The sequence below is a fragment of the Brachypodium distachyon genome, chromosome 4 (assembly GCF_000005505.3).
Source record: "Brachypodium distachyon strain Bd21 chromosome 4, Brachypodium_distachyon_v3.0, whole genome shotgun sequence".
NCBI classification, from domain to species: domain Eukaryota; kingdom Viridiplantae; phylum Streptophyta; class Magnoliopsida; order Poales; family Poaceae; genus Brachypodium; species Brachypodium distachyon.
In genome coordinates, this window is record NC_016134.3 from 20,116,529 (window position 1) to 20,187,302 (window position 70,774).

The 70,774-nt window shown below is 47.7% G+C and overlaps 4 protein-coding genes across 4 annotated transcripts; 2 read left to right on the forward strand and 2 right to left on the reverse strand.

Annotated features, from left to right (window-relative positions):
• The first annotated feature begins 2,662 nt into the window (after window positions 1–2,662).
• LOC100838224 (acetylajmalan esterase) lies at window positions 2,663–4,646 on the forward strand. Its single transcript, XM_003577489.4, has 5 exons — window positions 2,663–3,071; window positions 3,147–3,359; window positions 3,446–3,594; window positions 3,694–3,967; window positions 4,041–4,646. Exons 1-5 carry the CDS (start codon window positions 2,819–2,821, stop codon window positions 4,274–4,276), a joined length of 1,125 nt encoding a protein of 374 aa, XP_003577537.1. The 5' UTR covers window positions 2,663–2,818; the 3' UTR covers window positions 4,277–4,646.
• Window positions 4,647–4,731: 85 nt separating this feature from the next.
• Window positions 4,732–11,234, reverse strand: LOC106866894. Its single transcript, XM_024463334.1, has 2 exons — window positions 10,988–11,234; window positions 4,732–5,160 (listed from the first exon to the last, which is right to left on the reverse strand). Exon 2 carries the CDS (start codon window positions 5,149–5,151, stop codon window positions 4,945–4,947), a length of 207 nt encoding a protein of 68 aa, XP_024319102.1. The 5' UTR covers window positions 5,152–5,160; window positions 10,988–11,234; the 3' UTR covers window positions 4,732–4,944.
• Window positions 11,235–16,262: 5,028 nt separating this feature from the next.
• Window positions 16,263–20,513, reverse strand: LOC100839037 (long chain base biosynthesis protein 2a). Its single transcript, XM_003577492.4, has 12 exons — window positions 20,043–20,513; window positions 19,893–19,958; window positions 18,983–19,071; window positions 18,540–18,685; window positions 18,331–18,455; window positions 18,147–18,240; window positions 17,900–18,063; window positions 17,581–17,742; window positions 17,363–17,489; window positions 17,089–17,255; window positions 16,836–16,943; window positions 16,263–16,736 (listed from the first exon to the last, which is right to left on the reverse strand). Exons 1-12 carry the CDS (start codon window positions 20,166–20,168, stop codon window positions 16,644–16,646), a joined length of 1,467 nt encoding a protein of 488 aa, XP_003577540.1. The 5' UTR covers window positions 20,169–20,513; the 3' UTR covers window positions 16,263–16,643.
• Window positions 20,514–32,973: 12,460 nt separating this feature from the next.
• LOC100839342 (transport inhibitor response 1-like protein Os11g0515500) lies at window positions 32,974–38,844 on the forward strand. The gene is made up of 4 exons (XM_003577493.4): window positions 32,974–33,222; window positions 33,911–34,420; window positions 36,294–36,792; window positions 37,825–38,844. Exons 2-4 carry the CDS (start codon window positions 33,969–33,971, stop codon window positions 38,602–38,604), a joined length of 1,731 nt encoding a protein of 576 aa, XP_003577541.1. The 5' UTR covers window positions 32,974–33,222; window positions 33,911–33,968; the 3' UTR covers window positions 38,605–38,844.
• The last annotated feature ends 31,930 nt before the right edge of the window (window positions 38,845–70,774 follow it).

The window sequence follows — 70,774 nt, forward strand, 5'->3', positions numbered from 1 at the left end:
CCGTCACATGGTGCGTAACCAAGTTGTGATGGAACCATACAAACCAAGTGAATCTCGCCAAGATTCGCCGGGGGCTCACCTCCAATGTCGTGGTCGTGTCATGGCAGATGCCATGGGATGGCTTATTTTGGGACCGATGGACGAAGGAGGAACCGGAGGAGGGAGGACGTGAAGGGAAACACGCACGAATACACAAGCACACACAGGTTTACCCAGGTTCGGAGCCCTCTTGCCGAGGTAAGACTCCTACTCCTGCTTTGTAGTATTAGCCGAGATAAGCAAGCTCTACAATGGCGTTCCTTGAGCTGTATTCTTGAGGAAGAAGAAGAAGGGGAAAACCCTAGATGCCTAAGTGTTTGTCCCCTCTCCAGGGAGGGGTAGTGCTTTATTTATAGACCGCCCATGTCACACTGACATACGGGCCGGAACCTTACGTCATCTTCCTTGGGCCCCGCCGGGCACGCGCCTTGGTTCCCTCCGGGTGGCACCGCAGGGGACAAGAAAACTTTACTTTTCCTGGCTCCCTGCAACAAGTACTGCTGCCACCTGCCGGCTTCCGTCAGAGATTTTCTTTCGGTGCTTCCTTTGCGCAGTCGCCTGGCACCACAACGTAAGCAGCGACTGCTTTTCCGTGATAAAGATAGCGTTGCTTTACTTTGCGCCGCGCGGTCAGGATAAGACCGTTGAGACATCTCGGCGCTGGCCGAGATCAGAGTATTCGTTCTTATCCTGCAAGCTCATAAGACAAGATGGTCATGCCGGCATACACCTGGTATGCCGGCTTAGTATTAGTTTGGCTTAACGATGCCGGCATACACGACCATGCCGGCTTTGCCTTCGTCATCTCGGTTAAAGCATGTCGTCATGACCCTACCCGGGGTCATCCCCCCGACACTAGTCCCCGAAGTTGTTGCAGTACGGCAAGGAAGAATGTCGGACCACGATAGTTTTCCATAGATAAACCACCGAAGCCTACAAGGGCTTATCCGAAAAAGATGCCGAGACAACCCTGAGTTCCCTTGGCCGAGATCAAATTATTCCGACATACCGAACCGGCGCACTTATTCAGCCCTGGGCCGAGATTCTTTTCTCCTCCGTGGCCGACAGTAGAAAACTTACTTCTGCCGACATTGATGCCACCTGTAGCTTGTACTCTGCGCTCTTCTAAAATAACGGGAAGATAAGACCCGAATTACTGTCGGCGTGCTTTTTGAGGCAAGCGCGTCGTCCCATCGGACAGTAAAGCCGACAGAGCCATTAAGAAGGGAATTTCGGTTCCCACGCGGACACTTATCCTTCCGAATTCGGCGGGATTTTTTCCGCCACGCCGCGCGGTAACCGAACTCGTGCGCTTTAATGGGGTTGATTGCCCCCATAGTCGTGCGCATTCTTCCCGTTGGCCACAGGGATCGTGGGCGCAGGGGATCCACGCCCCATTAGTGTGCCGCAGGTATAAGTAGAGGGAGAAGGCGAGGGTAAGAAACCCTTCGCACTCCTCTTCCTTCTCGCTCTCCTCTGCCCCTTTGCTCTCTACGCATTCTGCCATTGCTGCTAGCTCCAAGCTCCTCTGCCGCCGCAGTTCCTAGCTCCCAGTGACCGAAATCACCGCCGCATCCTCGTGCGCACGCCTGCTTAGCTCTCCGCCGCAGCTTTTCCCGCTTGCCCGAGCCTTGCGCCAACACTTTCTCATCGGAGAAGCTAACCCTAGATCTATTTTTCCCAATCCATGGCTTCCTCCTCCCGCACCGCCGCCGCCGTCGACCCTGCTGCTCAGCAGGTCGAAGAGAGGACGGGCTCGGAGCGAGCCGGCTGGGAGGCTCCGATGTCTCCCCGGCGGACATCGCGTGGCTCCGCCGCTCCCGGCGGATTCCGAAAGATGTCGAATGCCGGATTCCCGGTGACGAGACTATGCCGACTCTAGAGCCTGGTGAGCATGTCGTCGTCCTCTCTCACTTCGAACGCGGTTTTGCTCTCCCGGCCAGGGACTTCGCTAGGAATTTCTTAGATTTTTTTCGGCCATCAGCCACACCACCTTCCGACGAACGCCATCCTCACACTCTCAGTGTTCGTCACCTGCTGCGAGGCTTATCTCGGCCTCTAGCCTTCCGTCGACTTGTGGGCCAAATACTTCATGTTCCGGCCGCAAGTTCTTCCCGGCAAAGAGAATCCCGGCACCTGGAGGCTGGAGATCGTAGGGTATTTTCGTGGAAAATAAAAATTCAATCTGCTAATGAATTTAGGCGGAGGAGGAAGGAAGACAGGAAGAACATGCGGGCTTGGGCCAGGCAATATTTCCGCACGCTTGCGGTCGGCACCAAGCCAGGCAGAAATCAGTTATAATGGGCGGATTGGCCAAAACTTGACAGACTTTGCGGGTCAGAAGCAAACTTTGACTTTCACCGATCTCAACGTATCGGACGGTTCGGACGATGGGGGGACGCGCCCCTATGGGTGGGAAAACCGCACTCCCATCCCCTGGCCTCGATGGTTAGTTTGTTAGGCTGACCAAATGCTCACCAACAATCACAGTCATGGCCTCACTCGTCAGCTCTGGTAGACAAGCAGTCAGTCCACCTGATTCAGCATTTCAACTGAAGCATAGCACAGAAAAACAAATTAATATGCCACTTCACAACCAACCGCACAAAATTTTCCCAACCAAAATAGAAACCATCGATCCATATGCGGCCTCCTGTGCTTGAAAGTATATAAGGTCTATATGGAAGCAACGTAGGAGTAGCAATCAGTCCGGAGTAAAACTAACGAGTTTCAAGTCACAACACACACCAAGAGATCGACCTGTAGCAATCTCGCGAGCATGGCAGGTGGTTCTTCGCACGCGAAGCTCCTGCTAACCATGGTGCTGCTCCATGCGCTCATGGACTCGGCCGCGGCGGCCTGCTCCGTGAATGCCATCTACAGCTTCGGCGACTCCATCGCCGACACTGGCAACCTCCTCCGCGAGGGCCCAGTCGGCTTCTTCTCCAGCATCGGCAGCTACCCCTACGGCCAGACCTACCGGAAGCCCACCGGCCGCTGCTCCGACGGCCTCCTCATCATCGACTACCTGGGTAAGTAAAGTAAATCAATAACGGAACTCATGGACCTCAATCCTCATGCATTGTGTGATTCGTGTTTGGATGCAGCGATGGCGCTGAAGCTGCCGCTGATCAACCCGTACCTGGACAGCGGCGCCGACTTCAGCGGCGGCGTCAACTTCGCGGTGGCCGGCGCGACGGCGCTGGACCGGACGGTCCTCGTGCAGAACGCCATCGTGATGACGCCCGGGAACATGCCGCTCAGCTCCCAGCTCGACTGGTTCAAATCGCACCTCAACGCCACCTGCACTTCCCAGGAAGGTACTGTCTAAACACGAGGCAAAGCAGAGACCGCACCGGAAACAGAGGTTTTGCTCTGTTCTCACTCAATCCTGCTCTGTTTACAGATTGCGCGAAGAAGCTCGCCGGAGCGCTGTTCTTGGTCGGGGAGATCGGTGGGAACGACTACAACTACGCGTTCTTTCAGAAGAGGTCCATCGAGGCCGTCAAGGCGTACGTGCCACAGGTCGTGCAGAGCATCACGAACGTCGCAAAGGCAAGTAGTAACAGTAAGGCCCCAAGCCAAGGGAGGTTCATTCATTAACCGTTGTTCTAACCTGCACGTGTATTCGATTTTCACCAATCCATGATTTAGGAGCTGATCGAGCTGGGAGCGACCCAGATCATGATCCCGGGTAACTTCCCCATCGGGTGCTCGCCGAGCTACCTCTCCCTCTTCTCCGTCGCCGGCTCCACGGACCACGACGAGAGGGGCTGCCTCGTCAGCTACAACTCCTTCGCCGCGTACCACAACGAGCAGCTCCAGGCAGCCATCGACGGCCTCAGGAAGGCCAACTCCGACGTGTCCATCGTCTACGCCGACTACTACGGCGCCTTCCTGCACCTCCTGGACCACGCCTCCGTCCTAGGTAACCAACCAATCATGAATCAACCACGTACGCACGGATCTCAAAGCAGCTGATCGAATTCGGAGCGTGACAGGGTTCGACGAGGGGTCGCTGCTCAAGGCGTGCTGCGGGGCGGGCGGCGTGTACAACTTCGACATGGACATGATGTGCGGCGGACTCGGGGCCAGCACGTGCGCCGACCCGGCAAGGCACGTGAGCTGGGACGGCATCCACCTCACTCAGCAGGCGTACAGGGCCATGGCGCTGGCGCTCCTCATGGAAGGCTTCGCGCAGCCTGCCGAGAGCGTGCTCCAGATATGGAGCTGCTGATCGATATGCATGGGATCGAGCGTTATTGTTGTAAGGTAGAACTGTCTAGCGATCTTTAAAGCTATCGTGTTCAAGTTCAAGGATGCCGCAAGCCAAACTACAGGGTCCTGCAGTCAGTGCATCAAAGATGAACTTATGATCTGGACCGTGGCAATCCTCCGGGGTGTTACATCGATAACATGGGCTCGTGGCTGTAAATCTCACTAGCATTGATTTGGTGTTACTTCAGCAGGTTGCTAGGAAAGCCGAATGGCAGCCTCCATACATTTTCTTAAGTCATATCTCATCACCAGATTGACCCCTTCCTGTAAAATTCTATGTACTCACACTTTAATTAATTAATGGAAGCAGCGCTGCTGCATTTCGTAAATGAAAAGGGAAACGTCATTGCAAGCATTTATCTATACCCGATGGGTTGCAGATCATGTTGTCCTACATCTCCTTCATAACACACAGAGAAAACAAACAGAACTAACATCAAAATAGGAACAAATTGGTTGCGTTTTTGTTCTAGCTCCGAGCACAGTAGAGCAACAAGTGAGAGGTTAAACTGCATTATCCATCAGACAGAAGAATAATAGTGTCATCCGAAACAAAATTCCATGGGCAGAGCTCATAACTAGAAATGGGCAGAATCTAGAGCTCCTTTCGCCTTTGCAGACGGAACTCTACTTGTCTTTGCTCTCCTCCGCTTCCTGCTCGTAACGCCGCTTGAACTTGGCAATCTGTCCCAGGCTTTGAGCCATCTGTCGCTTTGCCCTCATATGGTACACCTTGCCTGTATGGTTCACCTTTGTCATCATGATGTTGATCAGCCTGCCGCTCTGTGTCACATATGAAATCCACTGCATCTGAGGATGTAGCCCCTTCCTCATTCTTCCAACCTGAAATCAGGGTGCAGGCTCATCAGAAGTACATATATAATTTGTTTGTCATAAGACATTTTTCAGTATTAATAACATAAGCAAGATCACCGCAAAGAAATATCATCATGCCCATAGCATCATACTACTAGAAAATAGATGTAATAAATATCTATTATCATGTTTCCAGATTTTAACCATGAAAGAAACATCCATTTGCTCAACAGATCTCAGACATCAACATTCACCAATAAGAATGTAGGAGCTTGCCATTATGACTCCATAAGTTCATAGTACCTTATTCCAAGTTCGGATATAATAGGCCAAAGCAGGAGTAGTTCATCCATGAAAGGTTATGTTGTGTGATTGCTAAAGGATATAAATCATGGTACTTAAAATACCTGATTACTCATGGTCATTTTTTTTATCTTTTTTGCAAATTGTGAATCAATCACTAGTACACTGGGTCATAACAAAAGAAGGTGGCACAGTGTGCAGCCGGACATAGAAACACGACTTCAGCAGCTAAATAGGCACTCTAGTTTTATCTTCTTGAGTTCTGAGTGACTATTAATAATGACAGGTTTGGTGTTTCGTTTCATTCGAATCTGTCATTACTAATAGTCACTCACAACTCAAGAAGATAAAACTTAAGGGAAGATCACACTCAGATGTGTTGGAAGAAGGTCTCCTTTCTTACATTCAAATACCCCCATCAATCTCACTGATTGAGAACAATGAATGTAAAATAAACTTGCATTAAAGTACGACTACAACTATCATTAATTAGTTGATAGCAGACATGTAGGGAAAGTGAAAGTTTATTCGAACTGCACAAAATACACAACAGTATTGTTTACTGATGCCCTGTTACACATGTAAAATAACTCTTAAGAACTCTGCAATATTGGAGTTCTGTTAACCAAGCTAGCCAAGTATGGCATGATAACAAACATCATCATTAATCTTTGCAGATATGATGCAATACTAACTACGGAGTACTAAGTAAAAACAGTCACTTGCGAATGGGCAATGTCTAGTGTTCAAACATTGGTTTAACTTGTTAGGACATGTTCCAATCCTTGGGAAATATTCCATATCTAAAGTAAGCCATAAGGTAACAGTTACAACTTAAAATTGTGATAATGTAACATCTTGTAAGAAAAAGCTGCAACCTCTGGTGGTGCTCTACCTTTACTTTGCAGATCAACATGCAAACTTGTTTGACTATACAACCAATCAAATTTGGGATATACAAGTAGAATGTAGAATTTCCATGTCTTTAGTCATTTCTAGATTGGACTTCTCTAATTCTATCATTCTGAGGTTGCTGAAAAACATGGTTTGTGAGGTACAACTCTACAACACAACCACAAACATAACTCGGGCTCAGCAACGCATCTTCCAGCAGCTGGGTATTGTTGTATTGAGCAACCGTGAGTGCTTTTGCTCCTCGGCGATTCATCATTCCAGATGTATGACAGAAAACTCATTTTAGTTATTTTGAGCAGAAAGTAATACTTTTACAACAAATCTCTGCACTTCGACAAAAATAGTACTTCTACAGTGCATTTCATTTCACAGAAAATAACTGCAGCAAATGAAAGTAATTACAGGAATACTGAACATTCAATCTGCCAAGATGGCCTTAAGGCTTCATCTGCATCAACTTGCTTGGTTAAGGCAGTTTTCGGTTGAGGGCATGAGGTAGAATAGCAATCTCGGTGTTTGGTTGACATAATAGAATGGTTCCAATTGTTTGGTTAAAGGAATAGGATAGAAAGAAATGATTCCATTATGTGTTTGGTCAGGAGGATGAGATAGAATAGATATGTTCAAATCACCTCTTGCATAGGATAGGGAAGGTTACCTATAACATCTGAAAATTCACAACAGCTATTTTAACAAAATTTCAGTCACAATTGGCCTAATTGTTTCAGCTGACAAATTTATATCAATTAATAGAATTCAATTTCAAATTTATATCAAACATCACGCAATAGGGCCAGCAGAAAAGTTTGGTATAGTGAAAAGACATTTACAGAACTCTGCGATTCTCATCTCATGAACTAGTTTGTGAACAGTGCAAAGGAACCAAGAACCAAAAAAATCAGGATGGAGGTTTCCTGCTGCCGGCTAGCGAGGTAAGCAATCAATCAGGATCAAATCATGTAACCAATCAATTCCCATAGGGTCATGTAAGCAATCAATCAGAAATTCAGGATCGAATCGAGTGATATGGGTTTGCTGCCGCCAGCTAGCGAGGAAGCACACCGACAGTGTGGAAGGGAGAGATGTCGCCGACCATCGAAGTTGCGAGTCGCCGCGTGCATACTGCTTTTCCTCTCCTACTACTCCTCCAGTGCTGCATCCCTGCTTCTCTGCTGCCTCCGTTCCTGTCGCATCCTGCTGCAGCCACTGGCCATCGAGAGGGTGAGATTTAGGAATAATTTGATGGGGGCGGTGAGACTGGCATTCACATGAGAGATCACGTGCCTATGGAGCGAACTGGAGCCAATCGATTCTTCCAATTCCGCATATCACTCGGATATTCCCTACCTTGGAACCATTTGGTTCCATTCCCAATTTTTACATTCCATCAACCAAACGGTCAGATGGCCATAAGTTCGTAACTTCTGGAACCATTCCATGACATTCCACCCTATGCCTCCAACCAAACACTACCTTAACCAGGTCCTCCACCAGAAATGTCACAGAGTAACAACTACTTGCAAATCCCCCAAACGTCTTGTTTTTAAAACAAAAAGGTGTAACCAGGTAATTCCTTAACTCTAAACAGTACCAAATGCAACTCCTGCAGACATCCATTGTCCTAAGAAGACAACTGACACCATTCATATTTCAAATTTGATTAACTCGCCATTTAACTGGTGTTTTAGAAAAACCATTATTAATCAGATGCTTCAAATGTTCTTCAGATTTCACCAAATACTCTACAAGTTACCAATGTATTTAACACACTTTTTCATCATCAGGTACATGACGTATGCAGAGGCATTGACTAAACCAACAAGCATGCCAATAAACTTGCACAGTCCAAACAGTCGCGAACACAATCTTTGAAATGTCTTCTCATCAGATCTCAACTTGGCACTAATAACATCTTAGATAAACTGACAAAGACAGTCAGGAAACACATGATATAAATGCGAACCACTAGTATCACATAAATAAAATATGAGGGACACTTCATTAACTTCTTGGTCAAGGGTGGAGGCCTGGCTCTGCTCGATATTTTTCCAAGCTTCCTTAGTTGTACCTCAACAAACCTCTCTTTTCCAATTAATTCCCAGCGCGATTGAAAATAGAATGACAGGTGTCTCATAATTAGTACCCCTTCTTATTTTACCTACTGCTCTTGGTGCGATAGTCTTGACATTTCTGACGCTTCAGAGGGCACTGCTGGGCATAATGGCCTACTTCACCACAACTGTAACATACTCGTGTTTTGCCTGCTTTGACCAAAGGCCTGGACTTGTTGGGGGTCAATAATTGTTGTTTTAAGGGACAATTCCAGACCCGGTGCCCTTCAACACCACAGTTAAAACATTCATATGACGATGTCAGATTAATTTTGGATGAGTGTTTAGCAGTACTTGGGCCATGTTCTTTTAATTCTACGGACAGGTCACCGGATATAGCTCTTGTGTTGCTCTCTCCTGATAATGAAGATTGCGAAACATCTTGTAACTTCAGAGGACAGTGCTTGGCATAGTGACCTTCTTCATGACAATTCAAACATAGCCTTCCAAACACTCGTGTTGGTGTGTTATCTGATGTAACTCAAGGACTAGACTCATTGGGGGTTGGTACTTTTGGTTTTGAGGGGCAATCCTGGCGCCGGTGGCCTTCCTCGCCACAGCTGAAACATTTAACTGATGATGTTGGCTTCTTTGCTGCAAATTTTTCACATAGTTCTGATTCATTGGATGGCTCAGAAGGTGTAGCTAATGCACTACCTTGTTTTGTTAGTGCAAGTAGCAGAGCACCTCGGAAGTTCTCTCTCTGATCCTGAAGCACTGTAGTCAATACTGAATTCAAGGGACATTGAGCAAGAAAATGATCCCGAGATTCACACATAAGGCATGTAACCTTGCTCATCCGGCATTCTCCAAGCGGATGATATTTGTCACAACTTGAACAATCGAGACCGTGTGTACTAGCACTATGCCCTATCTCTCCACAGCGGGTACAAGCACGATTATCGGACATGTTCTGCTGGCAACACCACAAGCGACAATGGCCTTTTTTTGCTACAGAGTGTGCAAATGACTTTACCCTCCTGGTCCTTCATAGGGCAGTCACAAGTGTAATGTCCTTCTTTGCCACAAACCAAACAAGTGACTATCCCACTCATTCTGTCCTGAACATATCTACTTTCTACATTTTGTTGGTATGAGTTGAATGTCAATGATTTTTCTTCTGAAGCAAGGTTTTCTTCATGGGTACGATCTGAACTCCCTAGTGACACAGTAAGTGAAGCATTCCGTTGAGGGCATTCATGGGAAAAGTGGCCTTGGTGCCCACAGGAATAGCATGTGATGTGCTTTTGTGTACCATCTTTCCATCGACTTTCATGTCGGGTACTGTGATAGTGGGAATTGAGGTCTGTGGTTATCTCCCACTTTCTTTTTGACCTCATTTCCTGACTCTTAGCACATGATCTGTTGGTCGCCACATGAGTTGTTTCTGACAAGAGATAATAGATAAGAGGGAAAGGCATAGTAAGGCAAGGAGGAATCTTGTTTGAGAAGTAAGATAAAATGATATTTTATATGCCACCATAAACAACCGTATAGAAACAGCTAAACATCATCCATTGAGGTACATTCATAAGGCGTCAACTTTATAGATGCAAAAAAGAGCAAATACCCCAATGAAACACAAATGTTGAGCAAAACGATCCAAATCCTCCCATTGCCCGAATGCAAGAAAGGGAACTACTGGAAACAAAAATAACTGTTTGAATTTCTGAACCACATGGCTATTTGTTCACAAATATACAAAGACTAACTCAATAGAGTTAATTTGCCTTTGACTACATGCCCTAATTGATCAACCTCTTGATAAAGTGCCCCAAAGTCGAATTTTCCTCACAAAAACTTTCCCCAAAGGTGTTTTCACAAAACAAAATAACTTGATCCTCTGCCTAGCCAGGAGAAAGACAACTTTTTTATATCAAACAGAACAACAGCTTTGTCCATGTTCTTATTTTCTTCACTGCGAAAGGCAAAAGAGAGGCAGAGTGGGATCGCTCTGTATAAGCTTACACAGCTCTCCTTAGGCCTCTATGCATAATCTCAATTCAATTTTTTCACGAGAGGTTTGCTGGAACAAACATTGGTTACTCCATACATAAGAAGTGCTTTTGACAAGGCCTCTCTTCCTCCTAGACCTCCATGGCAACCCAATTTCATCTCACAAAAAGCGCTCCATGCAAATTGGGAATCAAAATAAGGTCTACCTCGTTGCAGCAATTCGCCTTCCCCGGTCGACCAGTCTGGAGGACAGGCGGAGCTACAGTTTTACAAGGGTGTACATATACTAGTTTTGGCAAACAAAATTGATTACGTGCGTATAATATACATATAAGCTGCTGTAAAATACGTTCCCCTAAGATCCTGTTCATCCAGCCCAACATGCAGAAGGCACAACCGGCCGCTATTCGACGTTCCCTAACCAGCCGCTCGGCCACAGGGTTGGATCTAGAATTTGTGCACTGGCACACCCACAAATCGTGAAGGTCAGTGGGATTTAATTTGGGGGATGGGTGCGAGGAGAGGAGCAAGAGATGAGGTAGGAGAAAGGGCGATGATGATTGACTTACAACTTAGAACGGCTGGGGAGAACCCTGCAGTCCGGGGAGGGAGGGAGCGGCGCCGTCGAGGGAGAAACTGGGTGGCGCAGCTGACCGGTGTGTGCGCCGTCGAGGGAGAGAGAGAGCCGCGTGCGGAGGGGGCTGAGATCCAGTGCCTTGCTAGAGGCAAGGAACGGCATGCCCTGCCCCCATCCCATCCGCCGTCCATTTTTATCCGACGGCAACAGTGATTCAGAGCCAAACAACGCACGCTCGGGGGCAGCCGGGCAGGGAGGGGAAAAAGAGCTTCGCGCGGAGGGACTGCTGCTTCCCGCTGCTGACACCGCCGCCGCGCCGCGGGTGGAATGGCAACTTGTTTTATTTCTCTGCATTCTGCGTTTCTGCGAGGCATTAAGCTGATGATTTGAATTAGAATATCAAAATATTTTGCTAAATCGAATAATTTAATAACAATGAGCAGATATGGATTTTATCTGTTACATGTTGTCGAATGATTCTGTATCAGTTGAACGTGAATCAATCACTTGCAACCATGAAATCTGACCGTATGATTTATGCTTCCTCTCCTCTCTACGAGTGATCCTCTTCCTCCCACTTACTCCCGATCGGTCCCCTTCATGTCTCCCTCTTAGTCGGTCTCTCTCCCCCGATGGATCTGTCTCTCTCCGGTTCTCCTACTGACTAGAGGCTGGAGCAGGGCCTCCCGGTCTCCTCTCTCCCTCGATGGCTCTCTCTCTCTCTCTCTCTCTCTCTTTCTCTCTCTCCGGTTCTCCTCCCGACTGGAGCAGCCCCCCCCCCTCCCCGCCCAAATCCTGAGCCGGAGGACGCGGCCCAAGAGGAGAGGCCGAGCAAGCGCGGGCCGCGGTGGCAGCATGGCAGTGGCGGGCAGCAGCGCGGCCCAAGAGGAGCGGCGGAACATGCCAGGGAAGGAAGAGACGTATCAGGGAGTAGGCGGATTGTGGCGAGTGCCCTGTTGCGAGGAGGCAGATCCGGGTGGGTGGGCGAGGAGGAGAGAAGGCGAGGAAGAGATCAAGCCATTGAGGCTTGCCATGTGCACGAGGACGTACGGGTGGAGAAGGGGGCGAACCGTGTGCGAGTCGGACGCGAATCAGGACATGCCGTGGAGGATGGAGAGATACAGCCGAGGTGGCATGTTGGTAATTTTGATGAAAAGACCTACCTTCGTCCGCTATCACCGCCAACTTCGATTTAATAGATAGTAATAGATTAAAGTTAAATCCACTATCCTTTCTGAAGAAGAGCAATCTAGGATGAAGAAGATCTACTCTGAAATGCAACTGATCTGGATTAAGGTAGGAAACTTAGGCTAAACGGAGATCTAGAAATAGAGAAATTAAAGAGGGAGATAAAAACACCTCCTATTTTCAGTAGCTAATCAAAGGAGAAGGAAAACTCCGATTCACGGACGCGGCACGACACCCTCTACGCACTCAATCTGGACCACGGTTGCCAGGTGTGCAGTGGCCTTTTTACGTTTGGGAAATGCTGCGAAATGGCCTACCTAGGCGTATTTCTGTTGTCTTGGTCCAAGTATGTGTACCAGGAAGGGCAGTGTACTGGACCATTTGTGGCTTTTTGTTGGACAAGGTAGGTAGTTAGCGATGGAAGTTTTGGTCCAAGTTACTCCAAGTTTTGGTCCAAGTTGCCCCCGTCATCTCCCCTCTTCATGGTCCAAGTTACTCCAGGATTTGGACCTGTACCTGGGCCTGCAGATTCCATCTCCTGGACCAACTTCCCAGCGATGAAATGTGAATAGAATCTATATACATTTGGGCTGCGGTTAAATACACGGAGGAAGGCCCAATCGGCCGGATCCGCATTCCTATCAATGGTCATCCATACCATGTCCAGAGAGTGTCATGTCCCGAACGGCATTTTCGCCGATTCACTCCCTAGAAGGGCCTCAGGGGCTTCGTTACTGAAACTAAGGATATGCTAGAAATATTAACCCAATTTTACAAGAAGTTGTTCTGCCATGAGAAGAGGACACACTTCTCTCTTAGTTCCGACTTCTTTCCAATAATGAAAATGTTTCCTATGCTGATAATGACATGCTCCAAGCTCCCTTCAGTGAGCAAGAAGTTAAGAAAGATGTCTTTGACTTTTACTCAGATGGGGCTCCAGGCCAGATGGTATTTCCTTTATGTTCTACCAGCACTTTTAGGAGGTCATCAAACAAGATCTAATTAATGGCTATGTTTGATGACTTCCATAAGGGCAAGCTAGATATTCGTAGACTTGACTTTGCTATTTTGACTTTAATCCCCAAAGAGCAAGATGCTTCCACCATGAAAAAGTTCATACCTATTTGTTTATTAAACCTTAGCTTCAAGATCTTTACCAAAGTTCTTACTAAGAGATTAGCTCTCATTATGAACTGTAGCTAGTAACCAGTCTGCCTTTATTAAAGGAAGATACATTTTAGAAAGTGTAGTCACTGCTCATGAGATTTTGCACTCTGTCCATAGCTCCAATGAGAGTGGCCTTGTACTCAAATTAGATTATGAAAAGGCCTTCGATAAGGTCAACTTAGACTTTCTATAGGAACTGTTATCCCTTAGCAGTTTTGGTTCCAAATGGCTGGGTTGAAATTCCCAAATCACTCATTTGGGATTAGTCGGAGTTAGGCTTAACAATTCCGAAGGAATTTTTTTAATAACCAGTAAGGGTGGGAGACCCCCTCTCTCCTCTCTTATTCAATCTTGTTGTTGATGTGCTTACTAAAATGCTAGTTAAGTTTGCTCAGCGTGACATCATTCGGGGCCTTTCTGAGGACATCTACCCAGGTGGGGTCCTTAGCCTTCAGTATGCCGATGACACCATTCTCTTCTATTCTAATAACATAGAAAAAGCTTCCAACCTGAAGTGGGTTCTCACCTGTTTTCAGCAGGTTTCAGGGATTAGAATTAATTACAATAAAAGTGAATTAACCCCAATTAGGTTAGATTCTCAGCAAGCTCTCCCCTTTGTTAATGTTTTGGCTGCACTGAAGGTGCTTTCCCTATCAAATACTTAGGAATCCCTCTGCATTATGATAAGCTAAAAAAGGAGGATATTCAACCTTTAATTAGTAGAGAAAATTTTGAATAGAATTGCTCGCTAGAGAGGAAAACTCCTATCTTATGGACGCAGATTAGTTCTCATTAAATCCTGTTTAGCTAGCATTCCCATCTACATGCTCTCCTTTTTCAAACTCTCTAAATGGGCCCTGCAAATGATGAATACCTAGATGGCACATTGCCTTTGGAATGGTTTTGAGGGACACAAAAAGTTGCATCTTGCCAACTGGCCTTTGATCTGCATGAAGGAGTTTGGTGGACTGGGGGTCCCCAACCTCCAAGATGTGAATCTTTGTCTACTAGCTTCCTGGATCAAGAGATATATCTCTGGTGAAGGGAAAAGCTGGAAAACAATTGCACACAATCCCCAAACATTTTTTATAAGCACCTCTTTGGGGGTTTCCATATTTTGGAAATGTGTGGCATGTGAAATCTATTCAGTTCAGTTATAGGTGGTTAGTGGGAGATGGGACAAAAATCAGATTCTGTGAGGACATCTGCTTTGGGACCTCTCCCCTTGTTGTGCAATTTTGGCCAATTTCTGTTATTTGTAATGATAAAAATTCTATGGTAGAGCTGACGTCTGGGATGGTCATACTTTAATGTTGTCCTTAAGAATGACTTTTGACACTGCTATGATGGAAACCTGGTATGACTTAGAGGAGATTGCTAGTAGTATTATTCGGAGTGATGAGATTGATGCTCTCATTTGGCAGTACGCTGCATCTGGTCAATACTCTTCTAGCTTCTTATATAACATAATTAATTTTAGTGGAGTTAAGCAAATTTACATTCCTTCTATGTGGTTTGTCACCACCCCTCCCAGGGTACGGAAAGTCATTTCTAGCAGCTCCACCATGTAACCGTGTGTGAAGAGGGTGCCACGTAGTATCCATCCGAACCAATACCATATACCATTCAAAAATATATCATATCAATAAATATATCATTCACGTACCATATACCAATACAATTGATGATACCATATATCGATGAATATCAATACCATATACCATTGGATGATATCATATACCAATAAAATATATTAATGAGGTGGGCCGGCCCAACGCCACGTGCCAGCCTCTGCAAGCACTGCTAGGTAGCGGAGCCGTTAGAATCACCGCTTTGTCCCAGGGTGCAAGTTTTTCTCTTGGATATTGACACATAACAAAATCATGACCAGAGACAACTTGAAGAAGTGACACATAAACAAACCATAGGAGTGTGCATTTTGTTTGGAAAAAAGAATATGTGCACCATTTATTCTTTGACTACCTAGTTGCTAAATCTTGTGACGTTCCCACCATAGATACCAACAAGCGGTGGCCGGCCACCAGTTCACGGAATCCATCGGGTGTAGGTCCGGATGAAAGGATGAGCACAAGAGAAATTCGAGAACAGCTGAACCAGCATGATCATATTCACATGCCTCCGCTATAAATTGCTGACACTCGAGCAAGTTCCAGATTTTAGCAGCCCATGTACATTTGAACAGCATACGGAAAATATCTTCGGCACCGGTAGCACATAAGGGACATTGGCCACTAATGTTCATATGTCTATTTGCAAGGACAACCCGGCAGGGCAAGGCACCATGGAGCGTCTTCCAAGTGAAATTTTTTACTTTGGCAGGTACCCGGAATTTCCAGAGTTTTCCAAGCCGGGTGCGCTGTAGAGGACTCCATATCATATGTGCGCTGCAACTTTTGCCCATGTTGATGCATCCAATCGGCATGGTATGCCGATTTAACCGAAAATGTGCCAGACTTGGTCAAATTCCAGGCGACAAAATCAGCGTTGATGCGGCTAGACAGCGGATGGAGAGTATGCGTTGCACATCAATGGCACAGAAAGTTTGGTTAACCAAATTAACATCCCAATCCCCGGTTGCCGGAACGATTAAGTCACTCCCCTTGAATAGAAGATCCTGCCCACGGCGTGAGATAACTTGCCTGGAAGGAGTGTTTGGAATCCAACCATCAGCAAAATGTAGGCACACTCATTCGAGCATGGATCTCCCAGTTGCGTCATGAGAGGCACGCAGGCCAGGTGACGCCGCTGTTGTGACTTGTGCCTCTTCAGACTCCGACGACTACACGTCCTGCACGTTGCTTCAATCAGCTCCAGGACAAATAGTCTTCAGGATGGTTTCTTACAAAACTAGCAGTACCCAGCGACTGTTGGTAGCGTGGGAGTACCTATACTGCTGCACATGGCAATTCATTTACTGCATATAAGAAATACATGAAAACAGAATGTCCTCGTAACTAAAATAACTAAACAAGTTCCCCTAACATTTTATACCGTGTCCATCTCATGTACATGAACAAAATGGATTTTAACAACAGACCAACTGAACTTCAGCAAGCTATACACATTTTGGAAGAGTAGTTGTGCATCCACAAACAATAGTTGTCAGCTAAATAAGACAGGCTCTGGATTCTCATGTATCGACAAAATCTCAAGTCAAGTCTACGGAAACCATTTTTCAAGATGTGCTTGTTCCATAATGATTTCTTGGTAAATTCACCACTAGGTTGAAACAACTTGATTCACTCTATTTTTCACTCAGGGTACGTGTATCTTCACTCCAGCTTATCATGGTTGGCTTCGGAAATCTTTGGTGGTTCTGCAGGGAAGTATTTGATGCCCACAAGATCACCAACTCTACTAATAACCTGGAAGCGGACGGCGAAGGCGATAACAGTGAGAACTGAACTCTATTTATGTGTACTACAACAGCAGGAAGTGCTTATGTACATGAAGAAAGAACTCACATTAAGGGCATTTATCAGATCCTCCCTGGTGTGAGAGGCAGAAATGCAGATACGAGCCCTTGCAAGTAGGAGAGGTGTGGCAGGGAATGCCACAGTGACAACAGCAACCTGAAATATCCGTGTTAGCAGTTGCATGGCGAGAGGGGGGATTTGTACTGTGAAGCAACTGGTGAAAGTAGTGAGTAAAAGCAGATTGCTAATTAATATAACAGTATTTCTGAACAGAAATAGCTACATGAACTCCACCACCAACCTTCTGTTTAAGGCATTCCCTAGAAAATGCAGGAATCTTAGCCGGGTTATAGAGCATTATGGGCATAACTGGAGAGTCATTGTCACCAAGCACCTCAAAACCCATCTTCTTAAGCTCTGACCTGAAGAAATTACTGTTCTCACGGATGCGTGCAAGTTTCTGGGCACCTACAGGACATCACAAATAAACAAAAATATTCAAAATTACACTCAACATGAAGAACATTATGGCAGATTAAAAGGGGCGAAAGAAGTGGATCAAGAAATCTATTTACCTCTGTTGGAGCCATCCTCTCCTAGTATAACTTTAATTGAAGAAATAACTTGCTGCACTGCTGGTGGTGACATGGAAGTAGCATAAAGATGGGCTGGGCAACTATGCTTTAGGTGCTGAATTAAATCCTGAAATGACATGCAAGAGGAACCAGCAAATCTTGAAGGCAGCAGAAGGTTCAAGTAACAAGTAACACTGTTATTTTTTAAGCACATGTACCTTCGACGCGGCAATATATCCACCACATGATCCAAATGACTTCGTGAAAGTCCCCATCATTATATCTACATCAGCTGGGTCAACCCCTAGGAGTTCACAAACACCTCGCCCAGACTGCCCGACAGCACCAATGCTATGGGCCTCGTCCAGATATGTGTAAGCCTGTTTGACCGAACAAAGAGTAATGCATGTGGTCAATTCTCGCTGTAGCACTTGATGCAGCATCTTAATGGCTTGAGAAAACAGGAAATAATATGAGAAATATAATGTGCTTAATGTCCCGATCTTAAAATGGAAACTATAAAGAAGTTCCTTAAACCTTGTATTTCTTGGAGACAGCTATGATCTCCGGGAGTTTGCATAGCTCCCCTTCCATGCTGTAGATACCCTCAACAATGACAATAATCTTCTTCCACGGTCTATGTGTCCGTGGCTGACCATCAGTTATCTGTTCTCTCAGGACATCTTCCAAATGAGCAGGGGCTGCACGTAGAACAATGGGGATATGTCATTGTGAATCACAAAGATTTAATTGATTTGTACTGTTCAAAGGGATCAAAGCTTACAGTTATGCTGGAAAACCCGGACAGTTGCACCCGAGCCTCTTGCGCCATTCACAATCGAGTTATGATTCAGTGAGTCACTAATAATTAGCCCACCCTGGAAGAACATGAATAGCAAACTAAGTAACTGGTCGCTCAGTTTAAACTTTTCTTTTAGTTATTAGGATATGGAGCATATTTGAACAACCTTTCCTATTAGGCAAGGGATTATGGCTGAGTTCGTTGCATAACCCATGCCAAACAGGAGAGCAGCAGGCTTTCCAACAAAACGTGCAACCAACGTCTCCAGCTCAGCATGAAGTTCGGTCGTGCCTGTTTCCACCGTAGAAGCAACAACTTGGCATTTGTACTTCTTAAAATTTGGTAAGTAAAACAAGAGGAGTAATCCAGACATACCACCATCGACGCGAACACTGCAGGTGCTTGGTGAGTATTTCTTGAGAGACTCGATAACACGTGGAGTGCAGAATTCATCTGCTGCTGCAAATCCAAGGTAGTTGTAGGATCCTAGGTTCAGGCATCTAGTGGTATTTGAAGTACGCCTGCAACAGCAGTGAGAGAGTAAGATAGAGCGGAGTTCTTTTCTATTTCATTTATTTTGACCCATGTCTTACAAATATAGATCACAAGGTATCATTTATGTTAAATTGAAGAAAATTGACGTAAAAAAATACATGAAAGATACAACTTGATTTAAACAGAAATTGCCAGGGTAGACCCCACATGTAGACCATCCAGTGAATATATCTCCACTTGATTAGTATATTGCCAAAGCTGACTTTTTTCCCATAATGAAAAACTACACAATAGGAGTAGTAAAATATAGAATAAATTCTTACTGTAATGTCTTGTTATTATCATTGGAGTATCGCTCAACAACATCAAACCAAGAATCTGGTGCACTTGCTATTGGTCTAGAAAAGCAATCCTGGACAACCAAAAAATGTGATGTTAATATACAATGCAGTGAACAATAAATAACCGAAGAAGACCATCTTGCTTGACAAAATTCAAGACATATCCCCACACTATCTGTGACACTACTCTGTTTGTCAAACTCGTTATAGAAGAACATGAACAAGAAACATGCTAGCCGCAGGTCATTGCAGCAGAGAAAACCTTTGAGCTAAAAAAATATTAAGTACAAATTTGACTTTTTGCTGCCATCAGGTATACAAACTCAAAGCCACGAAAGAATCAAGCACACTGTATATCCACCGCCAATTGTTTCCAATTCAAGGAATGTAAGCTTGGAGCTCAATGTGGTCACATCCAAAGTTCCTCATAAAGCTACTGCACATCTAATTTTCTGAACAAAAGAGCAAAATACACAAGTGTTCTAATAACTACTCCCTCCGTTTCTAAATACTTGTCGCTGTTTTAGTGCAAACTTGAACTAAAACAGCAACAAGTATTTAGGAACGGAGGGAGTAATTACCATCACTTCCCTACTAGCAAAATACACAACTACCCGATACCTAATAGCCATCATTAACACCCCGTGTCCCCCCTAACGGGATGCCTTGTCCACCAAATACATCCGTACAGCAAACATAAGAATAAATCATTCATGATAACTCAACGAAATGCCTTGAGACACCGGCCCTTCCTGCTATACTAAAATCATCTGTAACAGTGATAAATTCAGAGATTTCTGACCACGACCCAAATTAAACGCGCAATGTGCTGACATAAGGCGCAAAATTTGATGAACAAACGAACAAACAAAAAAGCTTGTGAAATCCGTACCTGGATCCGCAGGTAAAGGCGGCGGACGTAGAAATCTTCGAGGCCCAGGCAGATCGGCGCGTACCCCTGCATGAATTCCGAAATAAATCATCAAAAAACCAACCGAAATTGCAAGATCCGAGCGGAAAGACAGGCAATTCGCCCTCGCACCTTGATGTTCTTGTCCTTGAACCAATCGATGAACTTGCGGAAGAAATCTCTGAGCTGGCCGAACGCGAAGAGCAGCCCGTAGCTGAACAGTGTAGTCAGCGCCGTCGTGTATGGCAGCCTCACCATCTTGGCTGTCCCGGCCGCTGCCTAACCCTTACAAATTCCTCGGTTCCTGGGTCCGGTTCTTGCGCACTTGGCTAAAATTCTTGACCCCTAGGGGTCGGCGGGGTCGTTCCTGGATCTCCAAGCTGCAATTCTTGGATTTAGATGGTTTCTTGGAAACTTTTCACATGGATTGAGGATTTGCTGCGAAGACGGGTCGATTAGGCAATGAGGCGTGAATGAGAGCGGAAGGGGATTTAAGGGAGGGGAGGCGGCGGAGGTGGTCGTCAATGGCGACTGGACGGACACGGAGGAAGGGAGGGTTCGAACGTTGAACAGCACGACAGGGAAGGGGAAGGAGCCAAAAGCCAATCTGTAAATACTCTTTTTCTTTTGGTGGGTTTTCGCTTTGGTTTTTCCGTTTAACTGTCAAAGGCATAAAAGTGTCAAAGGGATCGAGACATCTGTGAATTACCCGGAATTTCAGGTCTTTTTGATTACTAGCTAAGCTAGAATGCCCGGCGTTTCAACAGATCAACGGAATAAAATGATGCATTCAAAAACATGCATCAAAACCTCTCTTTGTTCTTCTTTAACAATCACCAAATAATTTTTTTTTAAAGGTTTCTTCAGAAGATTGTGTATTTATACTCGTCTCTCAAAATAGAACAATACACTTCCTTCTGAAAATTATATAACATCACCCGGTCAAAAAAGTTTTGAGACGAAGTCACTTATTTTTTTAAGTTCTCTCCACTATCTCACTTCACCCGTTAAAACAAAGAGTTAGAAGGGGCAACAAATTTATGTTTTGGTAGTTGGATGTTCGTTAATTAGTATAGACATTTGATTATTTTGTTGAGTATGCCTATTATGATTTTGCTGGTTTTCTGAACGAGCTTATCAATATTAGATTAAATCAAGACTAATTAATAAATTGGTAGTGCACGTGTAAATTTTTTTCAATTATTCGCTCGAATTGTTCGGCGGATCTGACTTGTGGGCAGTTCAGACGACTTGACGTCGTTGGGCTCTCGGCTATCTGTCTGCTCGTAGTCATGTCTCTGCGTGGCGGCTGGAGTCCGTCTTATATGGCCGGCAAGTATTAAATGTGGCAACTCGCCCACGGATATCCGACCCGAATGGGTAGGATATAGATTGAAGTTTACGCCCATGGATATACCTGATGGCTCGCCCGATTAGTCATGGGTATAGGTTTATACCCATGGATACCCGATGGGTCGCCCAGTTAATATTTTAATTAAATAAATATTATTTTTATTATATAATATGTGAACTCTTTGAAAAAAATTTAGCGAAATGTGGACTCTTTGATGCAATAAGGATTAACGGATAAACCTTGGTGTAAAAAAAATAAAGACTAAGTGCAAAATTGGCCCAGTAGCCCATGACTCGATGACCCATCAACTTGCCTTGTTTGGCCATCTCTCTCGCTCAGTCAGGTTCACAGAAGAAAGGCATCGAGGGTCTTCTCCCATCTCCCATTCTAAACTTGGCCATCATCTCTCATTCTCTCTACTATGTCCCGGCGCCGCCACCATTCTTCAGTTCGTCTCATCAGCTTCTTCTAACAATTCGCCATCTCCTTGTGTACTTCCTCCGTTTCTTAAAAAATGGCATATTAGCTTTCACTAAGACAAGATTTTGACCACAAATTATTATATTAAAGTGTGGTTCATATGTCATGAAACCACAAGTATCATGAATTACTTTTGCTAACGAATCTAGCGATACCAAATTTATGTCTTATAAAACACATCTTGATATAGTAATTTGTGATCAAAATCTTGTCTTAATGAAATGTAATATGCCATTCTTCAAAGAACGGAGGGAGTAATTTAGCCCTAGGAGGAGACGGCCGTGGCTGGAAAACAGAAGAGGGGACCAGCCGTGGCCGTGGCTAGGAGACAGAGGGGACGGCCGTGGCTTCGATTCCTTGCCCGATGGGTGCCCGATCGGGTCTCATCTTCCGACTGCCGTAGTGTTTCGATGGAGAGATCTTTTTCTCGTCAGATTCGGAGTTGTTGCCCGACTCTCGTAACGATCCCGCTGGCGATGGATTCCCTCGCGGAGTTCCAATCCAATTCGGTGCAGGTAACGGGCCAGGCAACTTAGTAGGACTAATATACATGCAATCTTGGGCGGCCCACAAATATTTTGGGAAGTTTGACAGACGAGTCCAATTCGGTGCATGTAATGGGCCAGTAGTAGGCCTAATATACATGCAATCTTGGGCGGCCCTCAAATATTTTGGGAAGTCTGGCAGACGACGGTGAAAAGAACGGTCCGTATTTTTTACATAGGTATAGATTAAAGTGTAAAACGATTATCAGGATAGACAGATGTTGCGGTCACGTCCCACACGTCCTGATCGCATGTTGAGAATAAAAATTATTGCTTGCTAAAAGTATTTCCATACTAAATGCATCAAACAAATATTGTGCTCAGGTTGCGAATTGTTTACCAAAGTTAATCTCATGATTTACTAATTTTCTTTTCAGTTTTGGTTACAAGAGAAAAAAGTCAATTAAAAAGAGGTTATCAAATTATTGACTTTTTTTTTGTTGTTTTAATAGCTCACTCGTAAGACCTGAAATATATCTGATTTTTTTAACCAGAACCTACAGGGGAGGCCCGCCAGAATATATCTGAAATTTTAAAGTATATGACTGTGCTATAATTAAAAGAGTAAAATGCACCCGAGGTCCCTATTTTTTCGCGAAAGTGTCAAGTAGGTCCCCAATCTTTGAAAATGTGCGTTTAAGTTCTCATTGTTTGTTAAGTGGTCCATCTCAGATCCCTCGCATGTATGCACAGCTCCGGCCGCATGACGTGGCTGCCACCTAGGCTTTGGGCCCACACGTCAGGCAAACACGTGGCAGTGCCACCTAGGATTGGTGACATCTGCATGTATACAAAAATGGAATTTTTTTACCACTCTTGCAAACTTATTCTTCTCTTGGTAGCCACATTTTTCTTTTTAGAAACATCTGCCACACGAGGGGTTTTCTGTAAGATTGCAACACCACGTCATCGCCTGACAGGTGGGCCCAAAGCCTAGGTGGCAGCCACGTCATGCGGCCGGAGCTGTGCATACAAGCGAGGGACCTGGGATGAACCACTTACCAAACAATGAGGACCTAAATGTGCATTTTTAAAGATTAGGAACCTATTTGACACCTTCGCGAAAGAATATTGACCTCGGGTGCATTTTACACTAATTAAAATATATTCGCTCTTTATTTTTTTTGTTAAAAGACCTTATATATTTTACCATAATATAAGATTTTACGATAAGATCTTGCTACCGCTGGTCATCTATTTTCCTCCGCAAAGGACATGGCATTTCAGGCAAAATTGCAATCGAACTTTAAATTTTAAGGACTAATTTTTATAATTCAGAACCATGACTTCATGATTAGTCTGAACACCACAACGATTACCTTGATTTCAAGTTGATATTCCGGAGCAACACACAATGGATTGCACTTGACCAGTTATTCTTGCTGTACACCATTTTTTATGTACTCCTTCCATCCAACAAAGGATGTCTTAAGTTTGACTAAATTTAAATGCATCTATACACTAAATCATGTTTAGATATATCAAAATTTTGACAAACTTGAGACATCTTTTGTTGGACGGAGAGAGTATGAGATTTTCCTCTCAGGAAACAAATTTTGACTCCATTGATTCTAGTTAAAAAAATTTGAGAATATTAATTATGCTCATTTCATCGTGGTCGTGGTGCTCGATTACCCATGTACACATGCCAGGAGATTGCAATGCTTCATTCGTCAATCGAGTCAACACTTGACGATTGAGGTGATCAAACCGTCAACACACATTTAGGACGTGTTTGGTTGGGGATCGTAATGGGGCCGCTCCGTGCAGCTTGACTCACCAGGTTTCAGCGAGCAGGACAGCTCACAATTTAAACTAATATTTGTTTCATGAGCCATTTAGTTCAGGCTCACTTGCAATCCAAAAAAAAAAAAGCTGAGACGCTCCAACCTATTCAATCCAATACATGTAACCAAACACATCCTTAAATTCGGTTTGAAGTTGAACCCTGTCCGACGTCTATGAGTTTGGGGAAGGAAACCCACGAGAAGCACTAGGCATGACGATTAAGGCAACAAACTGGACCATTTTCAATCCATAACTAAGCAGAGTCTTCCAAGAGAAGGTTGCTATCTTCTGCTGTCACTGTTGGCTGCACTCCAAGGTTGACATGTGTATCTACAGTACAGACGAGGATGAGGATCCCGTCAAGTACGACTAATCGTGATGAAATTTATTTTTACCATACATGCACGTACTGTACATGACGATTAAGTCAAGCAGGGCAAAAGGGATATTTCTAAACGATAGCTTGTAGGAATTTATTTTTACCATACATGCCTTTTCCCGCAGGACTACAGTCTACAGCACGTACTGTACTGCCAAGTGCCAGAACATGCAAGTTGCCCTAGAGAGTTCATTTCAGAGAGATTTCAGTTTTAGTTATCTCACAAATCCTAAGGAAATCATGTGACCCATATACAGAAAGTATTCATAAATTTCCCATAACGAACTAGCTAATTAAGGAAATCATGTGGTCTATAGAAATTAGAACGTGTTCATAATTTTTTCTTGTTTTATCACGATTAACCCTGTCTAAGCTTATTTGTAACATCCTATTTGCAGTAAACTAGAAAAGAAATGATTCAACACCAAGTGCAAACAAAACAGTACTAACTCACACGTTTCTTTCCCTCAAAAAAAAATCACACGTTTCTCTAGCTAGCTCAATTATGGCAGGAAACTTTTCATTTTAACAACAGCAAACACGCGTAAGGAACACTCCAAGTAGGTATGGGAAGTCAACAGAGAAAACACTCATTTTCACCGAAGGGTGCACTCCAGAGTTGACTCCAAACCATGTACACGCACTTGCTCAACAGAATTAATTAGAGGCAGGAAGTCGCGCGCTTGCGTTACATTGCATGCATGCTGCCAAAAGGAAATGGATTTGTGCATACGTACGTTGATAACCAACGTGGAACCATCGATCACATCAAGTCAAGGAGAGGAGCCGCAGCGACGAGGTCAGGCTCAGACGGCTTGCTATTAATTTCAGTTCCTTGATCATGAGTGGTGACTACTGGTGAGTGTACATGAGAGGCAGGAACACTGGACACCATGCAAATGTCAGCATCACAGGCCGGCGGCCTTGGATCATCAAGTGTTAGGGGTGAAGATAATTGGATGTGTTTGGTTTGAACCCACACTTGCTCTACTAAAATTTGGCAAGCCAAATAGTTGGTTGCAGTTTTGGTTACCCTTGAGTTGGCCAATTTTGGTTAAAAAATTGAACTAGAGTTGGCTAAAGAAAATTGGCTTGCCAAATACTCCCTCCGTGTTCAAGTGACTCAAATTTTTCTAAATATGGATGTATTTATATCAAAAAAACGTCTAGATACATGCAATATTTTGTCACTTAATATGGGATGGAGGGATTAGTTGGCAACCATCCAAACAACTACTCCCTCTGATCCTAAATTCTTGACTCAAATTTGCTAAAATATAGATGTATCTATTCTTAAAAAGCATCTAGATACTTGTAATATTTCGAAAACAATTTAGAATCGGAGAGAGTATCAAATTTGGTCAATGACCAAAATTTGGCATGGCACATCTTGGAAGCAAACCAAACACACCCTAAAACCCAAGTGAGTTTATTTGTACTTAATTCGTGGGTTTTGTAGTAAACTTATTTCATAGCCTACAATGGGAAGTTAGAAAAATGGTAGTCTGCAACTGGCCGGTGTATTTCGTTCCAAAATATAAGGTGTAATTATAACAAATGCAATTATACATCAGATACCAGTATTATATACCCAAACCGTTCCAAAATATAAGGTGTATTTCGTTTCTTTTGATTGAGCTTTTGACCAACAAATAGTCTGTTTAGTATATATTTTTTGTAAAATAAAATTGATATCATTGTAATCGTATTCAAAAGTACTCTGTACTTGTTTATGGTTATGATTTAAATGAGTTCTCACTTTAATGATTAGAATTCTTAGTAATCTGGTCAATTTAGACACGATCGTTAAAAATGTACCATCTCTATTACGCACAAAGGTTTAAGTCATATAAGTCGTTTAAAAATCCTTTGAACCAAATGAGCCCGTAATATACAAATATCTGCAAGCTATCAAACGGCGGGGGCCACTGTGGAAGTGTGGATGAATCCGTTGCTAAAGCGAGTACTTAGGTTTTTTTCGAGGAAGGCGAATATGCGGGTGATCAAGGCACGGCACAAACGCACATGACCATATGTCTTCGCAAGTAAGGCTCCTCAACAGCGAGGTCACCTCGATGGCACACGGTTCATACGAGACTTTTTTTGTTTTAGGAAAAGACAGTAGATCAATTGATCTACTGTAATTTTATTGCAAAATAATTACAACATATATAGAAGGTTATCTAAATGTTCTAAGCCAGTCTCTGAATGAAACAAAATTCTTTCTCTTAGCACGATGGAAGACGAGATTCATTTCCTCCAGGAAGATGCGCCGGCACTTGTACATAGATGGCTAAACATTATTGAAGATGAAGTCATTGCGAACCCTCCAGATGCTCCAACATGCTAATGTAGAAATTTCCATGCCAAAAGACTTGTCACGCAGCCTTTTGATTTCAGACAGATTATGGAGGGCATTCACTTCAGCGTGAACTGAGGGTGGAGATATCGCCAGCAAACAAGCGCAAATGGGCAGTGAAAGAAAAGATGATCTCTGGTTTCCATGACATCTTACTTAGAAAGGATGCATGAATAAGACGCCATGTGGAAATTCTTCCTAAGGAGAATAAGGAGCAGCCAGCAGAAAATCTTGTGCTTGAGTTGACAACATGAATCCCAGATCCATTTAAATGCAACATGAATCTTAATGTGCCCAATCGGTGCATTACAAAGCAATACTGCAGAAAAGCCCTCTTTAGCTCCAGCAGTGATGCATGAGTCATGTATCTGATCAGGTACCAATCGGTCAATGGTGTTCATCATCTCTTGGAACTTAGTATACGCCTCTAATGACAGTGGCAGATGAAACAGTGTAATACTATCGGCGCAACCATGCATTTCATCAACGGTCATACCAGGATTGATGGCAAATGAGAAGAGTTCAGGCCATCGATGTTCAGGTCTCACCTCCTGCCGTGGGTCTTTCCAAAAGTTGATAGTATTACCATCATGAACGATGCAGGAAGAAGTCATCTTATAGGCATCAATGTGATGGAGTCCCACCACCAAAATGAAGCATTCACATTATTGCTAAGTGAAAAGCCACAAGGATGATGATGTTCCCAAATAAAGTTCACCCAAGGGATATTTTGGCGGTTAAAGAACTTGTGAAGGTTCTTCCTGATTAGGGCCTGGTTTTGAATCTGAATATTTTTAACTCCGAGACCACCCTCTTTTTTAGGATGACAATCTATCTCCCATGCCGCAAGTGGGGGTGATTTTTTGGTGAGATCCTTCAAGTTAGCATTTTAACATTGTTCCTGAAATTTACTTAAAAAATATACGTGTACTGGTGCAGTCGTAACTCGTAAGTTGCATTTTCGTCCCCCATTCGCGACTTTCCCCTGATCGAAACTCCGTCGAATACTCTAGCCTTGTCAACTCCCAGGTCAGGCCTCATCCCACCGTGGAACGCTACCCCGAAGGAATTCTCCTCTAAAAGTCGCCGTCGACCCGCTCCTCCTCCGCTCTACGGGAATGGCGTTAACGGAGATTGATCCGGACCTGGACTGGTTTCTTGTTGGTGATGAATCCTAACTTCCTTCGATTGTCCCGAAAGTTTCGATCTGGTCTTCTTCTTTCTTTGTTGTGAGCAATCTAATCCAAGTAATTATTTCTTTCTAACTGATCCTGTTTCTTGCGGATTTGTTTGCAACTTGGTGAAGTGCCAATTGGGGTTCCAATCATGGGCGAAGGATAAAAATATGTTGAGACAGGGCGAATTTGTGTAACATACATATAACATTCAGTATTTATTTTATGATTACAAAAATGTATTCTAATGTGTTTGGTTTCTATTTTTAATAATTATTGAACTGAACTATATACCAGCCGTACGGTAGTTAGCATATGTACCGTATGCCTCCCCTCGCCCCTCCCTCCGCTTTTTTCCCGCACGCTCCCATGCACGAAGAAGTGAGAGAGAGAGAGGGCACTGCAGCATGAGCAATAATGCATTAAATGCTAATTCGAAAATTTAAAAAGTTATGTAGGTCAAACCATATGTCAGATTTAAAATCCGTTTTCACCATTGATTTCGTATTGACGAGAGCTTCATAACAAGATCTTGGTTGGATATGTTTCAGCGAAAAAAGTTCGAGCACAAAAGTTACCAACCACAAGCACGTGAGTTACCAAACCTATTCACAATTAGTTACCATATTGCAAATTATACTCACGTGGAAGATATTTAGATGCTTTTTTTAGAGCTCCAAAGTTAGCAGGCAACAATAAGTGAGTTATCAAACTATTCACGATTGGTTCGATGCTAAATCTATACGGACATGTTTTGGCTATTTTTCCAAGTTTAAAAGTTACCACCAAATACTATGTGAGTTAACGGGTTATTCACGATTGGTCCTAGCGCTAGATCTAGTTACACATGTTTTGGTTACTCTTTTTCCAAATTTAAAGGTTATCCCGGCAAAGCTATGTAAGTTATCGGGCTATTCGCAAAGAGTTATTGGCAAGGGAAACTGATCTCACTTGGGAAGTTTTCGAATATTTTTTTGAATTTAGAAGTTATCAACCAGTAACTATACAATTTATTATAATATCAACAAGTAGTTATCTACTTGAAAACTATACCTCAATTGACCTCAATTGGTTATGTTTTGATGACGCATGCTTAAGCTTGAAAGTTATAGACCACTGATACATGAGTTACCGTACTATTCAAAAAATAGTTACCAACCACGAACCTAGCTACCACTCACTTGGGTCCGGAACTCTTTTTACAAGTTCAAAAGTTATCAAGCGGTAAGATGTGAGTTACCGGGCTAGACTATTCACAACTAGTATCAGATTTAACGCAACATAAAACATGAGTATGTTTGGGCATAGTACTAGCTTCGACAACATGGTAACTACAATTGTGATATGGTGATAATTCTAAGATGAAAACCAGGTAACTATATTAGTATCATGGTGGTTATTTTAACATCAAAATTTGGTATCTTTGCGAGTGATATAGCAGCATGCATGGTAACTTTAACCCAGACAGGTTGATAAGTCCATCAGTGCTAGGTTGGTAATTGTACCATCAACTGGTGGGTAACTCTATATCTAGAACGATGATAACTGTAACCTAATTGTTGGGTAACTACATCAATATCATAATGGTAACTTTGGGCGTAACGAGGCAAGTGCACATTGTAATTAAGAAGAGCATTCTAACGAGCACGCCAAGGCCAATGCCCACGAATGTTCTAACAACCAATCGCCAAATCCAATCGGGCATTTCATTGAGCATGTCAAAGGCACCATCGGTCCTGAAGTACTTACTGCAAGAACAATAAACTTGTACATTCCGTCGCCTCACGTCTGCTGGCTCTTCTCCCACTACGATGCTGATGCTCCAATGCTCTTGCTTCGATGTGAGATGTGCCAAGTCCCTTCTCCTCCATGGAGCACCACGATGGGAGGGAGCTGCAGCCAAGCGAGCGCCTGTTGACGGCACCGAGGACTTCACAACTTGTGGCTAGACGATGTTCTCATCCAGATCCTCCTTAGGCGCCGCTATCACTGCCGCTCGAACCAGCTTCTCTCAGCCGCTGACGCCACCTCTGCGACCTCATGCCGAGCTCGAGTTCTCCTCCGCTCGCGAAACCCTCGGCTGCATACGCACGGCCCTTGACGCCCACCAAGCTCCGGTGCTCCTCTACAATGGCGGCCGCGAGGCATCGGCGAGCACCACGTAGGGGAGAAGTGGCTCGTAGGAGGAGAAGGAGAGAGAAAAATCCATGGAGCCATCCTGTTTGGGGAAAGGATAAGAAGAAATGGTTGGTGGGGGATGACTTGTGATATTTGGAACTGCAGTTGAAGATAACGATTGGCTTAAATGGCTTCGATGGGATCGGCGGCAACGCGTGCGTACGTGCATAACACGAGATCGCGTACGACAGGAAAATAGATTTCCCATAAAACATATTGAGATGGATTATCAAGTTAGCTCTATATAAGAGTAAACATATATTTATATATATTTTTTGCTTCCAGAAACATCTACATATTTACATACTTAACAAAATAGATATTCAGGTTTGTTTAAGTCGCATGTTTTTTAGTTAGTGATAAGTTCATTGTTCAGCCGTTGGATGTAAATTGTGATTTAAGATTCGGAACGAAAGAGAAGGGAGTGGTTTTGGTACTATCGACCAAGAATTAAATCTTTTGCTTAAAAAAATCAGCCACCTGAGATATGGACATAACCCATAGATATTGGGCAGCCGTCTCACTGAGTTCCAATTTTTTTGCTAATTTGCTAACGGAACCACACATTTTCGGTCAAATTGTCTCAACTAGCCCAAAACGCAAGTTTAAGCCCACTTGACGGGATTCCTTACTTGTGGGCCTCACCTGTCAAGTGGACCAAGAAGAGAAGAAGTACCCTTTAGTAACTTGGCACATTATCTGCCAAGCCAAAGATCAAGGGAGGGTAGGTGTTGTGGATCTTTCTATTAAAAATATTTCTATGTGGGAAAATGGCTATGGAGGGTAGAAAATGAGAATGTGCTATGACAAGGGTTGTTGATGGCCAAATATCTCAAGAACGAGTAAAATATACAAAGTTTACAAACAAATAACAAATTGCAGTTATAAGAGAGTCGAAGAAAAACCCTTAACGACACGTGGTTAAAAGAATAAGGAAATAGAACAAATAAAACGAATAATACTATTTTTTTTACACTAGAAAATAATTTTTTTATGTCACGTTAATTATTAAACTACTTTTTCTTAGGTGGGCTATGTCGGAGCTCATTTATCTCTCGTCTTTTCTTTGCCTGACAACCTTGAGTAAATTACAAAAAAACCTTCACATTAGTGGTTAGGATTTCATATTGGTATATGTTTTGTTTATTAAAAACCATCGGATTGCACTGAGTGTTTGGCTGCTAACGAATAACCCCGAAACTTACGAGATGGACCCACACGTCATATCCTAACCGGCGCCCACGTCAGTTGGTGGGCTATTTGACTTTACCGAGTCAAAGTCTCTCCCGTCCGGTCACTCTCTTGCCCCTCCTCCCTTCATCCCCGCCGTCCCACACGGCCGCCCGGACCTCGCCGGCGGCGGCCAACAAGGCATCTCCAGCCGACAAGGTATGCAGACATGCATGTACGAAACGCACTCTCCTGCCTCTTTCATGCATCGATGAGATTAATTCTCGATCTGATTACATCTACATCATTGCGATTTATACTCTACGGCGGAGGAGTGCCTAGCGAGGAGGACGCTCGCGGCACACACCGTCTCGAGGACGGCCACAGCGAGGAAGACGGGCGGCACGGCGCCCGCGAGGAATATGACGTCGTCGCCTCACCCCGCGCACGCACCGCTGCCCTTGCCCGCGCGAGCCGCCGCCGCCGCTCTGACCGGCGTGAACTCCCGCCGCCGCTCTGCCGGCCCGCGCGCGCCGCCGACGTCGTCGCCTCTGCACGCGCACGCCACCGCCCACTTTGGCCCAAGCGACCAGCCGCCGCTCTCCCGCTTGGCGATGGCCGCGTCGATCTCATGACGCCATACTGCAGGCTACGCGGGCCAGGCTCTCTGCTCCCCTGCTTCACTCCTGCAGTGCAGCCACTCACCAGAATCAATCCATAGCAGTACTAGTGTTGTTCCAACGTGAGATTATGGTCGTGTTTGGTTAGGCTTAAAACTGTTTTTTGATTTTTGATTTATAAGTCACAAAAGCACCTAAATAGTTGTTTTTGATTTTAGCTTTTTGCTTATACCATCATCTAACAATATCAAGTCAAATGTTAAAAGCCAAAGCCGAAAACATCTAATTTGGTGCTTTTGTGACTTATAAGTCAAAAGTCAGAAAACAGTTTTAAGTCTAACCAAACAGGCCCTATGATGTGCTTTGGTTGTGCCTCCTCTGATCTCTTAGACCAATCTATAGGCAGTTGTACTAGTTTTGTTCCAGTGTGAGATGATGATGGTTGTGCCTCCTCTGCTCTCGGATTAGGTTGAGTATGTCGGTAGTTGCTGTTGCTACGGAGCGGCCGCGACGGCAGGGAGGAGAGAGGGCGGACCGGGAGGGACCGAGATAGACGCCCAGGAAGAGGGACTTGGGCAGCCGCTGCTGCAACAGGTGAGGAGAGGGGAGAAAGAGGAGTAGCAGCAGCAGGAAGAGAGCCACCATCGGTTGATGCCTCCAATGAATCCGCCGCCGCATGCGAGGGAGAGGGTGAAGGGACGAAGCAGGAGAGCTTGCGGGATGCGTGCAATGCTCGTGTGGCGGCAACTTGGTCGCGGGAGTGCTTGCGGCGCTCTCGCCGGAGCCAGAGAAGAGGGCGGCAGCGTGATTTGGGTGGAAAAAAGAGAGAAGGCAGAGAGGAGAGAGAAGGGAGAAAAACAGTCCATGTTGCTGAACCGACGTTGGGCCAGTTTTGTCAGTTTCGTGCTTAGTTGCTAGCGAACGAAACGATCGAGACATTCCGGTGATTTTTTTTTTAAGAAAACTTATACCAATCTGCAACCCTATCACCGATCTAACGCGTTGGTTTTGTGTACTTTACTTGCCAACCTTCCTCACCTGGCCCATCTCGCTGCCGAGCGCCCCGACGGCCCAACCCCGTCGCTCGTCTTTCTCCTCGAGCGAGCGCCGCCACCGCTGCCGAGCGCCCCAGCTCCCTTGCTCCGTCGCTCGTCTTCCTCCTCGCGCGAGCGCCGTCACCCCTCCCTCCCCATACCGCTGCCGAGCGCCCCAGGCCCCTCGCCGGTCGCTCGTCTTCCTCCTCGCGCGAGCGCCTCGATCGCAGGTATCTATCTCCCCTTCAATTCTCTCGTTCCCGACCGTTTCTCCTCCCATCACCCCACCAACAGATCCAGCCCTTTAGCTCCCCGTTTCATCTCCTTAATCTTCCCCAATTCGTAACTGCGGCAAAAATCAAGGTAGGGCAGCCGCCCTAGCTTGCCCTACCGTGTCCTCCGCCACTTCCAATTCAGCTGAAACCGTGCCCCTCGTTAGTTCCGCCCGGCGCCCGGAGGCCAAACGTGGCATATTTAAGCGGTTTGGCCGGTCGATTTTGCACATGGAGCTGAAATTTCTATCCATCTCCGGGTTCTGGAGTGTTACTTTTATCGTCGGGTCTTGATATTTTCTTGATAGCGTTTGTTTTGAGTTGGGCGAACAATATTTTTTGATTGGGTAATTTTGGGAGTTCTGTCTGAAGAGATGGATTTCCCCGCCCCCGAATTCCCCCGGTTATTAGGTTAATTGCGTGCTTTTCTTTGGAATACTTCTAATTATGGAAATATGCAAAACTTATGTGAGCTGGTGCTTAATTAATGGTACTCCTACTTGTTGGAATTCGATTCATAATCCACTATAACTTGTGTTAATTGTTGGAAATTCATGATCAAGTACTTCTTCGTGCAAATGATCATTAATTGCTACACATTGCTAATATAGCATTTTATTTCTTGTGCATGTGTGACTTTGGACAGGTCGCCAAACGAAACTGTGCACGTAATGGGTGTTTAGTAGGTTCTCGGAGACAACGACATGCCCTACTTTCCTGAGGAAGTGGTGGGGAACATCTTTGGCTTTGTAACTTCACACCGTGACCGCAATGCTGCGTCCTTAGTGTGCCAGGCATGGTACCGCATCGAGCGCCTCACTCGCCACCTGGTGTTTGTATGCAACTGCTACGCAGTGCGCCCAGAACGTGTACATGAGCGTTTCCCCTTCCTGCGCTCGCTGAGTGTGAAGGGCAAACCACACTTTGCTGACTTCAGCTTTGTCCCAGCTGGGTGGGGTGCCACAGCGGAGCCATGGGTGAACGCGTGCGCCCTTGCATGCCCTGGCCTTGAAGAGCTCCGGCTGAAGCGGATGGTTGTCACTGATGATTGCCTTAAGCACCTTGCTCACTCATTCCCCAATTTGAAGTCAATCGTCCTTGTTAGTTGTGATGGGTTCAGTACTGATGGGCTCGCTGCTATCACCACCAATTGCAGGTGATAATTCTTCAAGCATGGAGGTTTTCATGTTATGATATGCCCTCTGTCTTGAAATATAGGACTGAATTTGATTCATTAGAACAAGACTTTGACCAAAAATTAAGGTTTATGTGATACAAAATAATACGGATAAGTAAGTACTTTTGAATAACAATCTAACGAAAACACAATCTATGCCACGTAAATTGCATACAAACATACTAATTATTTGTTAAAGTCTTTTCCTAACAAATAAAAATATGCCCCTATATGAAGACAGAAAGTTTGACATGCTTCATTTATATAACTGGAATAATTGAGTGTTCTTTCATCAGTAATTTTAAATGACATATGTGGACTGGTGCTTTACATATAGCAATGTGGAATTACCAAATGTTGGAAAGATGTGCAAGTCCCTAATTCTGGGTATAATATTGTTGTAATTTAAAGGAGGACTAGAATACTTGAGAGTTCTTTCACAACTAACTTTAACGGAAAGTTGGCTACATATCAGCAATACAATTTTGTCGCATTTGTTCCACAGTACTTGGTGGCTTTGCCACAACAATCTTAAGCTGTGACTCAGCGGCACTTTGCTAAAATGCACTGCACCCATTGTTTTAATGTAATCTGCCTTAGACTAACACCAATACCAGTTTCAAAATGCTACAAATTTGGAGTGACATGTAGCCAATTTTTCGTAACTTCACTGCTAGTTTCAATTCAAATTATGCCTGGTCCGGAGAATCTTGATCGAAGGGCTCACATTTGAAGTCCTACGAAGTACTAACCCTCAATAGGTAATTAAGTAACGGTAGGTTTTCATGGTTCCTATTTTTTAGTTTGTTTACTTTTAGTTTGTAACTAACCTCAAAATTCTTACTGTATTTGCATGACTTGGTATCAAGCTGAAATGCTTAGTGATTAGCATTCAGTACTTATATAAGGCTAGGAAGTGCCACCAATAATAAACTTCAAATCCTCGAAGAAAGGCAAATCTTCCTGGAGTACCTAGATATACACTAGGGTAAACACCGCTGGAGGTTGGACGTGATGTGTCACGTGTCGTTTGGTTGGGGGTCAATTCAGATCCTAGGTGTGGGAGACGAATATTAGTTCTCCATTGTTTAATTACGATGTCGTATAGCATTCCCTTGTATGGGTGAGCCTTCCCCCCAAAAGGCTGAAACAATGAAACCCTTACACAAGGAAATCCGGCGGTCACAACTGGAGACATAAGAAATGGAGAATATTTTCTCATCAATCTTGGGAATATGGCTCTTACTGTACGTCATGTCCTGATCTCCACCCATCACAGGTCTGAAGTCCCTAGAGTATGTAAGGCACTTAAAAGATGTCCTTCTTTCCTTATTAACTACTCCCTCCGTCCCATATTAAGTGACTCAAATTTAACTAAATATGAATGTATCTATGACTAAAACATGTCTAGATACATGTAATAGAAAGTCACTTAATATGAGACGGAGGGAGTATTACAGATGTTTTACATTTTTATTTACAATTTTTCCATGTCTACTCATAAGCATCATTTCCATTTGATTCCGGATTGTATTATTGCAATATATGTGACACATATTGATACCACTTTTAAAGGTTATTCAATACTTCATGCACGTCCTTTTGTTTTCTAGAGCTGGTAGTCGGTTGCATCAAGAGGCACCAATGTCATTCATAAACCGGATTATCTAGATAACAACTAAAATGTGATTACCTGAGTAACTTGCGAAAGTATCTCTTGTTCTTGTACTTACCTCTGTTCTATGAAGCTAAATTTATGTCAACATCTCTTCAATTTATCTAGTAGTGCTCCAGAAAAGTTATTATTAGTTATCCAAGTCATCTTACATTGTTTGTAACTCTTCACTTTTAGGTTTCTCAGGGAACTTGACTTACAAGAGAGTCGGGTAGAATTTCGAGGCCGTCATTGGATTAGTTGTTTTCCAAAGCCTTCTACATCACTTGAATCCTTGAATTTTGCTTGCTTAAATGGAGTGGTGAATATTCATGCATTGGAAAGACTTGTGGCAAGGAGTCCAAATCTTAAAAGTTTGAGGTTGAATCGTGCAGTTCCACTTGCTGTTTTAGCAAAAATTCTTTCTTGTACTCGGCTGGTGGATTTAGGTACAGGATCTTTTGCCCTAGGCAATAATGATGGTGCAGGTGCACTCCTTCGTGTTTACAATGCTCTCCAACAATGCAATACTCTGAAGAGTTTATCTGGCTTCTGGGATTCTCCACGTTTAATTATTCCAGCAATACACTCTGTTTGCAAGAACCTAACGTGCTTGAACCTTAGCTCTGCTCCGATGTTTCGGACTGCTGATTTTATTGGAGTTATCCGTCTGTGTCAGAACCTCCGACACTTGTGGGTAAGATTTACTAGCACTAATGCTAGGGAATTTTAGTCTGTTTCTCATTATGATTAATTACGTATCAAAAGCAGTTTTTGAGAAAGGAATTTTAGCCTGTTTCTCATTATGATTAATTACGTATTAAATGCAGTTTTTGAGAGTTTTAGTTGGTTGGTGGTGTTATTTTGTCAACTTACCAAAATTTATAGGTGTGTTTGTCATGAGATTGATAGGGGTATTTTCCTGAGAAGTCTATTGCACTTCAAGCCTATGAAATGACATGTAGCTGAGCTGTTGTTTATGTATTTAGAAATTCCAATTTTGTCAATCCTTGTCGTAATGCAATTAGCAAGTAATGTGGGCTAATAAGTAATAAGTAATAAACTTATGTTTGAGTTGTACTTAGTAGGCAAGAATTTTGTATATTCAACACATGAGAACATATTTTGCTCAGCTTCCTATTTGTTTGCTTAAGACGACATATTTGTATGGCGACTTGTTTAACAATCTAGTTTGTGCCAATATAGACATGTGAAAATGTCACACCCCACGAGTGCAACAAAATATAATAATCTCCAAATTGACACGATGATTCAGCTTACAAATGCCAGAGAACTTTGAAAATGCACCATTTTCGATATCTCTTGGCTTCTTTGACATGGTACTGATATCTTGAGAATGATGAAAGTTGGTGATTTAATGCAATTCATATGGGACCAATTGATGTCAGGGAAACATCATCCGATAGGTGTTTCACTGAAGTGTCAGTGTGAGCTAACAAGCTCACTGGGTGACTGGCAACGTAAGGCCTCAAGCATAAAAGGAAATCCGAGAGAAGCTCCTTGTATGGGGTGTTTTAACAGCTCTTCTAATAGAACTACAAGTTCTTCCCAAAAAAATAGAACTACAAGCTTGCTGCATTAATTTTAGTGGAGCAGTTCTGATAATTGGATTTTTAGAGTTCAAATTTGTTGCTCATATGTTCCTTTTCATTTGTATAATATGCTGGTGGTTGTAAATATTTTGTTCACTTCAGCTTAATTGTTGTAGGTACTAGATCACATTGGGGATGTGGGATTGAACTTTGTTGCCTCTTCTTGTCTGGAGCTCCAAGAGTTGAGGGTATTTCGTGCAAATGCAGACGCGTTAGCAAGCACTGGTGTGACAGAGCAAGGGCTGGTTGCCATATCTATAGGCTGCCGGAAGCTAAATGCTGTGTTCTATTTCTGCAGACAGATGACCAATTCTGCACTGATTACCATAGCAAAGAACTGCCCACGATTCATGTCCTTCAGACTGTGTGTTCTCCAGCCTAGGTCAGCAGATGCCATGACAGGCCAACCATTGGATGAGGGTTTTGGGGCAATCGTTCGGTCATGCAAAGGCCTCAGGCGTCTATCTGTGTCAGGCCTTCTCACGGACAGTGTGTTCCTGTACATCGGCATGTATGCCGAGAGGCTGGAGATGCTTTCTATAGCATTTGCAGGAGATACTGACAATGGCATGATCTATGTGCTCAATGGTTGCAAGAATCTCAAGAAGCTGGAGATTAGGAGCTGCCCGTTTGGCGACACCGCGCTTCTTGCAGGCATGCATAGGTATGAGGCGCTGCGGTCACTATGGATGTCTTCCTGCAACATCACCCTGGGTGGTTGCAGGTCTCTCGCAGCACACATGCCAAGCATCAATGTCGAGGTCATCAATGAGGCGGGAACTATCGAAGAGGCAGATGGAGATGCCAGTGATGCGAAGAAGGTGGAGAAGCTGTATCTCTACAGGTCAGTCAGTGGTCCAAGGGGTGACGCTCCTGGATTCGTCAAGACACTCTAAAATTAAATACTCAAGACCCCCCTTGTGCATATGAATGTGAACTCTGTTACTGAAGGCCTGAAATGATGTAGTCTTTTCAATTAAGTCTTAAAACTGCAAATCTTATCCCTGGCTGTAGCAGCTAACACATATTAATACGTATTGTAAGGCCTTCTTCGGAAGGTGGCAGTATAGCTGGTCTGTATGCGACTCAACTCTGGCAAGTGTGATCCATATGCAAATCTTTTTAGGATTTCAATAGCTAGCTGGGCGTTGTGGGAAATTCATATGGTCAAGCAGATCCGTGGACGGGCATTCTAGTATGGAACGTGGATAGACTCGTGGCCATGGTATGGTGGTGGTTGATGAGCCTTTGCTGTGTTGTTAATGGTAGGGACATGGGAAGCTCGTGTGACGGTGTTTTGCTGCTGCCAGAGTGAAGGAGACAAGCAGAAGCGTGGAGTCGTGGACCCAAAATCTGATTCTGCCAACGTCGCCACTACGCATGCTCACATGCTTGCTTGGGCTCGATTTTCTTCTATTCCACTTTTTTTTCCCTTTATGTTTGTCTATATATCCTCTTGTCAGCTTGCTGTACCATGCAAGTCTTTACCGTCAGATCGCAGCTGCCCAGTCCCGTGCCCAGGTTGCTCTCGAAGTTCCAATTAACTACTGCAAAGATCCACATATCTGTAGAGTTTGACGAGGATATACGGTAGGTGTGAACTCTGGAACGTGTTGAGCGTGGCCGGGGCAGTTATGTGAGGCGGGCCGCGGGTGGTGTGTTGGGTAGCTGGTTGGTTGCCGTCGCTCTCGCAGTCTCCTCGCATGGGAACAAGGCCAAGGAGAGAAGGTATTTATTTTCGCTGGCCATTTGGCGGCGGCTAGCTGGAAAGCACGCACGTTGTGAGAGATGGTCGCAATGCTCACCTAATTTAATATGGGACGGAGGAAGAACGAACTACGTCTTCATTCTGCGTACTAGCCTACTAGGAGTACTTTCCTCTAAAAAAACTACGAGTATTGGTCTCCGTACAATTGATCTCAGCTTCACTTACGATCGTCTTTGGAGCTATGTTTCCTGAGGATAGAAGAATTTTATTTTCTCTCGTCCTCTACATGACATAAACAACCAAAAGTTGTTACAAGCGAGACACAAGAACGTGTTAAAAAGACAAATGCTACAATAAACAAAATGCCATCAAATACATAAGGAACTAAACAAAATTGACACTTGGATCAACCAATAAAGGCTAGACCTAAGTCTTTTGGTAAGCCGTCTTCGTATTGCGAAGCAATGCCTTCAAGAAGTGGATGCATGCACATTGATGTTGTTGGACCCAACAAAGGCCAATCCAAGATTGACCATATGTGGAGTATTGGCCTTGGGGCTTCCAGCCACTCCCCTGATGGCTCACGATCTATTTGGAATCTGATTTGGCGCTCCGCTGTTCCCAAGAAAGTGCAGCATTTTGTTTGGAAAGTGGCTAAAAATGCTCTGCCCACAAATGCTAATCCGAGACACCGAAATGTTGAGGTTCTGGCTACGTGTCCCATATGTGGTTCTGCGGATGAGGACTCTTTTCGTGCTTTGATCATCTGCCCTCATGCTAGAGGTTTATGGATGTGCTCAGATTGGGGACTGCCCAACCTCGATGATTGCGTTGCCAATTCAAGTGAATGGATACTGCAACTTCTATCACGTTTTAAGCCTGACCAAAATGTTGTCATTATGATGACCCTCAGGCGTATTTGGGATGTCCATAATGAAATTACTCATCACAAACCTGCGCTGCCTGTGGAAGCTAGTCGCCATTTTTTAAACAGTTACATTGAGACTCTGCTCCTGATTAAGCAATCTTCGAATGCTGATGTTGTTAAAGGGAAGCATGTTGTTAATCTATCTAGCTTTCAAAACAAGAGGGCAATTCCTTTGAAGACAAGATTGCCACAACAGCCTTGGATTCCCCCTGATGAGAACCTGGTTAAACTGAATATTGACGGATCTTTTTGCCACAAAGACGGTTCTGCTGGAACTGGCATGGTGATGCGTAATGCGAGTGGCATTCCGACTTTCCTGGCATGCTGCTACCTTGCTCACTGCCCTGATCCCGTGGATGCTGAACTGTCGGCTCTTGAGGAAGGTCTGCAACTAGGACTCGCCTGGACTGATTCTATGTTTGTGGCCGAAACTGATTGTGCTGAAGCACTGGCACTCATTGAAGACCAATCGGCGAATCTTTCCCGCTACATCAACCGTATTGCTGCAATACGCAATATCATGGCCACTCGCCCGGGTGTCCGTTGTGTCAAGATTTGCAGAGACCAAAATGGTGTGGCTCATTGCCTTGCGACTCATGTAGAACTGAAAAACATACAGGTGATGGCTAGGGGAAAAGCAAGTTTTAATTTACATGCTATTTGTAATGACTGTAACAGAATTCCTGATAAATTGAAGTTCTTTTCCCTGAAAAAAAACAAAAACAAAGGCCAATCCGTCCTGTGATGGATAGATCATGACTTTTCAGTTTAGAAAAGCACGATATGAGGATCAAAGCACCAAGATCTTGCATCAAATATTTTCAGAAGCACTGAAATGGTCTTCTTGCGCTGACCAAGATTCTGCCTTGAAACCACCGTGCATATTGTCCTACGGCCTCCGGGCCATCCAATGATAAGACACCACCAAAGCTTATCCTAGGTGAGGATGCAACAATACAAATACCAACCTCTAAAACCGCTAAGGTTCACCACATGCGAAGGAGCGAGATGCCCTGATCGAGCCAGTGTCAGGTTCCACCTAGTTAACTCGTGAACATGCCGCGGGTTTCCCTTCGGATGCCGGTATCCCTCTGCCACAAAAGAGATCACTATACATATAGATGCATGAATCGGTTTATGGTGATTTCTTCCCTAGTCATTTACAAATAGCCCCCGGGTATTTCGGGAATGGGTACACTTGTCTTGTACTCTAAGTCGATAAGATGTCCCAGTGTAGCAATTGTATTCCCTGTAGTCAGCTTGGTCCACTCTATCCTCGGTGAGCTAGCTTCGTCCTCCTTGACATACCCCGGTGCCTACATCATCATCAGTAGCCTATGGTGATTTGAAGAAGGATGTCGTGGGAATTATAAGGTGTAGATGTCAAGCTAGTCAAAACTAAAAGAGAAGTGAATTTCCATAGTTCTCATGCGATTGCCAAAGTTAAAAGAGAAATTGCATATTTAAGAGTAAGAGTGTGTTTGTTGGCGTTGTTCTTTCGTGTGGGTTGACATAACGGTTGTATGAATCTGATATAATATATAATCACGAATAGGCAAGACTTGCCAGATTTGAAGATGCCTCCTCCGTTGATTCCACCCCCTAGCATAGGTCCTCTACCCCTTAATGATGTAACTATTATTACTACCAATCAATAAAGAGGGTCTGTTTGCTGTCCAAAAAAAGGAAAAAGATAGGAGGTTGGATTTGAGGGAAGACATAAATAGCAGATGTAGAGAACTTGGGAAGGGAAGAAGAGGAGAGAATTGAAGATCTAAGCAATCTAGAGCCACAACAACAAGATTGGAAATATCATGGAAAAAATATGAATAGAATCAAGAAGAATCGGCGAGTTGCTAGTGCCTCCGAGAGCATCTTCAACATGGCCCATAAATAGGGTCCCTGCACGGCCACGCCCACCGACGACCGTGGTCGCACCCGCCACTGTGTGTCATCAGAGAAGAAGACAAAGAAAAAGAACAAGAAAAATGTCCCACTCACTACTACAGAAAACCCCATCCGTGATCCCCCTCCAGTGGCGGTTAAAACGGACCAAAAAACACACCGCCACAGGAGGCCTCTCGAGGCATCCACGAGATCCACCAGCCACACCACCAGTGGCAGTGAATATTGTCCCGAAACAAGTCACCGCCACTGGTGGTCCATCAACAGTGGCGGTGTTTATCACCGCCACTGGAAATGCCCATGGAAACCCTAAGAACCACCAGTGGCGGCCGTGAAAAAGAACCGCCACTGGTAGACCACCCGATATCATGATGGTACTACTCAGTCTCAGTGACCTTCCCTGAACCCATTGAGCACCGCACGATCATTAGTTTAGTACTCAACAGGAACGGGGAACGCACTAAGATTGAGTGGTAACCATCGGTAAGTGGGGTGGCGGAATCCTTTTTATGCTGGTCGGAACTCATGTAAAATAGCGAGGTGGGACTAAAGCGGGGAAACAGGTGGGCGATCTCCAATGGCGGGTCTCAAGTTATCCGCCACTGATGAGGACTCCAGTGGCGGTTTATTTTTCCACCCACTGCTGGAAGTCACCAGTGGCGGTTTATACTTACACCTGTGCGAGCCTCAGCTGGTCGAGCTCGCGCGTCTGTCTGGACCAGCTGCGACTCTCTCCTCATTGGCGCCGGCGAAGCCCTGCCAAAATTGATGGCGGCGGCTGGTAGCTCTCCCCCGCTTATCCTCTCTCTTCCTCTCACTTCTTCCTCCTCCTATTCTTCTTCAATTTGGCAAAATCGCCATTAATGGCGCCGTGGCCGCCGGCGGGAAATTCGGCCCCGATCTCTCTATAGGGGCTCCCCCGGTCTGTCCCCGCTCTATCCGTGGCTCCCCCGCAACATAGCTCTGCCCTCCCCCCCGGATTGCTCTCTCTTTGGCTTTAATTTGCTCCCATGAGCTCTCTCTCTCTCTCTCTCTCTCTCTCTAGCTCTAGCTCTCTCTCTAGCTCTCTCTACAACTCTCTCTCTCTCTAGCTTTCTCTCTCTGGAGTCCATGGCTGCTGCTGCTTATGGGGGAGCTTAGCCCCTGGGGGTTAGCCTAGGGTTGAGCTTAACGTTGGGACTGGTGTACGTGCATGTTCCAAGCATATTAAATGTGTGTTGACACCGGCATTCGTGCTGTGTATTTCTTATGTGATGTAATACCGGCCGTCGTGCAAATGTGGGTGGGGGCAATTTGTTTTGATGCAGGCATCAAATTTCGTGGTGCAAAATGCTATTTTTTTAGCATAGGTCATGCCGAAAATTTCCATTTTTGTCGATCAAGTTGATTCGTTTATTTTTTTTAATTGTGTTGTAGCTCGATGGGCCGTGCTTGGATGTATGAGGACATGTTATGTGCTGAGTGGATATAGCGGCTGAAGACTTTTGTCAATGCCGGCGTGGAAGATATACATAGGAAAGAGGGTGATAAGATGTGTTGTCCCTGTGCGAGATGTCGGAACAACAAGTTGTACGAGCCAGAGGGTGTCGAGATGCACTTGCTCATGGGGGGATTTGAGCCTGGTTATTCACGGTGGACTTCTCACGGGGAGGATGACATTGAAGTCGATGATGGCATTGAGATGGAAAACATGGAGTCTGACGACCAGCCTAGTGAAAAAGCATACCGTGGCGAGGATCCACAGAATGTTGCAACCGGTAGGATGGTTGAAATGCTGGACGATCAGCATCTGCAGAATCAGTTGGATGACCTTGAGGATGAGAGGGTGTCCCGTAAGTTCGAGAAGCTGAGGGAGGATGCCGAGACACCGTTATATGAAAATGCCGGCATGGATAACAGTGTGCTAGAAGTAACGCTCGAGCTTTTGCGTATAAAGGCAAAATACGACATTGTGGACTCAGGATTCACGGAGTTTCTGAGTTACCTACATACGGTACTTCCTCCGGGCAACAAGTTGCCTAAGAGCACGTACGAGGCAAAGAAAGTTACATGCCCCCTCGGGTTAGAGGTCATCAGATACCATGCTTGTCCGCTGGACTGCATCATATATAAGGGCGACTACAAAGACATGCACAGCTGTCCAGTATGCAAAACATCCCGATACAGGAAGAAAGACCCCAATCCTGACGGCGACGAGGAGGAAGAAGTGAAGCGTGGTCCGGCGGTAAAGACGGTCTGGTATCTCCCGTGTGGCACCAGGCTGGAGTGTTGGTTCCAGAACGAGAAGGAGGCTAGTTGGTTCGTCTACCACGATGCGACTTAGGCGGATATCGATCCCGAGGGCGTGTACCGCAACGATGATGGAGTCCTCAGACACCCCGCACATGCGGCTCAATGGAGGACTCTGGACGACAAATTCCCGGAGTTCGGTGCAGAGCCCAGGAACATCAGGTTCGGGATGAGTACGGACGGGATCAATCCGTTCGGAAACTTGAGTAGCAAACACAACACATGGCCGGTGGTCCTGTTCATATACAGCCTCCCCCCGTGGCTTGTCATGAAGAGGAAGTACATCCACCCATCAATGCTCATACAAGGCCCTAAGCAGCCTGTAGCTGATCTGAACGTGTATCTCGAGCTGCTGAAGGATGAGCTCAAGGAGCATTGGGAGAAGGGTCGAAAGTGTGTGACGCTCATAAGGAGGAGTTCACCCTTCGAGCAGCTCTCCTCACATGTGTGCATGACTACCCGGCGAACGGGAACTCATCGTGCCAGTCAACACATGGGTACAAAGCATGTACAAAGTGTGGTGAAGAGACAGAAGGGTTGTTCCTGCCAGAATCAAAAAAGATTGTGTACATGTGACACCATAAGTGGCTGGAGATGAAGGACCCGTGGAGGGATGATAAGAAAAACTTCAACGGGAGGGAAGAGAGGCGGCACAAGCCGAGGGAACTGACTGGACACGAAGTATACGAAATTGTTACGGACCTCGAAGTCGTGGCCGAGAAAGCACATCCGCCTGCTGGTCCAGATGGCGGCCTTACGTACAAGAGGAAGTCCGTGTTCTGGGACCTGCCTTACTGGAGGTTCTTACAGAGCTGTCACACCATAGATGCCATGCATGTCGAGAAGAACGTGTACGACAACTTGTTGGGCTTGATGATGCACCACGCGGACAAGTCAAAAGATGGACCAAATGCACGGAAGGACCTACAGTGGATGGGGGATAAGGGAGAAGCTGTGGCCGATAGAGGAAGAGGCGCCGTAGGAAAACAAGAATGGTGAACGCACGATATATACGTGATGCAAACCCGCGTGTTATAGTCTAAGCAAAGCCGAGCTGCATAGAATGTGCGAGTGTCTCCATGGCATCAAAGTCCCATCGAACTACTCATCCAGCATCAAGAAACTCGTTGACATGAAGAGCCACAAGCTGGTTGGCATGAAGTCTCATGACTGCCACGTGATTCTCACGCAGTTACTTCCGGTTGCAATAAGAGGCTGCATGGAGCCATGGGTGAGAGAGACGGTCATGAAGCTCTGTGACTTCTTTGACACAATCGGCCAGAAGTCGATCACGGTGGACCGTTGCCTGCAACTGAGGGACGCAATGATACAGATATTGTGCGAATGTGAGATGTTCTTTCCCCCAACGTTCTTTGACATTATGGTCCATCTGATGGTCCATGTCGCCGATGAGATCTTGTTGTTAGGGCCATCGTTCCCGCACAACATGTTTGGGCCTGAACAATACAACGGGGTGGTGAAGCGATATGTTCGTAACAGAGGACGTCCCGAAGGAAGCATCATGGAAGGCTATCATGCAGAAGAGTGCGTTGAGTTCTGCACTGATTGGTTGGCGGACCGCAAGCCCATAGGGGTCACTGAATCACGATATAAGGGGAAGCTAGATGGTGAAGGTGGGCTTGGCCGGAAAGATCTTGATGTGCATGCCCGCCAAAGAATGGACGACTTTATAAGAGCACACACAATGGTGCTGCAACTCACGCCAGAGGTCGAGCCGTTCATCGACATGCACATCGAAGAACATCGAAACCTCAACCCTAACAGGAATGATGATTGGATCCAGCAGAAGCACAATTCTACATTCGCCATGTGGCTCAAGGATCTTTGGTATCCGAGGGCCGCGGCGAATGAAGATGAGAAGATTGTCCAAAAGTTGTCACGACTTCCTGACCGCAACGTCGTGACCTACCAGTCGTACGCAATGAATGGGTATACATACTACACCAAGGCTCAAGACCGTAAGAGTATGTACCAAAACAGCGGTATAGTGCTCGTTGCTGAGACGGCGACCAACAGCGAAGGCCATACGGAAGCGTACTGCGGCGTGGTCGAAGAGATCTGTGAGCTTGACTACACCTTCACCACCATCGCCATGTTTCGCATCAGATAGGCACGCGATGTCAGGCATGAAGATCATAGGTTCACAACAATGATTCTGCCAAAAGAGGTTCCCCGTCATCAGGTGAACGTCAAAAGAATCTCGGCAGTCCTTGAACCATGGCAGTTTGCTTCCAAATGCAAACAAGTCTTTTTCATAGAAGACCCGATAGCGAAAAACCGCGTAGTCGTGAGGAGAGGCAAAAGGAGCATTGTTGGGGTCGACAGAGTAACTTCACAACAAGACTATGAAGAATTTCCCGATCCCACGACCAGGCAAGAAGAAGAGGTGGCAAGACGGGCGATCCAGACAAGAAAGAAGTTAAAATTACCCACACAAGACGGAGCCTACGCCAGAAGCAGCCACGATGAGGTCCAAACATATAAGAGGAAAGAGAAGACAACAAAGAAAAAAGACAAGATTGTCCAATAGTTCACTATTTGTGTAATTTTGATAAATTATGCTCGTTAATGATTTTCAATGTAATTTGAATTCTAACGAGATTCGAATTTTAACTTGTTCAAATTTGAAAACAAATGTCGTAAATTTGTTCGGAATATTTTTCTAGTCAGAATGCATATTTTATTTGCTTGTTTCGATTTCGGAAACAATTACAGAATGCATATTTTATTTCAGAATGAATATTTTTAAACTTATTACATGTTATTTTCATTATAAATGAGGAAAAAAAGGTTTTTAAGCCTGCTTGGGTCAACTGAGCGTTTCGGGTTCGGGCCCAGCCATGCGAACCCGGGAGCAGCCTACTACCTACTAGGCCAGCGCAGACCCGGGCCCACGGGGCTGTAATCCGAGCCCACAATGAACATTATAGGTACCGGGCCCACGGGCCAGGCGAAGAGCGGCGGTGACAGGGTAGAGGAATATTCGGAAGTTGATGCACAAAGGGGAGAAAGCCTTATATGCTGGTCGAAACGCGTGTAAACTAGCAAGGTGGGACTAAACTCCCACTTATCCTCGCGCAACCACGCTCACAGACACATACCAGTGGCGGTGATCCAAAGAAACCCGCCACTGGTAGACGTACCAGTGGCGGTGGTTTCCGGAAACCCGCCACTGGTGCGTGCTAACAGAAAGGAGGGGAAAAAAGTTTTTAGCCCGCCCGGTCAACTAGGCTCTTTCGGGTTCGGGCCCAGCCAGGCGAACTCGGGAGCTGTCTACTACCTACTGGGCCAGTAGAGCACGGGCCCACAGGGCTATAATCCGAGCCCACTAGTGCGCACAAAAAGGGTACCGGGCCCACAGGCCAGGCGAACGGGAGTGGCGGAGAGAGCGGCATTTTATTTTATTCGGAAACTGAAACGGGAGGGGGAGGAAGCTATATATGCTAGTCGGAACGCACCTAAACTAGCGAGGTGGGACTAAACTCCCACCTTGCCTCGCGCGGCAGCCCGCAGAACGCCACCAGTGGCAGTGAAATCACAAGAACTCGCCACCGGTGAGTGCTACAAGACATAGGGATTTCCCAAATCTTGTCCCAGTCACCAGTGGCGGTGATTTATCTGAAACCCGCCACTGGTAATGATTTTGGAATGCACTATTATATTCCTATCATATTCTCTGCGTTCCCCAAAAATATAGCAGTTGCACTTTTGGGTGAATAATAATACTGTTTGTTCCCAATACAAGTTTTAGACATTAATTCATAGTATTCCATACAAATTTATGTGATTATGTGTGGCTTTTCTGCTAATTTAATTTCATAAAATTCAATTTTCATCGAAATGAGCTGAAACTTTGCATGGGAACAACTCTCAGTCTAATGAAGCCACACGGAGAAAATCAAGCTCAAAGTTGTTTAAATGTTACAATTTGGATGTTGGCTTAGAAGGTATCAGAAATATCTACCTAGATAATCCCAAAATGGTATTCTTATGGGCTTCATTTGGAATTTTGACACCAAACTTCATATGCAGGCATATTATTGTGTGAGAAGCTTCCATGCCAAATATCAGACCATTCTGAGCATTGTAATTTATAACAATTTTTAACCACAGTAAACACTACAAAAGCATACGTATTTCATTTTCAGCAATGTATTTAGCATTGAAAACTTTAGTGAGACAAGAAATAATTATTATACACTTGAAAGTACATGTGCTATAATTTTCAGAGAGACACAGAATATAATTAGAATATAATACTAGAGCCGAAATATTCACCAGTAAATGACTGCGGTCGTCCATGACCACAAATCAGTGGGCGGGCCTCGAACCTATGACAGAGAAGCAAGAGGCTGCACTCGTAAGGCCTCGTCCTGACATCTTCTTTTATCGGTTGGGCTTCTTATACTCACATATAAGATTAACACTGAGCATGTTGTTTTTTGTATATAGGGTGCAATGGCAGGCTGGGAGTCGGATGGATCCCACTCGTCTATCAACCAACAGTGGGATGATGCCATCAGCTACGCTCTGCAACGAAACGAGCACGGGGGCCATATGCGAGGTGTCGGTTCTGGGCCCTTTCACAGGCAGATGGCGAAAGAGCTAGGTTCCCGGAAACGCAGAAGGGCGGCCAGCAAAGAACAGAGCTCAGAGGAATTAGATGAGAAGATCCGGGTGTTGGCGAGGGAGGAGCTCAGGAAGCTCATCCGGCATGCAAGGGACCAGCGTGACACCGACAACTTCATTGATCATGGCGTTTTCCCGCCGGCGCCCATCCAACCAACCCCACCCACATCGGATCCGTCCCTGCTAGGGAATAAGAGCACCTCATGCTCCGGCACCGAGTTCCAGCTTGACCCTGTTGGGCCACCGGACGAGAACCTCATGGTAAGCGTCTTAGCGGGGTACGAAAAATAGTGAAGTGCCTTGTGTTGTGAAGAAAGTAATGATAATGGTGCCTTGGAGGTGCAAAGTCCATCAGAGGTACTGTTTACAGTTAATGGGCAGAGAGCAAAGCACTATTTTGCTGGTGATCCAATACCAGAACTTGATGAAGAAGATGATGAACTGGAGTTGAGGCAGCCTGACCTCAACACTGCAAATGCTACCTGAGTTTTACACCAACATTTGTCAAGCTAATGACATTAAACAAGCCCTACTAGGAGGGAGCCTAGAAATAAATTCATTTTAGTAGTGTTCTTGTTTTGAAGAGATGTGTTTTATGTTTGTTTTTATTTCTTTTGTTTATAGGAAATAAATGGGACTCAGTGGAGTGACCAGTTGCAGAAAGGAAGCAGAGGAGCAGTGGAGATGGAGTTAGGAAGATTCAGAACTTCTACTTTAGGATTTTATTGCTAAGTCTTGATGCAAATGTTGATGGATTAATTGGTGAGCTGTTTTTGTATTCCAATTTACTTAGTGTTCATATGCTTTAACTTGATTCATCTGCTAAGATTCATTCCATCCTGAAAGAAATCAAACTTCAAATCAAATGTTTTACTGAAAATAGCCCCAACACTGTTCACTGTAATGTATTGTCAAGAAACACTTGATTGCAGTTGCAAGCTGCTAGTTTTCTATTCAAAATGACTTTATAAACTGAATATCTCAAATTTTAATGATTCCTGGTGCATCAGTTCTAATCTTTGATCAATTTAGTTCAAAAAGACCTGAATTCCAATATTTAGTACTTTTCTGAGTTAAAAGCTTATTGTCACTAAGTAGATGTCATGATCCTGGGATTGTGATTTTTGAAATCTGTGTCATATGAGCTTAGTTACTCTAGTTGCTGCTATCTTTTTGAATTTCAATAAGTGCCTTGGTCCACAGATTAGTGACAAAAGTCACATTGCTGAATAAGTGGCTTTGCCACGGTTCTCAAAAGTTTACAAATTCAATAAGTGGCGGTGCCACATGTTTTAAGCTTTCACTAAGTGACTCAAGTCATAGTTCTGCAAATAAGTGGTTGTGCCACATTTTCCAAATTTCTGAATAAGTGGTTGAACCACATTTTGCATTTACTGTTTTCTGAACTTTTGTAACCCAGCTCAGTTAAGTACTCTATTTTAGAACTCAAAGTCTTTACTGATTCATCCTAGATCATTGCTTGATGCCCTGAAATGATTGAAAAGTCTGATACTCAAGTTATAAAGATATTTTGACAGAAAACTGAACTTGTAGCTACTTTAATTTGTTTTTGAAACTTGCAAAGCTATGAACTGTTGTTGATTGGCATCTGTTTTACTTGAGGACAAGCAAAAATTCAGGTGTGGGGGCATGATCAGAACTCACTTTACACAAATCTATACTACTCTTTAATTTCCAGTTAGGTCGGTCTGTCCTACGCCACACAGAAATTACAATTCATGCCACCGCGACGCACCCCGCGTGAGAAAAAACCAACGATCCAGATTCCCTCCCACTACCGCATCCCCTCGTTCCGCTGCAACCTCACAGGACTTGAGGACCAGCCCCGCCTCCTCAACCCACCCCCACCAGCCACCTCGCAGGACCAGCCGCGGCCTCCCTGCCCCGCCGCCACCACATCCTCCTGCTCTTCCGAAGCCTTCTCCAGCCGCTCCGCCCGCTGCCGCCACCTTCTCCTGCCGCGCTGCCCGCCTTCTCTGATGGCACGGCCGCCAGTGCCAACAGGCACCTCTGATGGAGCTGCCATCGAACCTCCACAAGGGCTTGGCCGTCGGTGCCCTCCTCCCTCGCTGAGGGAGCCGCCAATGACCCCTGTCATTTCTAGTCCCCTGCCAACACACAGCCAGGTCAGTAATCATCCGCACATCTCCCCGCCCTTATTTTGATCTCATCGTGTTCAAACTAGGGAATAATTGCTTTGTGATTACATAGTGCCTTCAGAAGTAACTTGAGTGAGTTGATGGAGAATTTGCTGCAGTAGCTTCGTCAGATTTGGCTGCTATCTTCTAATGGGCAATATTCAGTGGTATAGACATTTACAGAACAATGGACGGTTCTGCCTCATAAATTTCATTGGAAATGCTAAGTGTCATTGTTAATTAGCTCAATTTAGTTTTTAGTTGAATGTGTCAGTTGTTAATTAGCTGAATTTAGTTTTTATAGTCATCTTATTTAGACTAGGGAATGTACCATGGGACAAGAATTTCTTTTCAGAAAATTCAGTTGTTTGATAGTTGAATTCAGTTGCTAATCTACACTACGTATTGCCAACGAGATAATGCAACACTCCACGCTTGTTTCATATGAAAAGATGTTAATTCTTGATTTTCCTATTGCCATCTTTCTTTCTTCTTTGTGCTGACGGCTGACTAGAGTATATGCTAATTCAGTATGTTTGTTGTATGTGCCACCGCAAGGTGCCAATTGTAGACATACCATGAGAGTGAGTGCAGTACATAGAGGCTGTGATGTCGGTGAGGAGATGGATTCGAGATAATAGATAAGACAAGTGAGTTTGTAAACCGTGAGAGCACCAATGGTGTAGGCAAACCGTGAGGTAATCAATCAGTTTCTTCTCACGTGCTGGTACATGAGAAAATGTTTGATTCCATGGGATCAGGTTGTTAGCTTAAGTACCAAAAGTAGAATGGAAGTTTCTTCGTGTTCTCACATTGCGCATGCTGATGCTTATTGCTTTATGCCACTGGACACCTCAGAGAATCAGAGTATAAGAGGGAATACAGATCTTTTCCCTGGCAACATGAAGCGACCGCCCCCGTACAGGGTTCGATCTCTGAGCTTATAGTGCTAGTCCCTGGATCGACTCACTAACACACACAGTTCAAGATGTAATATCGAGAAACAAAGGTCAAGTAATTTATTACATCGTCTTTATCCAGAACTTTAGAGTACTTACAACTTTGCATAACCACACGGGTTATCGTTTAAAAATAACATAAATTGTTCAACAGCGGAAAAGCGAGGGAAAAATTGAGCCCAATTCAACGCCACAGAGAGCGCATGTTGGAATGCAGGCTCGTGACCCAACAACGTAACCTTACTCATCGTCTGAATTCCCTGCAACAATTTAAAGTTGCAGCCACTAGGGTCAATACATTGAATGTATTGGCAAGTTCCCCGGGGATTATAACAGATCCTATCAAATATATGCAATATTGGCTATGTGGAGTTCAGGCTTTTTGGCGTGGAAGCAATTAACATAAATTTTATCCTACTACAATTGAATTTTACAGTAAGGTAAAACTGTTGGACATCGGGTAGACACACCGATGCTCCTATTAAATCTAAGGACATTGAGTAGACACATCGATGCTCCTAACCCAAGTTTAAACCATTCATTTTATTCAGAAGTTTGAATGAGTGAGACCTTACTTAGTTTCCATATCCAACTGCTCATAATTCGTCCATAACCGAGGACACGGCTAAGTACTTAGTTTTGATACTCTAGAGAGGTTGTACACATTCCCCACAAGAAACCGACGGGTTAATCCATTGCTGTCCTCAGGATAGAGTAGCAATGGCGTCGATTACGAGATTTTCAGAAGTAATTCCCTAGACCACGAGAGAATCACGCTCCACCTACACGGCTACATCATTACAATTTCTCGGGTTTAGGTTCATACAACATACTCTATTCTCGCCAAAGCCCATATAGCATGTGGTTGTACTGGAAGCAATTAAATAGGAACCCAATTCAGCCTCTCGTTACCCCCGGTGGCATTCCACATTTGCGACGCAGGTGCTCCCCGAATCCACGGGAGAGACGACCATGGATGCTCCCGAATGCACGGAGAGACGACTCAGCGGGCCCCATAGAAATGGACCTGACGTCGCGTACAACCATAATACTCAAAATCGTCCACCCAAGATGGTTCATTAGGGGTTGATTTTAACCATACTTCAAAATAACATTTATACCAACAAAATTTCTAGAATGAAAGTGGTTCCCTCCCACGCATATTTATATAGCACGGCTAAGCGTAAGCTAATACGATGGCTATTGGTGGGGATTTGACAGCGAGGAAAATCTATTCTACTAGGACAACATAGCTAGCATAAATATAATAATTTAATCCTAATGCAATTCTACAAGCAACGCTAATGCATATAGGATTAAAAATAAATGCGATGATAGGTGATTCATGATCAAGATGAGCTTGCCTTGTCCAAAGTTGTTGCTGTTCTCTCACTCGTCGCAAAGACAGGGCTCGCACTCCGTAAAATCTATCAATCGAAATGTATAGCGACAATAAACAACCATCCAATACATACAAGCAACCGAATGAACTATGCCATGATGCTATGCACATGATGCAAACCTAAACTTTGTTCCTGTCAAAAATAACTCGTTTAGTGATTTAAATCTACGTGGGTGAATTGTTAGGATCAAGTTCATGGGGTGTATATTGGAAATCATTAAACTAATCCAGTTTACTCCATTTTTAAGCTAGATTATACTAACTTCGGTGACACCATCATTTTTAATACATAAACAATTTTTCTTCTGGTTCCACTGGGTATAGGGTGCCTCTAAGAAATTTTAAGAGTGGATAAATTGTCCAAAATAATTATAAGTCAAATTTTAAGTGATTACGTTCATAGTGGAGCATCCTGTTTCAGTTGTCCAAAACTGAAAATAAACTATGCCAAAAGATTCTACATGCCATGAGGATTCCAAAAAGGTGTGGATCATCAAATTTGACCAAACGGTTCAAAAGTTATGAGTGTTTGAAGTTCCAGGGTTTTTCTGTAATTTTACCATTTAATTCATCCGGAAACAAATTTTACATTTTATTACATTGCCACGTGTCGTGCTGTGATTCGTCAGTATCGGTTCGTTTACATGATCTAATCTCGGCCGTTGGCCGAGATCCAACGGTTCGGGCTTGTCGGGCTCACCTCCGGTGAGGCCTAGGGTTCCGGCGAGGCTCCGCTGGCGGCGCGGTTCGGGCGGGGCGGCGGACGGCGTCAGGGGCTGCTTTCGAGCGTCGGGCAAGGCATCGGTGTGGGCGGTGCGATGAGGCGGAGACCATGACGCGGACGGCGCGGCGAGATGTGGCCGGGGTTGACGCCTAGGACGACGACGAGCGGCGGCGGCGTCGCGGGAACTCTGGCGAGGACGGGCGGACGGCGTTCGGCTGCTACGAGGCACCAAACAGAAAAAGGCTCGCGTCAAGACGTGCGCAAGGATGAGAAGAAGAGGAAAAGGCCGGGCTTCGGGTCTATTGCTCACCGACGTGACGACGACGACCTAGAGAACGGCGGCGGCAGCGGCAAGTTCGGCGAGAAATTGCGGCGGCGTGAGCGCGAGGTGGAGTGAGGGTGAGCAGGGGAAATGGAGAGGGGAGAGCCCTCTTTATATTGGTGCGAGGGGGATCTTAAAGCCGTGCTCTAAATCGCGGAATGAAGGCGAGGCATAAAGACGGCGCTCGCAAGATTCGCGGATGGAGCTTGAAGACGACCTGACAGGTGGGTCCCACCTGTGAGTGTCCGTTGGCTTTGGGCGGCGGTGCTGGGCTAGGCTGGCTTGATGCGCGCGCGCGGGGGCGGGCCGGGCCGGTCCGGTTTTAATTTTTTTTTGTTCCTTTTCTTTTCTCCTTTTCTTTTTTGTTTTTCCTTTATATCTTTTGATTTTGAACTCCAAATGACCTCAAATAAATTTCAGAAAATTTGTAAAATCTTATCCTTTAATGCCAAAGCATCTGGGACTTGGTTACCTCCAAAAGCAAATTATTTAGAAATAGTTTTCCTTAAATAGTTGCCTCTAGTGCAATAATATTTAGGAATAAAATAGTTTTTCACCTCCAAAATAAATTTTAAAAATTATGGGGTAGCTTATCTTATTGCATTAAACCCTTTTCTATTGACAAAACCCCATGGGTTGAAGAATTCCAAAAAAAAAAATGCAAAGGAAGACTAAAGCGGCAAAAGCTTACTAATAAGATTTTAAATTTTGAATCCTTGGTTTAAAATGCTCAAAGTGCATAGATGGCATGATGCTCATGAGTGCAAATGCGTGATGCAAAGTTCAGGAAAATTGGGATGTTACACAACATAACATCTGATACTTCAAATGTTGTCATTGGCATTTGCAATAATTAAATTAATGTGTTTCTTGGGCTCTATTCAGATAAACTTCTCAAATTTACTTGCAGCGGATTGATCTCGTGACCTTTTAATCTAATTATTTGATTCATGCTGTTACTAGCCGGTACAATCTATATCTTGTCATTTTTTAGATTTCAGTTTTTTTTTCGAAATGGAGGCAAAAGCTTTGCCTCATCTCATTAATTAAGAAGAAGTTTCGCTTCCCGGTTAATTAACGGAAAACCGGGCAAAAACCGTTTCAACGCTCCCAAGATCCGTCACAGATGACAATCCTTAGGACACCACTAAGCCGACTTGCCTACCAAACAACGCACTCCACACGAGCTGTCGAGAAGAAAAACCGTCGTCAAGATTGTTCGCAATTGTCATCGTCATCACACATCACTCCCCAAGCTGGCGACTCCGACTTCACCACAAATGACCGTCGACGAAGCCCTCGCCGCGACAGTCGCTCGAAGCCCGCGTCGATCTATGCCAAACAATTGGCCCACACACCGACGCCCAAGCAGATAGCTGCACATTGACCCCACCAAACACGAAGCACCGTCGCCACCATGCCGCAAGAAACACTCAGCACGTCCACCACGGTGGCATCGTCATCGACACAGCCCTCATATCGGCGACTCCGACTTCACCACAAATGGACACAGAAGAAGCTCCATTGGCACTTCAGCTCTGACCACATCGTTACATGGCAGAAGCACGCTGCTGCAACTCTGAACACATCCACGTCCACCACCCGCAGATCCACGCAACACGCCGCTGCCCTCTCAGACCCAGATCAAGCCCAAGCAGCAACGGCGGCATCTTCACATTGCGCCCAGATGCGGCCTGCACCAAGGCCAGATCCAGCCCGCCGCCATCGCATCGAGCAAGCCCCCCGCTGCCTCACTCCGTCGGGGCTGCAGCCACCTCGCGCCCCAGCCGGAGCCACCGACACTCGCCCCCAAACTGGCACCTCTGGCCAACAGCGACCGCTACACCGAAGCCAGCCACCAAGGAGTCCGCACGCACCCCAGATCTGGCCCGGTTGAGGCCCAGATGCGGCCCGAACTGCCGACGCCACGCTCCCCTGCGCCCTCGTGGTCTCTGCGCCTCCCTCGCAGCCTCTGTGCTGCCACCGCGCCGTCGCGGCCTCGCTCCGGCGTCGTGAATCGCCCGGCGCCGAGCCCCACCGCTCGGCATCGCGCTAAGATGTGGCCCGACCAGCCTCCAATTCACTCCCCCATGGCCGCCGCCGCGGACTCTCGCCATAGAAGACCTACGCCACCTCGCCAATGTGGCCTCTGCGCCGCCACCAGACAGCACCCGCCGCCGGTTCGAAGCGCAGGTGCCGAGCCCCGCCGCCGCCGTCATTGCACGGGCTTTGCCCAGCACTGACCTCTGGCGGCGGCGAGGAGAGGAGCAAGGGAGGGGAGGGAGACTGCCGCGGCTTGGATGCGCCGCCCGAGCCGCCAAGGGCAGGCGACGCGGGGGCCAGAGAGTAAGGGTTGATTTCAGTTTTTGATTTCAGCTAAATTTTTTGATATTCTGATACAAGGCAGTCTGTAATCGTGCCTTTCTATTTATTCATAGAACTTCCGATACTTGGATTCAGGTATTTTATGTTGTCGAGTCAGCATGGAGCACACTTGAAATATCTAACCGTTGTAAAATGCGTTATATTCATTGGAACTTTCGGATTAGAGATAGCTTCTGTATTTTCTGGTTTACTACAAGCACGACTCTTCTTGCAGTAGACCAGGAACTTTTCTGCTAAGAACACATAGAGAATATGCTCACTGGAATGCTGGTATCTTCCCCTGGTCCTGTCACTGAAAAAAGAAATACCTTCCCTTGGAGACGGCAGGCACACACGAGAAATATCCTAATCAGCGTATTTGACTTGTCAAAATTATCTACCTATTCATGCACCCATCAGTTTAATCGATGTTGTCATAGTGTTCAAAACGTGTTCACATGCAAGGTGATGTTTCAACTTTCAATGGTCTCCAATATATATGATGCACCATGCTGTTAAGGTTGTATAGGAACCTGAATGTGATTTATGCATGCATCCATCAAATACATGTTGAAGAAGAACATTAGAGCTCACCTCAATAATTAAGCACGGTGAAGTTTGAATATCTAGGGGTGGGTTGGAGATATGGTGAACGCGGAAGAAGGGGTGGGAGGAGCGAGGCACAATCATGAACTCATGCTGGAACATTTTCGCCATGATGTTAGAAATGTACCGCTTTGGAGTTTTAACATGAGACGTCACTATCTGATTTCATGTGGTCACCTGATTTCATTTTCGCCATGATGTTAGAAATGTACCGCTTTATTTCTCCATATCTATCAAAAGTTGCATCTAGATAAAACATGGTCACTCGGTTAGTTGTATTTTTTTTTTTAAAAACTCTTGTTTCGTCGCACACACGGGTAAGAATAGCCATTGGTGAAAGAAGCAAAAACTCGTTGTCTGGTCAAAGATGATAGTGCATTGCTCTACATGAGCACATTATTCCGTAGCAACGCATGGGCATTGCGCTAGTTTCAAACTCATTTAGTACTGATCATGTTTGAATTTTGGCAGATTTGAATTCGAATTTGAGATATTTGAACCAATTATGCCCAAATCTGCCATTTTACAGCACCTTGACATTTATATGCAGGTTTGGTGCGCAGAGGCACCTTTTCTACTCCATCAGCATGTATCATGGATCAAAGGAGAAGAAACTAAAAAGTGGAAGAAAAGAAGGCCAAGTCATCAAGCTAAAAGTGAAGAAAAAGACCCTTGTTGCTGTGTGGTTTTGCAAAGAATTATCTCCCTCTTCATCGGCAATGCAACAAGGACAAAAAGTGAAGGATTAGAAGAAGAAAGGCTTGGTCAGCAAACCATAAAAGCAGAGAAGAAGGTAGTAGAAGCCGCCCTCAAATACAAAAAGGCAGAAAAAGGTGGGATCTGCCCATGCAGCAAGGAAGGAAAGCAAGGGTGTCGCACCAGTGGCACCCAGGCACCACCGCTGCGCGATGCGTGGGTCGCATTGCTAAGTTCTCGGGAGGATCTCACCCCGGGCGGCAACGGGCAGGCTGCCCGGCAAGCTACCAGCCCGGAAGGGCTAGTGGGGCTTCGACGAATAATTCCGCTTGGGCACTTCCCGGGACTACACTTGCCGGGAGGAGGTGTTCCCGGGCGCAGGTTCCCGCCGTGAGGGCGGGGCCGAGCGGGCTGAGCAGCGGCGCCGCGTGGGCGCGCGGCAGGCGCCCAGTTTGCAGTCTCGCCAGGGCAAGGAGTGAAGCGCACGGCGCATTTAATGAGCCGACAGGAGGGGCGTTATCCGTCTAGTTGGACGAACAGTGGCTGTCCAGTCCTATTTTTTAGGCCTTAGACCCCTAGCCGCGGGGTTGGCGCTTATGCATGCATGCCAGCACAACGAGGAGGAGCTGCCCGAGCTCCTTGCTCGCCACTTGTAAACCATGCACCGTGGCACCTGTGGTATCCCCTTGGCTACAAAAGGAGGACCCCCGCCAACGGTCAAAGGGTTCTACGATCTCACAGTTCGACACTAGCCATAACCAAAAGTAGCAAGGAGCACTTAGCCGAAAAGAGAGCACCCGGGGACCTTTCCCCGGGAACTTGTAAACCCTCTGTTTCACAATAATACAAGCTCAGACAAGCAGGACGTAGGGTTTTACACCGCAAGGTGGCCCGAACCTGGGTAAAAAGCGTGTGCATGTGCCCTTGGTAGTGTTCATGGTGCATTCCTACGCCTCGCATTGGTCCCGCCGGCGATCGCCGGAGCGAGCCCTGTAGCCCACTGCCGAACCTAAAAAGGGGGTGCCCGTGCATCCCCGGTGTCGGAGCCCCGTGCGACGACATCTGGCGCGCCAGGTAGGGGGCGCGTGTGGAGAGCTCGCCGGTGACCACCGGCGACAGCGTCTACACCAACATCGGCCTCGTCCTCCTCAACGACAGAGCCAACCACCATACCCCCCAAGTGGGCTGGTGACCCTCGGATTGACCCACGTGAAGCCCCAGCGGCGCACACACGGTCGCACGACACGCAGCCGGCGTCGTGGGTTCATGAAAATCCGGAACCCTCACGAGTGCAGCAATCGCAGTTGCCACCCCCGCCTCCTCGACCATCAGCAGATGACCGGCTGAGGGGGCCGGCGGCCCCCAGTGCCGGGGCCAGCCGTGTGAGCGGACGTGGTGCCGCCCATGCTGGCCAGCGAGTCGAATCGCGGGCTGAAGGCGTGCAGCATCAGGTGCGCCACGAGCATACTACCCCGCGCACCCTAGTGCGTTTGGGGACAGGGCGGAGGGCAGCCGCTCGGGAAACCGGCTGCCTCCCGCGCGGACCCCGGTGGAGGCCATCATTGCCGCGCGCGTCATGGTGCGGTACGAACCGCAGCAGGGCACGCCGGCGCAGGAGACATGGGGCGAGGAGTTGGAAGCTCTCCTCGCGCTCGCCGCCCAACAGCCGCAAGGCGAGGGCGTCCCGGCAGGCTCCGGCCGCTGAGAGAACCCGGAGCGCGGAGACGCGCACCGCGCCTCACGACAAGGGGAAAACCCTCCCCCGCAGGGAGGCCAGGGGTCCTCAGACTCGTCACCCACCGTCGCGCGAGGTGACGCGCGTGGCATTCTGAATGCCCGCCAGCAAGAGGATCCCCGCCAGCGCCTGAAGCGCCGGCATAGGTGCAAGGTAGAGCGCCCACGCCCACAGGAGCAGGAGGATTCTCCTAAGGGCTCCGAGGACGGCTGCACCACGTTCACGCGCGAGCTGCGGCGGGTGACATGGCCCTGCAAGTTCCGAGCGCCCGCGCTCGGTACGTACGATGGGACCGTAAATCGCAAGGATTTCCTCCTGACCTACACGTTGGGGATGCACGCCATCGGCGCTGACGACAAGGTCAGAGCCAACTGATTCCCGATGGTCCTGAAAGGATCAGCAAGAACCTGGCTGCTCAACCTACCCGCTGGGTCCATCACCACTTGGGCGGACCTGCGCGAGCAGTTTGTGAGCGCGTTCCAGGGCGGTTACAAGCGCCCGGGAATAATGGCGGAGCTGCACACTGTAGTGCAAAAGCCGGGAGAGACGCTGTGAAGCAGCGTCAACCGCTTCTCCAGTCTCTCCTACTCTATCCCGGAGGCAGAAGCTGCCGCCATTGTCAACACCTTCGCCATCAACGTCCGCGACCCCAACATGCGCGAGAAGCTGAGCACGCATCGGATCCGGACAACGCAGGATCTGTACGCCCTGGCACATAAGTGCGCCATGGCCGAGGAAGGGCGCTTAGCACCCGAACTCGCAGCTAAGGCTGCCGCGAGCCCAGGAGAGGGTTCGCAGAAGAAGAGTTCCCGCAAGCGCAGCGGGAAGCAAGTCCTCGCCGTGGAGTCGGGGGCTGCCGCGAGGCCTGCGAAGAAGGCCTCGCCCGATGGTGGGTCTGGAGGCAAGCAGGGTGACGTGCCCCGTTGCCCCATCCACGCCAACTCCACCCACGACGCGCAGGACTGCCGCATCCTGCAGGGTATCAAGCAGCGGTGCGAGCAGCGCCACGAGGAGCGCCGTGCAGCCGGCGCCTAGTTCAACTGCGGCGACATCGGGCATCTCTCCCGAGATTGCCCGAATGACCCAAGAGCAGGGCCGAGGCCTGCCGGCAGTGGCGCCGGCAGGGAGGAAGCCCAGGGAGGACGCGGCCAAGCCCGTGCTGGCTGGGAGCGCCCTCCTTGGGGACGAGACAGGGCTCGCGCTGAGGAGCAACGCGAGTCCGATTGCACTGGCAGCAACGAACCGGGCTTCCAGGAGACTCGTGGCATCGCCTGCATCATCCATGGGGGAGCTTACGTCTCCCATCCCACGCCGCGGTGAAGCGCCTCACCTGCGACGTGTGCGTGCTGTTGCCGGATGCGGAGCCGCAGCAGCCACTGAGGTGGTCGCATGTGTCGAGCACCTTCAGCGCCGACGATCACCCGGCGCGACAGCTGGGTTCAGGGGTCATACCATTCGTGGTTTCACCGATCATCAGCAACATGACTGTGACCAAGGTGATGGTGGACAATAGAGCGGGGTCAAACCTCCTGTCCGCCAGGTTGGTGGAAAAACTCCAGTTGCCGGTGGAGCAGCTGAAACCCACTGACCCGTTCCGGGGAGTGAACCCCGGGATCATGCGCCCCCTGGGGCGCATCACGCTGCCGGTGACCTTCGGGTCCCGGGAAGCGTTCCGGACCGAGGACGTGGTGTTCGACGTGGCGCACGCCCTGTTACCCTACAATGGGATCCTTGGTCGGCCGGCGCTGATCAAGTTTATGGCGGCGACGCATTGTGCCTATGGCCTGATGAAGATGCCGTCCGTGTACGGAGTCCTCTCCATCAGGTGCGACCTCAAGGACGCGGCCTGGTGCGTGGGCGAGGTCGTCAGGGCCGCGGCCACAGCCGACGCCGGTGATGAAGGCGTTGCCGGAGACGAAGGCTCGCCGGGCGACGGCCCGGCAACGAAGAAGGCCCGCGCTGCCCCGCAAGAGCTTGCCGGGGGAAGCGCAGGCTCGAGCTCGTGCCCCGGCAAGGGCCAGAAGCTCCGGAGGAGGCCGCCAAGGTGAAGAAGCTGCCCCTCCAAGCCGGCAACAAGGAACGCACCGTCACCGTCGGTGCGAACCTTACTGCCGAATAGGAGAGCGCCCTCATCACTTTCCTCCGGGAGAACGCCGACGTGTTCGCTTGGGAGCCGTCGGACCTTCCCGGAGTCCCTAGGGAGGTGATTGAGCATCGACTCGTGGTGTGCCCGGACGCCCGTCCCGTCAAGCAGAAGATCCGCCGCCAAGCGCAGGAGCGGAAGGATTTTATCAAGCAAAAAATGGACAAGCTCAAGGCTGCCGGGGCTATCAGGGAAGTTCTGTACCCAACTTGGTTAGTTAACCCTGTAGTGGTACCCAAGGCGGGAAATAAGCTTCGCATGTGTGTAGATTTTACTGATCTTAACCGTGCATGCCCCAAGCATCCTTTCCCTGTGCCCCGCATCGATCAAATAGTTGATTCCACTACTGGTTGCGACTTGCTGAGTATTTTGGACGCTTTTTCCGGCTACCATCAAATCAAGATGGTAGTCGAAGGCGAGGAGAAAACAACGTTCATCACCCCGGTTGGCTGTTACTGTTACACATGCATGGCTTTCGGGTTGAAGAACGCGGGCTCAACATTCCAACGCGCACTACGCGAGTGTTTGGGACCCTAGCTAGGCCGAAACGTGGAGGCCTACATGGACGATATCGTCATCAAATCGAGGCGCAGGGACTCGCTGATTGATGACCTAGGGAAATGTTTGATAACCTCCGCAGGATCAAATTGAAGTTGAACCCTGAGAAGTGCACCGTCGGTGTAGACTCGAGCCAGCTTCTGGGTTTCTTAGTTTCGCACGGGGGGATACAAGCCAACCCACGCAAGATAGAAGCTATCGAGAAGATGGAGGCTCCCCGCAAGGTGAAGGATGTCCAGTGCCTCAACTGTTGCGTTGCCGCGTTGGGCCGCTTCATCTCAAGGTTGGGCGAACGCGCCCTACCTTTCTTCAAGGTAAGAAGAAGGGTCCGGTTGACAGGACCCCCGAGGCCGAGGCGGCGTTCTGGGAACTCAAGCAATACCTGAGGTCGCCGCCCGTCCTCGTCGCCCCCAAGCCGAGCGAGCCGCTGCTACTATACCTAGCAGCGACTGAGCAGGTGCTCAGCTCGGTGCTGGTTGCCGAAAGGGAGGAAGACGTTCCGGGGACTGAGGCTGCGGGGCAGGGGGCTGAATGGCCCCTGGCAACCGCCCTCGGACCTGTGGACCACCCCCGAGCCGGCAACTTCAGCACCGCGCAAGCGGCTCGTGCAGCACCCAGTGTACTTCATTAGCACGGTGTTGCGCGGCGCCCGTACGAGGTACCCGCAAGTGCAGAAGCTCCTCCTGGGGATTCTGCTTGCGTCCCGCAAGCTGCGCCACTACTTTCAGGCGCACCGCGTCACGGTGGTGTCAGGGTTCTGCCTTGAGTGAGCCCTCACCAACCGTGAAGCCACAGGAAGGGTGGCCGAATGGAGGATGGAGCTGTCAGAGTTCGATCTGCACTTCACCAACTCCAAGAGCATCAAGAGTGCGGCTCTGGCGGACTTCGGCACCGAGTGGACGTCGACGAGCATAGAAGAGGAGGCGCCGGCGACCAGCCTGCCAGGCAGGCTAGACGAAGGCCACTAGGTCCTCTACTTCGACAGCGCGTTCAGTCTCCAGGGAGCTGGCGCCGGAGTCGTCATCGAGTCACCGACGGGGGATCAGTTGAGGTTCACTGTCCAACTTGATTTCCTGAACTCCACCAACAACATGGCAGAGTACGAGGGTTTGCTCACCGGGTAGCGGGCAGCTATCGCCCTAGACATTAAGCGCCTGGTCGTTCGTGGGGACTCCCAGCTCGTGATCAACCAGCTTAACAAGGACTACGACTGCCCGCAGATGGTACCGTACGTGGAGGAAGTCCACAAGCTAGAACGCAAGTTCAAGGGTTTGCGATTCGAGCATGTCAAGCGGAAGGACAACTTCGTGGCTGACGAGCTGTCCAAGATGGCAACGGAACGCCGGAAGCTTCCGGCAGGGGTGTTCTGGCACAGGCAAGCTGCGCCCTCAGTCGCCCTCGAGCCGGTTGCCGGGGAAGCCCCGCAAGAGCAGGGGTCCATGCCGCTGACGTAGCGGCATGCGTTGGCAGGGAGACCCCTCCCTGGGCGGTGGAAATCGCCCGCTATCTGAAGGGGGAGGCCCTCCCGGAAGATGATGTTGCCGCGGAACGAGTGGCCCGGCAAGCCAAAATGTACGCCATGGTGGACGGGAACCTCTACCGCAGGCGCGCAAATGGAATCATGCTCCTCTGTGTGCCCCGGGATGAAGGGCGCGCACTGTTGGAGGATATACATCGAGGCACATGCTCCCACCATGTGGCCTCCCGGGCGCTAGCCGGCAAGGCGTTTCGGCACGGTTTTTACTGGCCCACGGCCCTGGCTGACGTGGAGCAGCTGGTGAAGACGTGTGAGGCGTGCTAGTTCCACTTGAAATTGATACGGTTATGGAGATGTGGTGGCGGAAGATGGTAAGTGGAACCGAAATTGATACGGTTAGGGATATGTGGTGGCGTGGAAGATCGGCGAGCGAGGCGAGGCGGTGTGATGGCGGCATGACGGCTATGAACAGAACTCGAAACTCTAAAGGTCTAGACTCTAAAACCAGCACTTGGCACGAAGATGCAGACTAAAATTCAACAATGCACGTACTGAAAGAAAAGATGCAAAGGCTCGAAATTGTTTGTAGGACAAGATCTAACCCTAATTTTTTTGGCTTTTTCGTGGACTGTAGGAATAAATCAGATGCAACTAAGCTAGGAAAATAGTAAGATCTCACCGAGCAACCTGAAATCTAATACCACTTGATAGGGGAAAGGTGCCCGATCTTTCGATGAGACGGTAACTATCGATTTTTGGGTGGATGTCGACGTTGACGAACCGGCTACAAACGTGTGAGACGTTGCGCCTTAGCGATCGCTACACCAACTTCCGAGGTTATTGACCACGCCGGAGCTAGATCAACCTGATCACGAAGGATCAATCCCTGCATGCAACCGAAGAACAAGCAAGAATTATAGATGCAATCAAGATATTGCGAATAAAGGTGAAGCTTTATTGATGGGATTCTGCAAGCGCGTAGTACAGAAGGTCGATTTGACACGTGCCTATGGCAAAGAGTAGCGAATAGCTAAGTCTTAAACTAAACAAAATCTGAATCTAAACGAAGACCTAACGGGGGTATATATGGAGGACTAGAGGGGTATGCGGCCAGCCTTGGGAGAGGAGGCCGAAACCCACTCTAGGTTGGTTTCCTTCACCTATACGGACTCTAAAGTTCAGCCCATGTATGTGGACAAAAATTACATGGGCCTAGCCCAAACTTAAAAGGTGACGCATCACCATATAATTATGTGAACGAAAATATGAAGGGAAAAGCTCTATATTTCGCCCACGTCTTCATCTCTCATTATGGTGGCTTCAACGTTCTGAAATCTCCCATTGCGGCGCCATCTTCAGTCCTCACACGCTTGCTGCCTTCATTTCCATGCGTGAGCATGCTCCAATGCTTGTCCCTCTCATCCATGCTAGGTCCATCATTCCTAAGTGTGACAAACACATCTGATTTAGGCAGCATCATATTCTCATGTATGTGAAGAATCGTTCCAAAAAACGAAAGTACCTGATAATTAAGTTGGCGTGCGCGAGCTCTTGTGATAGGTCCTTGTAATGTGACTGTAGGTGCTGCTGGTGTATCGACATGTGGGATGTCCTCATCAGGCGGCCCCGCAGAGGCGCGATGGTAGTGCATGCCATCAGCGCCCAGCGCCGACGGGTGCACTGCCGTCGCGCCCTTGCCGCATCCCCCACCGAGCCCACTCCCAGGGGTGTCGCAAAGACATGGTGGTGGTGCATCCCACCAGCGCTCGGCACCGGCGGGTGCACTGCCGCCGTGTCCTTGCCACACCTCCTCTAGCGAGCGGCTCCGGGGCGAGGGCTGCCGCAGAAGCACTTTGGTGGTGCATTCTATCAACGCTTGGCGCTGACGGGTGCACTGCCGCAGTGCTCCTGCCGCATCCCTCCAGAGGGTATCTCCGCAAGGAGCGAGGGTTGCTGCGGAGACACTATGGTAGTGCATGCCATCAGCACTCAGCACCGACGGGTGCACTGCCGTAGTGTCCCTGCCGCACCCCTCTAGACGGCGCCTCCAGAGGCGAGGATCATCGCGAGGACGCTGTGATGGCGCCGGTGCCGGCGTCCGCTGTTTGCTCCGGCCCACCACAGCGTCCCTGCTGCGTCCCTCAGGCAGGTTTTCCCCAAGCAGCGAGGGCTGCTGCGGGGACGTCATGATATCCTCGCCACCCGCGTTTGCTGGTGGTGGCGAGCAACTCACGACGTCCCTGCTGCACCCCTCGGGACAGGTTCCTCGGAAGCAAGGGCTTTTCCGAAGGCGAGGGTTGTTGTGGAGGCGCGGTGGTACCATCGTCGTCAGCGCTTGATGCCGGCGGTGATCCTGCCACAGCGTCTCTACCGCATCCCTCTAGTGGGCTCTGTCAAGGGAGACGTGCCAGGCGCACATCACCGGCAAGCGTGCCGAGCACAAGACCGAACGAAAAGCTAAGTGCTTGAACTAAACGATGAACTCTTTAAGAACTGAACGTAACTGAACGCAACTGAACGCTGCCTCGCTAAGTGGGGCCCCAGAACCTGCGTGTAGCCGGGGTGTTAGAAGGACGCTTGCGGGGGGAGTGCGCTCCCCCTGCGGCTTCTGGGTCCATCCTGGAATGGCATGGTTTGGAGTAGTTACCCCGCAAGTGGAGTGGCTCGCCGCTACTGCCTGGCCCCAGGTCGGCACTGCGGGTCTGTCCCGGGTCTCTTGTCAGGTCAAGGGTGAGGCGCGCGAGTCCCCGGCAACACAAGACGCAACACACGGCAAAGGGATCTACCTCGCGAGGCAGCCCCAGGAACAAGGAACGAGGATTAAGCAGAACTAAAGAGCTTGATTAACTAAGTAGCGAATGATTACATGAACTAATGAAAGTGTAATTGTTCAAACGGCGCCAAGCGCCATGCTTGCAGGAACGAAAAGAAAAGAAGGTAAACAAGAAAGCAGCAAGGGCCGGCAGGAGGCGGCGGCAACTAGTTGCCAGCGTCTTCCGCCGGGGGCTCCGGGGACGGCTCAGGGTCCGGCTTCCTCTGCATCCGCTCGACCACCTCGTCGACGAACCCACGCACCGCCTGAGTGTGGGTGGGTTCGTCCTCGCTGTCCGACCAGGTGTCCAACAGCGTCTTGAAGGGAAACTCCGGGTCCCGCAGGTGTATCCTTGGAAGGATTGTTGGCGCCGAACTGGGCGATCCAGACATCGAGCGCCCCTAGCTTCCCCACCAGGTCGGAGAAGAACGGGATCAGCGTCGAGACGTCCGTGCCGTCCACCGCCGCGGCCTGCAGCTCGAACCTGGGCAGCACGTCGCGTAGCGCCTGGGCGACCTTGAGCAGCTTCTTGGTCTCCAGCTGACGCTGCCCAATCAGCGTGCCGTGGTGGAGCCGGGCGTCGTGCGCGGCCTTCTTGGCCTTGCGGAGGTGGCTCTCCAGTGTCGCGAGCTCCGCGGCCTTGGCCGCGTTGTCCCTTCCGGCCTTGGCGAGCTCCTCCCGGACAGTGGCCAGCTCGGTCTCGAGTCGGGCCGCTCTGTCCTTGGCGGCGCCGAGCTGGATCTCGTGCCGGACCGCTGCGTCCACCGCACTTTCGGTGGCCTTTATCTGCACCTCCAGCTTGACGCGTAGGCCTTGAATCTCACCGCGGTAGTTGGCGATCAGATCGCTCTTCTCGTCGATCCGAGCCTGGGCAGCAGCGAGCACCTGGACGTGCTCCTTCTTGGTTTCCGCTTGAGCCGCCACCAGCAAGTCCAGACCTCCCTAGTGCTCGGCGCGCTGAGTCTTCAGTCGCCGGTAGAGCTCTGCTTCTGGGACGACCGGTGTGCTGGCATCCTCCAGGGCCTCCCCGGCAAGGTGCGCCTCTTCTCTGGCGTGGCGTGTCTCCTCGCGCAGCCGGGAGAGCTCTTGCCGCTCCTGTTCCACGGCTTGCCGCAGCTCGCCAAGCTGGCTCTTGGCGATTGTGTGATGCTCCCTCACCTCGTTGAAGGAGGTGACGAAGGCCAGTTGTTGGTCCTTGACGGCGTCAAGGCACCGGTGCCCTCGGTCGAAGACGCTCGGATCCTAGGTGATGGGATTCCAAGCCACCCCGGCAAGGGTGCCGAGGTCGGTGTTGAAGGAGGCAGCCGACGACGACGAAGCCCCCGCCGCCACCATAGAGTAGGGCGGGGGGTCGTCCGCTTGTGCCGGAGCGTCCTGTCGCTCCTGTCCGGCAACCTCCCTCTCACCCGCGCCCGGGGACTGCAGGGCTGGTGAGGCTGCCGCGCCCCCGGCAGGGGCCGCCCCCTGTTGGGCAGCAGAAGAATCCGCACCGACGGCACCTCCGGCCACGGGCGCGTCGCCGGGCGCCGTCCCGGTGGCGGCGGCGGTCACCACAGCCGTCGTGGCCGGCGCAGCAGGGCTTGGCGCGGGGGCCCCTTCCGGCTTCTCCGCCGCCCTCGTGACCTCGACGTCGGAGTCGAGGTCAACCACAGCAGAACCCGCTCCCGGTGTGGGTGCACTTGGGCCTGCATCGGCGAGAGGTGTGAGAAGTGGGAAGCTAAAAAGTTGCCCGGAGGCGGATAAGGGGGCTCAGGATGGTTACCTTGCAGGGCCGTTGGGCTTGCAGGGGGAGCCTCCCCCTCATCCTCCGTCCCGGCAGGGGTCTCCAGGAGTCCTGCAGCGGGGAGAGTGTCGCCTACGGTGAGAGAACGTTCGGTTACGTGCTTAGCTGACAATCGAAAGTAAAAGGAAAGGAGGCAAGAAGGAGCTGTACCTGTTGCTGGCGCCACCTTCGTTGGGGTTGGGTCGCCGGCAGGTGCGATGGTGGCGCTGCTGGCCCCAGTGCCGGCCTAGGCGGCAGTGCTGCCGGCATCCGCGCGCGCCTTCTTGCTAGGCGCGGCAGGCGGGGAGTCGTCCCTCCCCCTCTTTCTGGCGCTTGCCGGCGAATCAGCCTTGGGGGGTTGTGCCGGAGCGCGAAGCCCCGGAAGACCCCCTGAGCGGGCGGGGCCGTGGGTGCCCGTGGGGTTGTCGCGGCCCGGGGCACCGCGGGAACCGCCGACGGAGCCGCCGCAACGTCGGGGGTCAACGTCGGTGTGGCGACCGCCGCCGCGGCCCCGGCAGCAGCTGCTGAGGTAGCCGCCGCCGGGTTGCTGGCGGTCGCTGCCGGGGTAGCCACCGCCGTGGCTCCGGCAACCACTGCAGGTGTGGTCGCTGCCGAGGTGCCGGCGGACACCCCCCAGGCGGCTGCCGCCGCGGAGCTGGTAGCCGCCACAGGGGCGGATGTCGCCGCAGCCGCCGTGGAGGTAGCCGCGGCCGCTGCGTGCGCCCTTGATCTGCGCACGATCAGGGGCGCGTCGTCGCTGTCCTCTTCATCGTCATCCACGGGGATGACTACCTGGGACGCGGGAGGCTGGCCCGCCTCGTCGTCCGAAGACCGAAGGGAGGGCCAGCTTATCTCCAACTTGCCCCCGCTCTCCTCAAGCACCTGCTTCCCACGAGTTGCCGGTGGGGGAGCGCGCGAGGTCCGAGTGGGGGTGTCGTCCATTAATCCCCACTCGTTGTAGGGCGGGAAGGAGGCGACGATGTCGTTGAGCCCCGCAACGCCGGCGTGGAGGGAGATGACTCCCGACGGGAACCCCGTAGCGGGAAGGTCCTCGCTGGAGATCCCCTTCACCCACACCTGGAGGGATTTCCGATCCACTCCCTCGCGATGGAGGTGTGTTGTGGCGACCCAGACCCGTAAGGATCCGGACCTCTGTGTAAACTGTGCTAGTCCCTGGATAAAATGCTAGCACACACAGTTCCATTGATGAAATACCATACACATGTCTATTACATCGGTTCGATTAACAAATCCAGAGTACTTAATACAAGCCAAGCGGAAGTTCAAATAAAACACACTAATAAAGAGGGAGTCCCATCAACGCCACAGGCAAGTTGATACCTAATTCTGGCACCGCCCGCCCCATATGAGCACATTGGCTCCTCTCCGGATGGCGATACCCAGGTAATGGTTTCCCGCTAGTTAGTCGACCAAGCCAGAGCCCATAATAGCAAGTGGTTGCACATGAAGCCTTTGGGTACATGAGAAGGTTTGAACTCTTGGATTTTTGGACAGCGGTCCCCACCTTCTCCTGAGCGTGTACCCGTTACGGGGCTACAACACTTGCCGACAGCGAACTGGCCTCCATCATACCACTCCATCCAGATAAAACATTTTGGTTTTATTTCGAAAATATTTTTCCAAAAACATACTCGCTCATAAAGAGCACTTAATACTTTGCAATATAGTTTGGGTCCCGTCCCGTTATAATAGTATAGCATGATTTGGAAAAATGTATATACATAACCTATGGTATTTGGTGGCATGGCAATAAATCCTATAAGCAATCTATTAGGAATAACTAAACATGTTGAAAACGCATTTGATAAATACTTCATAAAGAAATAACTCTAACATGCATCCCTAT

What these genes read in the sequence shown, in the direction of transcription:
- LOC106866894 (XM_024463334.1), bottom strand. Translation starts at nt 5,151, where the DNA reads ATGAGGAAGGGGCTACATCCTCAGATGCAGTGGATTTCATATGTGACA.
- LOC100838224 (XM_003577489.4), top strand. Translation starts at nt 2,819, where the DNA reads ATGGCAGGTGGTTCTTCGCACGCGAAGCTCCTGCTAACCATGGTGCTG. An exon ending in CCTCATCATCGACTACCTGG is followed by an intron (nt 3,072 to 3,146) that starts GTAAGTAAAGTA and finishes GTTTGGATGCAG; the next exon opens with CGATGGCGCTGAAGCTGCCG. An exon ending in GCATCACGAACGTCGCAAAG is followed by an intron (nt 3,595 to 3,693) that starts GCAAGTAGTAAC and finishes TCCATGATTTAG; the next exon opens with GAGCTGATCGAGCTGGGAGC.
- LOC100839037 (XM_003577492.4), bottom strand. Translation starts at nt 20,168, where the DNA reads ATGGTGAGGCTGCCATACACGACGGCGCTGACTACACTGTTCAGCTAC. An exon ending in GATAATAACAAGACATTACA is followed by an intron (nt 18,686 to 18,982) that starts GTAAGAATTTAT and finishes CTGCTGTTGCAG; the next exon opens with GCGTACTTCAAATACCACTA. An exon ending in TCCCTTGCCTAATAGGAAAG is followed by an intron (nt 18,241 to 18,330) that starts GTTGTTCAAATA and finishes ATGTTCTTCCAG; the next exon opens with GGTGGGCTAATTATTAGTGA.
- LOC100839342 (XM_003577493.4), top strand. Translation starts at nt 33,969, where the DNA reads ATGCCCTACTTTCCTGAGGAAGTGGTGGGGAACATCTTTGGCTTTGTA. An exon ending in GCTATCACCACCAATTGCAG is followed by an intron (nt 34,421 to 36,293) that starts GTGATAATTCTT and finishes CTTCACTTTTAG; the next exon opens with GTTTCTCAGGGAACTTGACT. An exon ending in AGAACCTCCGACACTTGTGG is followed by an intron (nt 36,793 to 37,824) that starts GTAAGATTTACT and finishes TAATTGTTGTAG; the next exon opens with GTACTAGATCACATTGGGGA.